This window comes from Camellia sinensis, chromosome 2 (genome assembly GCF_055761805.1).
Source record: "Camellia sinensis isolate YWXY chromosome 2, ASM5576180v1, whole genome shotgun sequence".
NCBI lineage: Eukaryota > Viridiplantae > Streptophyta > Magnoliopsida > Ericales > Theaceae > Camellia > Camellia sinensis.
Window position 1 is genome coordinate 115,407,807 of NC_138962.1, and position 72,089 is coordinate 115,479,895.

Here is a 72,089-nt window from a genome sequence, read left to right on the forward strand (position 1 = left end):
TGTTTTTTTCCTCTACGGTTGTTCCTTCTCGAAAAAATAAAATTTGTAAAAACTGAAATTTGATGAAAATCTATTTGGAGATTTTCAAATCCTAATTGTGATAGTTTGGCGGTTCCTTGGCTGGGCTATTTTTTAAATTTAAATTTAATTTTTTTGTTGTTGATGGTCCAATTATCAACAGAGGAATGAAATAATGTCCGGTTACAAAATAAAGTGAATATACTTCAAATTCAATAATGTAATTTGTAGAGTTGATTGAGATTGCAAAATCATACGCTCAAGTCAGATCATAATAAGGATAAATTTAAACTATTAAAAGTTAATCACTTAAAATAATTTTTTTTGTGACGGTTTTTTACATTTGTTGCTAAAAATTAACAATTAGTGACATTTTTTGTCATGATTTTTATAAATTATCGCTAAAACTTACAATTATTAACATTTTTTATGACGAATTTTTTAGACTGTTGTTGGTTTCTGCTTCAGAAATCTATGGATATCTCTGTTTTTTTTTAATTTTTTATTAGTACTAAATTTTTTTGTTTTGCTCAATTGTGTTTTTTTGGATAGGATCAATGATGATTGATAAAAACTGCGTTATCTATATGTAATTTCCTTAAAAGGGATTGAAGACAATTTTATTATTCTGAGATCCATTTTACCACACTATTAGTTTTTGTTTTTTTCTTTTCTTTTTTGGCTCATTAGTTTTAATGTTATGGAATCAATGGATTTATGTGAGCATCAGTGATGAGTAAACCTTTTGTTATCCTTGCACTTTGATTGCTAGTGAAGAAAACTATGGCGACTATTGACTCTGAGATGCTTTTCATTTTTTCTTGTTCTGTTTTCTCCTATTTTCTCTATAGGTTTTGTTTTCTCTATAGGTACGTACCACTTCAAAATGTAATAGGTTTCGTATGATGCTTTCATTTGATGATATGAATCACTCCAATGGCCAAACTAACATTAAAGAGTACATTTGAAAACCTTCAAATGTATGTTTGTTGGAGTAAAACAATATACATTTGAACGGTTTCTGTAGTGTTATTGTTTGGGTAAAACCTTCACCAGACACAATATAGCTTTGCAAATTTAAAGTAAACATTATTTTGTACCCCCTGCTCAAAGAGAAAATGTGTCAAAATCTACGATATCAAACCTTAACAATGAGTCAAAATCTACAGGATCACACCTATGGGACTTAAGGATTGATATAAAAAAATATTAAATAAAAGTAAAAAAAATAAGTAAATAAAAATGAAGTAGAAGAGCCAAATTCCTTGGTTTTATAAAAAAAATTCAGGGTATAAATTTGGATCAAGGTGTGGATGTGTCTTTTTTTTAGATGGTAAGGTGTGGATGTGTTTGAGATGACTTTAGTTTTTAGATTGTGTTTAATTTATGAATTTTTGGAGTAATTTGTAAAAACAAAAATAAATAAATAAAAATAGAAAAGGCAGATGTAATATAACTATTTTTTTTTTAATTTTCTTTTCAAATTTTTCTAAATTCATAAATCAAACACGGGGGTTTTAAACTTTAATGGTTCAAGACTAGTTACTACAGTCTACAAACTGTGATTTGATTATGATTTGGACAGAAATTTAAAAAATAAAGAAAAATGTGAATAAAATATAAATCTAACTTTTCACTTTTTAAAATTTTAATTTGAATTCATGATTCTCAAACACAATCTTAATGGAGTATGTTTTTTTAGATGAGAATCTTAATTAGAGAGGTACAAAAAATCAAAAAAATCAATTAAATCGATTGAATCAGACAAAATTAGTTATATCTGATTTGTTTATTTAGCAAAATTTATGCGTTTTTAAATTTAATTTTTTTTTGTTCTCGGTTCGGTATTGGTTCAAGCACCTTGTGCACGGGACTAAATCGAAATCGATCGCTTCAACATATAGTGTATTTATAATATATATATATATATATATAATCTAATAATATAATGATATTAATAAGTATAATAAATTATTAATCTTAATTAATTAACTTTATCATTTTTATAACTTAAATTTGTAAATTCTTATTATATATAATCTTAATTCTAATTCATTATTCTTGAAATTTTAGTATTTTTAAACTTTTTTTTTGTTTTTATTTTTGTTAATTTAGGAATTGAAAAGTATTTATTAAATGGATGAATTGGATATATTTGAAATGGTAGACAAATAATTAATTTAATATTTTTTTATATAAATTAATGATTGTATTTAAAAATGGTTCAAGTTTGAAAGATTTTAAACCGATTAAAATGCATCAAACCGAAGTATTTTAATCAATTCGATGCGATTTGATGAGAAAAACGGTCTATATCGGTATTCAAAATAATAAAACCGATACTATCGATTCATGTATGAGAGGATGTGGTCCAAAAATTCGAAGATCTTTGAAGAAAACTCGAATTCTCTAGAAATGATGAGAGGTATGTTGATGTTCCGAGATGTTTCAGTTAGTGCCGAGAAGGTGGGTAGCTTGTGATTAACAAGAATCATCGTGTACCCGTTCAGTGCCCCTTAACATAGATTTGGACCAAGTCACTTTCATCTACAGCCTCGTGATAGTCCACGGCTTTATCTTGGAACCTCTTCACATATTCAAGAATGTCTTCACCCTCTTATTGCTTTTCCTTACACAAGGTGAGTGTGGTCACTTTCTCGGCCACATGAAAGAATTTGGTGTGGAATTTGTTGACCGTCTCCTCCCAACTTCAGATAGAGTTTGGGGCCAAGTTAACGTACCAACTATATGCTCGGTCGGTGAGGGACTTGGAGAATTCTCTCAGTCGGAGGACATGATTTGAACCATGAATCCCCAAAGTCTCAATAAACCAAACAACATGTTCTCGAGCATTTCCTTGCTTGCCATCGAATTTGATGATCTTCAGCACCGTGTAACTCTCCAGATATGGATAACTCAACATCTCGATAGGGTATGGTGGCTTGACATCCAAATTGGGCAAAGAGGGTAAAGTCTTTTTGCCCCGTTCGAGATCGAACATGGCTTATGCATCGGCGACAGTGATAAATTGTTGAGAGAGAGAACTTCATGGTGGTATTCCCAGAACTTGGCTTGTAGACCCGAAGATCGAGCTTGGAGTGACTTGGCTATTTGGGTGTTGAGAATTCACCATCGGTGTAGGAACGTAGTGATATTGACCATTGGCATCTATGGATATGACATTCGGTGATAGAGCGTTGAATTGAGTTCCATAAACTCCGTTACACGCCATGGGTATGCCGGGTTAAGCTTGTAAAGCCGTTGTCAAAGCCAAAGGAGACCCGTTCAGTACATGAGTAGAATTTATAATCAGTGGAACAAAATTAGGTATGGATGAAGCACCATTTTGTAGAGAAATTTTTGTGAGCCTTCCTTGAACTTCCACAGCCGATAGAACACCATTTATCGCGCCGGAAACTACTCAAACCACAGTTGGGCCATGGCTTAATCCTCCAGGTGCATGATTTTGCGCTCCATGGGCCACAGGTTGGCAATGACTTGTTCCTCCTAACACTTGATTTTGCACACCATTGTGAGCAACTTCGGGGAGAATTAGGAGTGGGTCTTGATGGTTTTGACCATTCCCAACATCATCATGAAATTGTTGATGCTTGCCATTGCCGACTTAACCTACATTTGTTGTTGGTGGTGCGAAATTCGAACCCATCACCAACATGGAGTGGGTGAGATTTTGAAGGGTCGTGAGAATCTCTTGTTGAGTGTGTTAGAGTCCTTGAATGGCTTCAAGGATAAGAGGTGCGTCTTGAACTTGAATCCGCTCATTACCACCGTTAGAAGAGCCTTGTTGATGAACTTCTTCCTCTCTCATCATCTTCACTAGAGTTGTGTAGATTCCGGATCTTGTTGAGACTGTTAACCAATCCGCCTCCCGAGTGGAGTCGCCAAATGTATGAGAGGGTTCAAGAATGTGGTCTAAATATTCAGAGATCTTTGACGAAAACTCGAATTCTCTAGAAATGATGAGAGACTTAGATTCTTCAACGGTTACAACTAGAAACACAATAGCAAAGAGATGATGGAGATAAGAGATTGGGTGAAGAAAAAGGTAAAGTAATTAAAGAGAGAATAATGGTAAGGCTCTCCCATAGATTTCCCACTTTGACTCTCAAGGTAGATAATTGAGAAGGGAAATTTCTTTCCCAAAAAATGTCTCTCCAAAATCCATCCCTGGTAAAGCTATGGGTGGGTGCTATTTATAGACACCTCATGATGTAGGATGGAGCCCATGTGCAAGGAACATGGAAAATATTCTTTCTAACCACCTTGTCCGAGAAGGTGACCTCTCTGATGCAGTGCTGATCGAAGCAAAAGTAACAATCTTAAGATCCGTTGATTCACACAAGAATACCGGAAATAAGACTCCTCTTTAGACCCGTTGATTCCCAAGAATACCGAGTTTAAAGGCTCAACCAAAGTTGATTCACACAGAATTAACCAAAGTTGGAACAAAGAGTAATAAAACTCAAAATATATTAATCATCAAAACTCTCCCCCTTGCCCTAAGGCTTACATCTTTATTTATAATGAACCTAATTCTTGTAGAACAAGAAACAAATAAAATAGGAAATAAAATCAAAACTAAGAAAATAGGAAAACTACATCATATTAAATTAGGAAACTAAATAACTAAATAATTCCATAATATTCTATACCAATTTAGAATATTCATGGTCAAATATTAATTTTAAAATAATAAAATAAAAATACTTATTTTCTAAAATTCAGTCTGCATCATTCTTCCCCGCTTGAGAAAACTCGTCCTCGAGTTTCCATTACTTGAAATAACTTGGTACGTCTGCACTGATCCGCATCAACCTTGTATTTGAGGTTAATTTTCTCAAACCTGAATTGTAAACGAGAATCTTCTGAAATTAAATAAATAATTTTCTTCATTAAATTTAACCCATCTTCTTTGTAGTACAAATTCTGACTACAGAAATTTCGCTTCGCATCTTCGAGCAATTGATCTTCAAATACACTGTAATGAAAACTCCACGGATGGTAGTTTTGTTGGAATAAGTCCATTCCCATCTCGACTTCAACAGGTTTTCTTTTTTGATCAAATCCATATGGTAATGAATTTTTGTCTTCTTTGCTAGACACGAACAATATGACCCCATTACTGTCATTTTTCAGTTCTTCCACTTGATCATTTTTCCTTAATTCGATTGCATCACTAAATTGCAAAATCTCATACACACAGCCATCAGTTAGAGCATATTCACAATGTCTAAATTTTTCTTTGACTTCATGAATTTCAATCTCGTTCTCCACTAAATATTCATCAAATTTAGGAAGTAAATTCCAATCAACTTGTGATTCCAAAAATAAAGTATTTATATCTAATAATATATCATCAAACTCTTCCTCACTAAATATTTTGTGAATTATAGTACCTTCTAGATCAATTTCAATTTCGTCTTCTATATCGTCGAGAAAATCTCCCATGTCTCCTTTAACTATAATTTCTTCCATGACCTTTTCACGATACTCGTCATATGAGGGAGGAAAATCCCAATTAACTTGTGAGTCGGAAGAAAAGGAATCCAGATTCATAATTACCTTTTCATCTTTGTCAAAATATGGATTACGAGGTTTCGGCTGTTGTTGTTGTTGTTTCTTCATGGCAATGGACAAGATTGTAATCTGTTTGGCTAGAGCATCGATTTGTCATTGCATTCTCACTTTCTTAGCCTCAAAAACTTCATCTACAATACGTCTCCTTAGTGGCATGTTTGCAAGAACGTAACCTAGCTCTAATACCAACTGATGCAGTGCTATTCGAAACAATAGTAACAATCTTAAGATCCGTTGATTCACACAAGAATACCGGAAATAAGACTCTTCTCTAGACCCGTTGATTCCTCAAGAATACCGAGTTTAAAGGCTCAACCAAAGTTGATTCACACAGAATTAACCAAAGTTGGAACAAAGAGTAATAAAACTCAAAATATATTAATCATCAAAAACTCTCCCCCTTGCCCTAAGGCTTACATCTTTATTTATAATGAACCTAATTCTTGTAGAACAAGAAACAAATAAAATAGGAAATAAAATCAAAACTAAGAAAATAGGAAAACTACATCATATTAAATTAGGAAACTAAATAACTAAATAATTCCATAATATTCTATACCAATTTAGAATATTCATGGTCAAATATTAATTTTAAAATAATAAAATAAAAATACTTATTTTCTAAAATTCAGTCTGCATCACTCTCCGAGGATGAGAAAAATCCCGAAGAGGATATCAACCTCTCGGTGAACCCCTTTTCTTAGCCACACCTAATCAATGATATCCAATCATCCCAAAGGGTCAGGGGTAGTCCAAGAGGACATCCTACCGCAGAAGGGTCAGGGGTAGTTCAAAAGAATGCCCTGCTGCAAATATTGTCGAGTCTCAAGAACCCCCTAGATCGTGCCACCGCGACTCAGGTATAGGCTAGTTTAACCGAAGTGTGAATTTATCTCCACTCACCGTCCTCGAGATCGGGTCCTTTGTGCGGACTCCATTACGCCCATGGTTCTGGTGCGTAGATCCGAGAAAGCTCTGAGCCCGCAAGTGTTCTAGGACTCATTAATAGAATGGCTTCTACATTGCGTCCGAATCCGTTTGAAGCCAAGCGCTTCGGATCTCTAGGTTCGTAGATTCGAACCCTTTCGAGTCCGAGCTCAAATAGGTCTCTAGATTCGTGGTTCTGAACCCTTTCCAGACTAAGGCAATACCTCGGATAATGGATCTCCTCTGAGGGTTTCATCTCTTCTGAAAGCAATGGTTAACCTTTTGGAACACTCGTATGATCTGGACCTCCTCATAGTACCCAAATGTCTTCTCTCACTCCACTCTTGCAACCGAAGAAGAGCTGCAACCTTTCAAGCGATATCAGAACCGTTTTGCTACCTTGGATTATATCATGGAACTAGAAAGTGATGTTTTTGTTTACACATATGATGGGAACATGGCAAAGGTGGTGCAAGGGCACAGACGGTTTGAAGGATTTCGAAAAACCATAAACCCCGACAGGTACATTGTCTTTGGCTCTTTTCTATTGGTACTTTAACCATTAAATTGTAAGTTAGATTACTAATATTTGACATTTTTTCATTTTCAGAAAATTTTTTGTTAGATTGATTGATCATTTGGATGAAGGTGCTATGTCTTGGGAAGAATTTTCTTCAGAGGTTAAGAGGTTGCACTCGGATAGACTTGGAGCACCATATCTTAGACTGCCGAGAGAATCACCAAGGTTAGAGGAGAATTTTTATGCAAATCCTTTTCCTGGTTGTGTCTGTAATAGTTCTCAGGAGCAACTTGACCGTAGACCAAATCTATCGGCTGCTTCACAAAGATAGTGTTTTAGTTTTAGTTAGAAATACAAATTTGGCCTCTCCTGTTAAGTATACAAAACCCCATGCTTTGAAGGTGGCCAATATGGGTTTTCAAAAGAAATTGCATTTTTCAAAATTCAGGATTGGTGATGGCAGCCAACAGGGCGGAGGAGAGTCTCGAGGTTAATTCGATTGTTCCAGAAGCAAGTTTTAGTTTTGATGTACAAAATAGATAAAGAACATACATGGGAAGAAGCAGAGAAGGTTATAAATCATTGATAATAATACACACAGGTCAGTTACAAAGCATAGTGAAACTCTCCATGTGAATGTGGAGTACTTCCAAGTTCATAATCTATTCATTATACTTTCTTCGATTGTCAAAATTCATTTGTTAAATAGGGCTTTCTCACAAAGTTGGATGTAATATTTGATTAAATATCATAATAGAAAGTTCTTCCACATTTGTCAAAATTATTTTCTTTTGTCATGATTTATACGTTGCTCAAAATCTTGTTCAACATAAGAGATGGTTTGTCTAGTAAGAAATTGTGATGGTGGCTTTGAATCTTCCTTTTCCTCTCTTATACTTTCTTCATGTGCAAATGCAGCATTTGGGGTGTTTATAGATCAGTTTTAGTGACCATGTTGAGAAACAAACATGTTTGGTGTCTCAATATCGACTAATCCAACATCTTAGTTTTAGGTTTTTATATCCCAAATTTACTCCACTTCTTCTTTTTCTAGTATTTTGTGTGCATAACGTAGCGTAGGTTTCTAAAATGGTGTGCATAATGCAGCTAGACAACAAGAGTTCGGCTTCATTATATCCACGAGACAAATTGTTAAAAGCGACAAAATAACGAGCCCTTGAAACATCCATTCCATCTAAACCAAAAGCCAAGATGTTCAAAGTCATCCAACAACAAACAACTTTTTCTTGCACATACGCAAACTAAATTATAATGCATCGATGTCAAGAACAAAACAAAAGCAAAATAGATGACAAAGTATGCAACTAAATGAGGAAATCACTCAATCACAAACCCCCCAAAACACTAGAAAATCACTCAATGGGTAACAAGACTTCATTAGTCCTAAAAGCAGGCAAAGTCCAAGGAGGGTTGTACCTAGCCACCAAGAACTCCTCAATCACCATATACCGATCTCTCTCCAACCCTTTCATCAGCTCCTCCACCTTCTTCACCACCACCTCCTCCGTGGCCACGCCACCAAACTTTACCACCCCATACTTCCTCTCCCCCTTCTCCCTAATCATCACCCTCTCGTCCACCTTAGCGCCTCCTCCGTCTTCTTATACTTCTCCGGCAATACAAACTGTGAAAATCCTAAGTGATTCGTGATTAGATCAAGATTAAAATATTCCAATTCCCAATTATTCAAAACACACAATCTAAATCATCAAGCACTTACGAAAGTGATTTAGATTGTTGTTTTTGAAATAAACAATAAATCGACACAAACGATTTTTATGTGGAAAAACCACAATTGAAGAACCTTCAACTGTAATCAAAAACCACGGGCGAAACGCCACTAATCAATCCACTACTGAACAAAGAAAGATTACAAAGATAACACACAAATTACCCAACTTAGTCAATTTGTCTTCAAACCTTCTGTAACTCTTTCACCATGCCTTCATCTCGGAACTGATTAATCTGAAGTTGAATCCATAACTTCACTTGTCGAATCAACGACTACGTACAAAATCAAACTCCTTTGAAACTCCATGTTTGAATCTTCGGAATCCACCGAAAAATAACACTCTTGTATGTATTCAATCAAACTCCTTGATCTATGCTTGTCAATGCATGAGTTTAATACTCACTCAAATTATCAAGGAAAACTCACAAAAACACTCCAGAAGAAAACCTTAGAAAACCTCAAAGTAGATCTAGAAAAGTTAATCCTAATTTTGGAGTAAAACAACTACTTATAGAAATCCTAGATTTTGAAGCTCGCTCGAGCGAGAACCTTAACTTGAGTGATTTCCATAAGTGCCTTCGTTCGAGCCACGAAACCTTCGCTCGAGCGAACAATGAACTCTTTCAGGTTTTTATGTTGATGCAGTCCTTCGCTCGAGCCACCAATGCTTCGCTCGAGCTCACATTCATCTCTTTCAGGTTTTTGCCAAACGCAGTCCTTCGCTCGGGTGAGGACTCCTTCGCTTGAACGAGGAAGACAAAACAATAAGGAAATTTTACAACTCAATTAACAAAGTTGTTCACGGGATTAACAAGAACAAGGAACCTAACAATCTCCCCCTTTGTCAATACCCGGACAAAACTTTCTAACAAAATTTCCTAAACAAACGAACAAACTAAACAAACCAACTAAAAACCAAAAAAAGAACAACTAGCAAACCAATCTTGAGGAACAACTAATCTGCTCCAAATAACCAATCTGCACAACATAAACTTGAAGAGAATTTGTTATGCAACATAATAAACCATCAAGACATCATCATATAAACCATCAAAAAAAACTAATCCAGTGCTATCTGCAAAGACACATCATGAGTAGGAAAAAACATATATCCCAAAAGCATGTAAACATCATTAGAATGTGTATCCCATATACATCATATACATCACCAAAAAAAATAGACCTTGCCTGCAAAAACATATGAGTACCACAATATATATATCCCCCAAAACATAATACCACAAAGATATACCACAAAGATATATACCCCCCCCCCAAAATCGTAATACTTCCCCTTTTTGTTCGGGAGTGACCCAAAAACAGTCATATACACCATAAGACAGAAACCAAAAACTGTGCCAGAAAAGAGAAAAACTGTGCAAAAACAACCGTAGTCCAAAAACTAGGAAGGAGGAGGTGGTGGATGCTGCATCTGAAGCATAGAGAGGATCTGAGCAAGCATGGTACTCTGCTGGTCAAGGCGGCCGTCAAGAGTATCGAGTCGGGCATCCAATTGATCAAGGCGACGAGTGACAGACTGCTCAAACATCTGCAGATGGCTACGAAATGAGCGAGGCCGTATCTCAGGTAGATTAGGTACATCGGCAGTGGCTGCCTCAAACTCCCCCTCCTCTGCAAAAGGATCATCATCACCTGCACCAGAACTCCCAACCCCCGACACACTCCCCCTCACATGGGCTTGACTCTGGGAAACTGTGAGCTTTGTGATGGGTTTTATAGGATGTGCAAACTCATCATCATCAAAAACAGGAATATCAAGAGAAGTGAGAAAACGAGTAAACAAACACCTAAAAGGAAGCCCCAAAGACTTTCGACCCTCAAAGACCCCAATCATTGTGGAAACAATCATCTCTGAAAGATCAATGGGAAGTCTATGATGAATACAACACAACACATATCCCTAGTCCTGGGTAATGTGCGAGGAATGGGTAGTGACATGCAGATTTGCACACACAATGATATTCATAAGATGGAATCTAGGAAGCAACTCATTTTACTGAATGAGTGCCCCGGCGAGCCAAGTTCGGTCAACACCACAAAACTCAGATGCAACATGATCAAAATCGACACCTGACCGAGTAAGAAATGGAAATTGAAAATTACCAACTTCAAGGAGATCAAGAAAAACACGAAAAACATCACCAGTGATAACTAGAGACTTCATCCTACCCAAGAGGTAAAGGAGGCCGAAATTTATTTTCGAATGAAATGGATGTTGTAATAAAATTCTCGGATAAGACTCAGATTTTGTGGCTCCGAAAAATGTAACACTTGATCACCGCCTAGAGTATCGAATAAAGACCGAATTGTAAGAACCTCAAAAGCACTAGGAAGTACATTTCTTTCTAAATGGACTTTCCGAGTGGCAAACGACTCCCTCAACAACTTAGACTTGTCTTTAGACTCGAATTTGTCAATGTTGAAAAAAGGACAGGAAACAGTGGTTTTACGACGCTTGGATGATTCAGCCATGACTAGACAACTGTCACGACCCAAACCCGTCCCTATGGGTTTAGCATCGCGACTGGCCAGTAATCCATGATTACCAAAGGCCTGTTTAACAGTAATGACAGTAATACAGAGTAAGGGGCTGGCAGAAGCCAAACAGTAAATAAAAAATGTCCAATGAGCTATGAAACCTGAATGCAAGAAGACTTTATGCACAAGCCACATTGATAAACAAAACGTATATACATCATATACACAAACACGATATCCGGGTTAGGGACCAAGTCCCTTACACATAACTGCACAGTCAAGACTTAAGTATGTATTACAGCAGAGACAGAAGGGTGAAACCGAGACACCCCAAAAAGCCTTAGCTTGAACAGACTCGGGACCTCGAGGTGAGGCATAAAGGTTGGCTTGACAAAACGGGAGCTTAACTTGACGCTCCTAGCTTCGGTTCGGTGCCTGGACACCTACATATAAATATAAACAGTGAGCTAAAGCCCAGTGAATAACATATGCGTAAAGGGGTTAAAAATGAATGTTCTTTCATTAATTAAAACAGTCATTTGCATCAGTAAATCAGTTATTCAATCAGTGGTTCATATTTCATGCCATGACGATTAATTAGAAACCATAGTAGTCATATGTGGTACATCCAATAGCAAAACAGTACAGTAGGTCTTAACAGACCGAACAGTCAGTTGATGGCCATCATAACAGTAACAGTAGTAGTTCCAAACATTAAAACCGACAGAGATCTCTGTAACAGTAGCAGTAACGGTCCAGTAACAGTAAGTTGCTAAGAATGCCACGAATACGTTCACAAATAGGACAAACATTCAGAAAATGATGCCATTTCAGAAAGCAGTATAATCAGTCGTTCAGAAATAGTTATAATTGAACATATCTTTACAACATTGTTACTCACAGAGTACTGGGCTATAGGCAAGCTAATGAGCATCCTCGGATGCCAACCCTACAGCTGCAGAACGAACACACACTAAGTTACACACTTGGGATTAATAACTTAGCCCCTAACTTGACTTGGTGTGGTTCTATAACATTATCCCCATACAGATGCCTTAAACATGGCCTAGGAATGCCTAGGATGGGATGAGGATATAAAAATTACACTTTAAAACACTTTTCAAAATTTGCTGAAAATAGGGGTCTCGCTCGCGCATGGCTTTCTACGCTCAAGCGAGCTTTCCAAAACAGAGGGGTCGCTCGAGCGTGGACTTCCTCACTCGAGTGGTCTGTAAAAATGCAAAAAGTACTGGATGTTGAAAATCCCCGCTCGATGCTCGCTCGAGCGTGAGACACAGCTCTTCGCTCGAGCGTAGGTCTCGTCGCTCGAGCGTGCGTCTTCGTGCACCAAAAACCTGAGAGCTTGCAATCTACGCTCGAGCCAGCATTCGTTCGCTCGAGCGGAGCTCTAAACAAAAGATGGTCACTCCAGCGTGGAAACCAAAATCTGGAATTTCCAGATTTGCCTTCAAAGCTCAAACCAAGCATTCAACATATCAAAACTCAACCTTTTGGTCCAATTTTCTGGAAAACACTTGAAAACTCATACTACAACATGTTTTTGAAGATCAATTTGTAAAATCAAGCCCAAAGGTAAGCCAATTGAACACAATTTCAAAAAACCCTTCATGAACAATGCAAGAACATCACATGCATGAGTTCCTATGAACTCTAATGCTCTAAAACATGATCAAATGCAAGATTTAGCTTAAAATCAAGGTGAATTCATGGACTACAACCAAAACATGGACATGCATGTAAGGATTTCATGAAGAACAACTTCAAAATACTAGAATACGTACATGCATGCATGAATTAACTCTTAATTCAACTCTTCAAATTAATTCTTAACTTTAAACTCCAAATTTCTATGAACTAAGCATGAAACAACTCAAGTTCATAATCAAGAGGGTGAATTCCCTACCTTAGGTCTTGAACTCCAAGTATGTTAGCTTAAATTTTGCAATCTTCTTCAATTCCTCTAATTTTCCTAGCTAAATTCTTGTTGAATCAATTTCCTCCTATCTCTCTCTCTCTCTCTCTCTCTCTCTCTCTCTCTCTCTCTCTCTCTCTTTCACGGTTTTTGGTCAAGAAGATGAACAAAAGTGGTGTATTCAATTTGTATAAGGCATAATAAGGGTGGGTTTTTGAGTCAATCCACTCAATGGCAAAAAGGTAATAAACCTTGGTTCAATTAATTTAACAATAATACCAATTTAATCATTCCAAATTGAATTTTAATTAAACCTATCATAAAATCACATAAATCCTAACTAGCACAAAACACTGATCAATTTCTGATTCGGTCACCGATAAGACCTTCAATTAGCAGTTTGAAATTAAAACACGAACAGATCATTAGTAATCAAACAGATAGGAATGCATTTAAAGCCATACACTCATGCAAACAGATTAGGATTTCATTCTAATCAATTACTCATCATGCTTAGTCACAGATTAGCACTAATCAGAGGTGAGGGTCATCACAACAACCCAATAACAATAACAGAAAAACCCTGAAAACAAACAGAAGAAGTCAGCAAAACACATTAGTTCAACATGGTTAGAAAAATAAGCATAAACCTGTAGCAAAATCTAAATGTTAAGAACAACAGACTAATGAGGAAATCACAGACACAGACAAAGCACCAAGAGAATAAGCAGAAAGCTATAGTAGTATATACTAAGACCACAATGTAAACACTAAAATGTTAAAACATGAATTAAACAAGAAAGAGTGACACACATAAACCACCCACAGAGAGTAGAATAATAGAACCCCCAAAACCAAACAACAGATGTTAATATATGTAGATAAAAAAAAATCCCAATGTGAAATCCTAAATCAAAATCTCGAATTTTAAACCCTCACATAAAAAACAAGCAAAATGTTGAAAATGCCTAACTATAGAGACAAGAGATAGACACGAAATCAATATCAAATAACCAAAAGCAACAATTACAAACCCTAGATTATGACAGAGCATATTCACATTCACATATCAAACGAAGAAGTTAAAAAAAAACAAAGAAGAAAAAAAAACTTACCAACGATGGAGAATGCACACAATGGAAAGGAAAATGCTTCAAAACCAATAGACAAACACCAGAAGAGGGCCACAGTGAAGACCACGAAAACCCTAGGGGAGAGAGAGGGGAATCACGAAGAATGAGAGAAAACAAATGAACTAAAAAGACACAACTTTAGAATTTGAACCGCGACAGTTTGCTTGAGCGAAGACTTTGTCGCTCGAGCGAAGACACTAATGCACAGGGGTTCGCTCGAGCCAAGAACTTGTTGCTCGAGCCAAAAACACACTCTCTCAGGTCTATCTTAGAAGTAGAAGCACGCTCGAGCGAGGACTTCTTCGTTCGAGCGAGGACTTCTTCGCTCGAGCGAAGAAGAGAGAAAACAAAACCATTTTTTTTTAAAAAAAAAAAATACAAAAAAACAAGATACTCAATATCATGAAGTGAGACCTGGAACACAAGGAGATGATCACATTTGGCCAAAAAAATGATACTAAAATGAAATAATCCACACATCATGAATCTTGTAAACTTGCAATTTTGAAAAAAAAAAAAAAACACTGGAAATCATGAGCAAAACAGATAAAATATAATCAGTGATCATAAGCTACATGAGAATGTACAACTCAAAATCCAACATGAGATCTCACAAAATAAAGTGTGTGTGTGCAATCCATGAGAGTCCATTGAGCTAGAGTTAATCCTCGTAGGGATCGGATGGCTGGACCTCCGACAAGAGCAACTGAACATCACAGAGAAAAGTCAAATCTCTAGGAATCACGGGGTATTGGTTGAGTAAATGCGGAGGCTCCCCCTCAATCAATTAGTCCCTTTTTTTTATAGTTTTTTTTTTTCAGACTTTTTCTTTCTTGTGGGCACTCACTGGTGGTGTTCACGCTCAAGAGTATGGAAACCAAACCAGAGAAGAATGAAATCAATAATAATGGCCTGGTTGGTGCCTCTGAGGTAGCCTTTTCCTAATGCCCGGACTTCAAGGAACTGAGGGAGAAACCGTAGAAGTGAAAATAGATGGTAGATGGTTAAGAGACTCAACATCACCCATGATATACTAGTATCGGTCAATTCCACTGTAAGGCCATGTTTGTTTGGGTGGACATGAGCTTGGGATTGGACTAATAGTCCAATAAAATTATTAATCCGATGTTTGGTTAAACAATTGAAGTACGGATTAATTATTTTAAACTTGACTATTAGTTAAGATAGGATACATAATCCAACGGATTCGTAGTCCTAGGACTATTAGTCATGGGAATGCTAATCCAATCCGCCCAAACAAACATGGCCTAAAAGTACAAGAAACACTGTTAGTGATCCATAGAGAACTTTGATCACTTGTGCGGAAACCCCTGCAACAATTTATCTCAAGGATGTGTACAGAATGAGATCATGAGATTAATGAGCATGGGCATTCAAAATGAGCTATGAACAAAGAACAATGAGATCTTGTAAGCAGCATGAGTAGTGTGCATATAAAGATGTATGCAAGTAAAACAGAAATCAATGACAATCAAATTATGGCGACCAAGCACACATAAAGCCAAACACTCACACCCACTCAAGGAACAAGTAACACTCTAGCGATCGAGCATGACACCCAAGGTCTTTCTAAGGAACTCAAACCGAAGAAGATCAAGGGGTTTTGTAAAAATATCAACTTTTTGATACTCAGTGGGTATATGTTCAAGAACGACAAGGCCCTCGTCCACTAACTCTCGAATAAAATGATGACGAATGTCAATGTGTTTGGTGCGAGAGTGTTGGACAGGATTTTTTGAAATGTTTATGGCACTTGTGTTATCACAGAAAAGAGTGAGAGTGTTCTGTTCTATCCCATAATCATGAAGCATTTGCTTCATTCACAGCATTTGTGCACAACAACTCCCTATAGCAATGTTCTCAGCCTCAGCAGTCGAAAGGGAGATGGCATTTTGATTTTTACTATGCCAGGAAACTAGATTATTCCCAAGGTAAAAACACCCCCCGTATGTACTTTTCCTATCATCAGCACACCCTGCCCAGTCGGCATCAGAAAAACCAGTAATTTCAGTTGTAGTATCAGTAGAAAACCAAACCCCATACCCCAATGTCCCATTAACATATTTGATGATGCGTTTGACCGCAAGAAGGTGAGACTCTTTAGGACTGGCTTGGTAATGGGCACAAACACCAACACTGAAGGAAATATCAGGACGACTGGCTGTGAGATACAGAAGACTTCCTATCATACTCTTATAAAGGGTAGGATCTACATCTATACCAGAGGAGTCTTTGGAGAGGTGAAGACTGGTGCTCATGGGAGTGCGTGCATGTTTGGCAGACTCAAAACGAAACTTTGACACAAGATTTTTAGCATACTTAGTCTGAGAAACAAACATACTCGAAGGAGACTGTTTAATTTAAAGACCCAAGAAATAAGACAACTCTCCCATCATGCTCATCTCAAACTCATGTGTCATGCAATCCGAAAAATATTTCACAAGATGTTCAGCAGTGGATCCAAACACAATATCATCAACATAAATCTGAGCAACAAGAATATGAGACTTAGTATGTTTCACAAATAGAGTCTTATCCACACTACCTCTTCGAAAATCATTATCAAGAAGAAAGGTAGTAAGTCTATCATACCAAGCCTGAGGGGCTTGTTTCAACCCATACAAAGCTTTGTCTAGCTTGTAAACATGATTAGGACATTTAGGGTCCTCAAACCCTTTTGGTTGCACAACATAAGCCTCTTCTTTCAAGTACCCATTCAGAAAGGCACTTTTCACATCCATTTGAAACAATTTGAAACCAAGAAAACATGTAACACCAAGTAAAATAGATTCGAGACGTGCAACTGGGGCAAACGTCTCATCATAGTCAACACCTTCTACTTGAGTGTAACCTTGAGCAACCAACCTAGCTTTATTCCTAACCACAGTACCACTCTCATCAAATTTATTTTTAAAGATCCACTTGGTACCTATAACATTCATGTCTCTAGGTCTGCGGGCTAGAGTCCAAACATTGTGACGTTCAAATTGACCTAATTCTTTATGCATAGCATTGACCCAACTATTATCTAGCAAGGTGTAGACGCGCCCCGAGGGCTTTGCTACTATAGTTCGAACTCAAATGGCGCGGTTCTTAATCTGATCTCATAATGTGCAGTGGGAGATTGATAAATCACCAAAGAGTCCAAATCTGGCAAATCATTTTGGAAAATTGATTTTTGTAAAGAAGTGCCAAACATGGACTGCTTTGCCAGATACAGAGTTGCTACCTAAATGTTTTATTTTGGGCAATTTAGGAAACCCTGACTCGTTGCCTAAGGCCACGTGTCCGTCATCACCAAAGTTGCCTCAGCTCGGGAACTTGGATACGATTGGGGAAGGTCATCTATGAGCACCCCCGCTCGCCCGATCGAAGATCGGCCTGTACTAAGCATGATATTTTGTTTTGAAAACATATGCATTCTTATTCCGGTTATTAGCTAGAATTACTATGTGATGCGCACAACACACAAGTATAGACTAGATCGCCTAAGTTGGAACAAAACATCTCATGTTTGTTTGTTTGAAAATGGTTTGAAGGTACTACTCGCAAGTAGGCTAAGACGTGGTTTTGCCACCCTCAAGTGGACTTAAAAAAACATGATTTTGCCACAATCAAGTGGGCTTAAAACTCGCATTTAAATTAATTGTTCCAATTCAAGTAATCTAACCTTCACCCACAAGCATTCAGGCAGTTATATCATATAAGCAATTAGCCTCATGGCAAGCATGCGGTCATGTTAACACTCAAACTCATACAAGATGCTAAAGCATAAAAGCTTACCTAGTACTCCGAGCCAAAACAATAGCTAGCTAGTCATCAATGCATGATCCTAGCTATGTTAAGATGCCTAATGCAACACATGCAAAATGCAGCTAGAATAGGCTCGACTATCTAAGAATGGCATGTGAAATACGACAACTCGATACACGTATTCAAGTTGGAATTGAAATGCTATGCGATTAGTATGATGCGCTGAGCCCGGTGCATGCAATGCAAATGAATGATTCAAACATGCGAGCATAAGGATGCTAATTGAAACATGACCTAAAACTAACCATCAAAAGCTGGTAAATAAAAGGGAGAAAGACGTGGGGTTGGAAGACATGCACACACTCACGCACACTTATTACAAAATTCGCCCTCTCGACGGAGGGTCCGAATAAATAATACAAACCGAATAACTAATCAACTACCCTAGCTAATTAAATATTACAAAACCCTTAACTAATTTAAACAAATTAACTAAGCTATGAAACTAAAGAGGCCGCCGCAGCTTCGCCTCGGAATGATTGAATGATGCATGCTCGATCGCTTCGCTCGGAAACCCGTTACCACGCCACATGTTGCCTCTGTTTGCACTGTTCTGCACCTCTGAAAACTGCACAAGTCCTAAGGATGCTTCCGAACCACTCCTTGAACACTGCGAGATGTCACCGACCAAGATATAGGAACATCGGCCATGTGGAATTGGTCACCGACCATTTGTGAGGATCTCGGCCAACAATGTTTAGTCGATCGGCACTGAAGATGGCCGGCCAGCCATATCTTCCTGCAGAATGCTGTTTTGCTACAGCAGAGGACAAACAGAGCATGGCAATACATTTGCAAGACAATGTCTGCACCACCACCCTCCCTATCATGTCATGAGCTCAAGGGAGTATGGTTCTCGACCCTCGGACAGCCAATCACGCATTCCAATGCATGGTGGCCAAAGGAGCCAAGTGTGTAATTTAATGTCAAATGAAATGCACACAAAACACATAAGGAGCCCTAACCTCTATCATGGTTGATCGAGAGGCAAGGGATGCATGCTTAATGCTATGCAACCTAGGCATGCAAGCAAGCTAATGTAACATGAGCATGCAAACAAGCAATGTGCAATATGCATACAACCTAAATAAATAAACATGCAAGGCATGTAACAACAATGCCAATGGCAAACATGCAACAACAAGTGAGGCAAACATGTGACAACATATAAAGGGACAAGTATGCAACAAGCATGCAACATACTAGCATGCAACAACACACAAGGTACTAAATACGCAACAAGCATGCAACAACATGCCAGGCAAGCATGCAACAACATGCAAATGATGGGCTTAAACCAAAATGGGCAGCTCTCAAATAGGCCCAAATCAGTGGCCAAAGTGATGAAACAAAGGCATGAAATACACATACAAACATGCATGCTAATTAGCCTAAAGACTAAGGCATAAAAGGGCAACTCTTAAGCACACTTAAAAGGGACAAGTATGGACATGTGACAAACATGTTAAGCTCTGAAATCATGCGAAGGATGATGCCAAATCAACCAAACTACACAAGTAAAGCATGCAAGAAAGCCCAAAGCTTGAGGCTAGCCAAGGGACTCAAACCATGGCCACACAAAACAAGCCCCAAAGGGCCAAGGGGACCTAAAATAGTCCCAAGGCAAGTCTAAACAAGACCAAAAACAAGCTCGAAACTAGTCAACACAAGCTAGAACACAACGCCAAAAACAAAAGGCATGCAAGGCTACCAAAGGGGTGTTACACTACACCTATCACAACCAAACATGGTATGATTTAAGCAACCAAAATCAGAGTTATGGCATGTTAGAACAAGACCAAAAACACATTGAAATGTCATCCTAATGACCTAAGCATGGTGGCATGCACAATGGTCCATTCATGAGGCATAAGACATCAACTCTTTAAAACATTAAAGGAGTGATAAATGCAAGTATATGAGCATACTATGTGGGCTAAAATAACATAATAAGTGATACCAAATCACTGAAATGTACCAAGTAATGCATGCTAGAGGATTCAATACACAAAGCTTACAAGCTAGATTGAACCAAAGCTATACAAGGCAAGTCATGGATGACCAATACAACTAAAATTAGATCTTAAACATGATAAAACATGAACAAAATCTTCTTTAAGCTAAGCCAAAACATGCAAGAATGGTAGTCTAAACACAAGATGCATGTTAAGGCAAATAAGGGGATTACAAGGCAATTACATGGTGCATGCAAGAGACCACTAAACCAACTTGAAACAAAGGTATATTATGGAACAACAAAGCCTAATACACACTGAAATAAAGCTAAAACAAACTAAGCATACAAGCCACCAACATAAGCCATTTATGCAAGCATTCAAGACAACAAGGAAAGGGGATGACCCTCTCCTATTTAAGACCTCAAAACCACCTCTCCACCAGTGAAAATCCTCTAGATTTCAGTGGTAGAGAGGCCATGCAAAGCTTAAAGCAAGGGCCAAAAGAGATGGCCTAAAACAAAGCCTAACAAGGCCTTGGAGGGGGTAAACAACCCCAAACCTCAAAATGACCTTAAACAAAGTTCTAAGGCAAGTAAAAACAGAACTTTTATCAGTTAATATCTAAGCTTAAAACAATAAGTAAGAAGGGCTAAAAGCTTAAGTAAGAATGGGCATCTAAAGCAAGAATGCTCACCCTTGAAGAACACTTCCAAGAACACAACACCTCTAAAAACACAACACCAGCACCTTTTTCTGATCAAAATCAGCCTGAGAACTCTGAAACTAACTCCCTAGTACCTCAGCAACAAAGGGATAGTGTAATTCTAGGTGTTTGTGTGCGATAGTGTGAACAAAACACCCTTTTGAGCACAAATACACAAACAAATGTAGAGAGAGATGAATATAGTGATAGATAGATATAGAACTCCTATATCAATTTTTCAGAACCTCTGAGAAGGGAGGATGGCCTCCCCTCTTATAAAAATCCAAATTGCAAAGCTTCTTAGAGAAGCTAAGCAAAGGGCAAATCCCTCCATACATGTGTATGGAGGGGGATAATTGTGGATGCCAGCTGTGCCAGCTGGCACAAAATATCTGCATAAAGCAGATGAACAGGGTTCAGCCAGAAAATATGGCCGATCGACCAACAAAAGGGCCGGCCGACCAAAAATAGTACTGATTGGCCAACACTTTTGGCCGATAGAAAGAAAACAAGGCCGATGGCTTTAAGCCTTGGCCGGTGGGTTGAGGGGATAGCAAACAAATCACCCTCTTCCCTCAGAAGCAAAAACACAAGTGTTTGGTCCACAACCAAGCACAAAACAAACAAGTTGAGAGATCCTAAGGCAAGGCGCGCGACCGAGACCTCCGAGAACTCAAAACGAACACAAGCATGGATGATCATTGAGTGTTCAAACGATGACGTCCAAGTCTTGAGGACGGTCAAAAATGGGGTGTCTACACAAGGCCTCTTTAAAATTCTTAGGTTCAATTAATGAAACATAACACATATGTGATACCTCATCCCAAATCTGTCTTCAGGTTTTCATTCGATCTGATACACTTCCAATCACCTGTTGAGCTGGATGATTCAGTTTCACCCTAGCTGATGGTTTGAACTCAGGACTTGCGGTGACAAAGGCATCAGGAGTGATGTCCCTCTGAACACTCTTTGGACTTGAACTTTCCTATGAGGATGGTACTTTAACAACTTCTTGTGTTTGGACTTCAGCTTCTCTTTGACTTTGTGGTGCTGTATCCAGGATTGGAGACTCACCATTGTCATCCTCATTTGTTGCTGGAGTAGGGGGACCTGTGTCATCTATAACTACATTGATTGATTCCATTAAAGAAGAAGTTTGCAGGTTACAGACTCGAAAAGCCCTACTGGTGGTTGAATACCCTAGAAAAATACCTTCATCACTTCGGGAGTCAAATTTGCCCAAAGGCTCTCTATCTTTGAAGATGTAACACTTACTCCCAAAAGTTTTGAAGTATTTTACATTAGGTTTCAAACCCTTCCATAATTCATATGGAGTTTGTAAAGTGCCGGGCCTTAAATACACGCGATTTATAACATAAACAGCAGTATTTAGGCTTCAGCCCAAAACTTTAGAGGAAGTTTCTTACTAAGGAGCATGACCCTAGCCATTTCTTGAACAACTCTGTTCTTCCTCTCAACCACTCCATTTTGTTGTGGTGTAATAGGTGCAGAAAATTCATACTTGATTCCATGCATATCACAAAAGTCTGAAAACGAACTGTTTTCAAATTCACGACCATGATCAGTTCGGATTCTTATGATACGCCCAATGGAAACACCCTGTTCATTTTGGATTTTAAGGACTAAGGCCTGGAAAGTATCAAACGTATCAGATCTTTTCCTTAAAAAATTTACCCACGAAAATCGAGTAAAATCATCAACAGTTAAAAAAAATATATCTTTTACCTCCAATGCTTTTAGTGCGAGTAGGACCCATTAAATCCATGTGAACCAATTCAAGAGGACGTTTGGTTGTAAAGTTGTTCACTTTTTTGTGAGGAGCACGGGTTTGTTTCCCAAGGTTACATGGTCCACACACATGATTCAGATTCTTACCCAATTTAGGTACTCCTCTCACAAGTTCTTTGTTGGCTATCTTAGTTAGGTCTTTGAAATTCATGTGACCTAATCTTTGATGCCACAAATCAATGTTACTTATGATGGCTGAGTGACAAGTGAGATCATTAGTAGTAACAATCCCATAACAGTTATCAGATGTGTGAACTCCATGCAAGATAGTATTTCCCTTTTTATCCAAAATTTCACATTTATTTTTTGAAAACAATACTTCATTATGGGAATCACACATTTGACTAATGCTCAAAAGATTTGTTTTAAGACCATCAACAAGTAAGTCATTTTCAAGTTTGTGATGACCAGCAACACTTATACAGCCCTTACCAATGACTCTAGAAGTGCCGCCATCTCCAAAGGTAACAATTACTCCTTTATATTTTTCAAGGGAGGTGAAATAGGATTTGTTACCGGACATGTGACGAGAGCACCCACTATCAAGATACCACATGTGTGAGTCACGTGCTTTGAGAGCAGTGTGAACAACTAAACAAGTCAAATCATCTTTTCTCACCCAAATCTTTTTGGTCTTAACAAAATCAGGTCTAGTGGTCTTGGTAAATGTCTTGGCGTTGTAAATACCCTCATAAATCTTGGTATTCTGCCTAGACATGTAAGGTTGTCTCCTAACCCAAAAAGTATTAAAAAGTTTTACCCTTTTGAGACACCTTACCAAACAATTCAAAGCAATAAGGACGAATGTGGCCATACCTACCACAATGATGACAAATAAAAACAGGGTTTACCTCCATTTTGTTGATCTTACCAACTTTAGGTAGATGAAGAGAGGAATCACCCTGGTCTGCCTTCAACTTTCCCTTTTCTTGAGTCTTCAGGTCATGTGAAGTAGAGGCCTGTCCCTTCTGAGCTGTCGCACCATAGCCTAGCCCACTTTTGTCACAACCCATTTGTTGAGACCCGAGGATGTCTTCTAGAGATTTGGAACCTTTGTTCCACATGGCAATTGTGGCTCTAGCAATACGGAGTTCTTCATCTTTCAGACAGACTATCTCTTCCAATGTAGCTTGTGACATCTCAAGGCTTTCAAACTTCTCTTCATATGTGGAATACACTTTCAGAAGTTCATTCCTTTCAGTTTCACAGGATAGAAGTTTTCCACATAAGTCTTGCCTGTCACTTGAGATCTTGATGACATTCTATTTTGCTGTTACAAGTTCTCTTTTTAGCTTGACATTCTCACTTTCACATGCTTTGAGCTTGAGAGAGAGTTTGTCGTTGATTTTGGACAAATTCAGAGATTCCTCGTAAAGCTTTTCGTAAGCTTGTTGTAGTTCACCACCATTAATCTTATCAATGTCTTCAGATGTTTCATCATCCTCTTTTTGTTCTTCATTCTCCTTGACCTCATCCAATCTAGCAACTAAGGTAGGAAAGTTGCTGGATGGTGGTGAAGGTGAATCTCCTCTTTCATGGAATTGGCTCAGAATTTTCCATGCATCTTTAGCCTTTGTGTAGTGAGCAACCCGTTACTGTTCTTCATTAGAGATTGCTCCACGAATAGTAATTAGGGCTCTCTGATTGCTCGGATTGTGAGCACTTTTTGTATCTTCTTCAATGGCTTGCCAGCCTTCTGGGTCAAAAGCTCTCAGAAACGCCCTCATTCTGATCTTCCAATACAGGTAGTTACTCTCATCAAAGGTGGGAGCCTGATGCAGGTTCTGACCACGAGCTAGTTCCGCTGGCTTTGGAAGAGGTTAAGTGAAAGTGGACCAAAATGCCATGAAAGCACTATCTCCATCTTTACCAGATTCAGGTTCTTCGGATTCTTGCTCCGACCCGCTTTCATCATCCCAAGTCACAGTGTAGACTTTCTTTCGATTCTTTTTCGAAGGGCATTCAAGGGCAATATGACCAAACCCTTGACATCCATAGCACTTGACCCCTTGCCTCTTTACAATCTTCTTTTCAGTTTTTGGAGCAAGTTTTGGTGGAAAAGTTTTGGCTTTTTCATTACTCTTGTCTTTTGAAATAGGGTCTCTGAAATTAGGCTTCTTTTTCTTCAAATTTTTTTTAAATTGTTTAGTAAACATAGCCGTCATCTTAGACTCTAAATCAAATTCAGTCTCCGGAGTTTTCGCAGTCTCATGAGCACTAGTGAAAGCCACACTATCTTTTTGTTTTTTCTTTGAAATCTGGTGGGCTTCATAAGTCTGCAAGTTTCCAACCAACTGATCAAGCTTGAGGGTATTAACATTCTGAGCCTCCTCAATGGCTGTCACTTTTGATTGGAACCTCTCGGGTAAATACCTCAAAATTTTCCAACAACTTTAGCTTCAGGGATTTTTTCACCGAGTGTGAAACAAGAATTCACGATATCACTAAGTTTTGCATAGAAATCACCAAACGTCTCATCATCGCGCATAAAAAGGGTTTCAAAGGCAGAGGTGAGATGTTGAAGTTTTGACCTTTTGACCAAAGTAGTACCTTCGTGAATCGTTTCAAGAATGTCCCAAGCCTCTTTTGCTACCTCACACGTGCAGATATGATGAAACTCTTCAGGTGTGACGAAGCAAAACAGGGAATTAAGAGCCTTACTGTTCCAACTCGAGTTTTGGTAATCAGTTGTGTCCCATTTATCAAGGGGCTTAGGAATATTAACACCATCAATGGTGACAATAGGTTCACTCCAACCATAGATCACGCAGTGCCAAACTTTCTCATCGATGGATTTTAAAAATGCTCTCATACGAGCTTTCCAATCAGAATAGTTTGTACCATCGAGTAAAGAAGGTCTATGGGTCGAGTTACCTTCACGAATAGAATCCATATCACTAGTCACACAAAATCACACTCCTACAGTTTTGATAAAAACAAAGAGTGACCTGCTCTGACACCAATTGAAAATCCAAAATGATTCGTGATTAGATCAAGATTAAAATATTCCAATTCCCAATTATTCAAAACACACAATCTAAATCATCAAGCACTTACGAAAGTGATTTAGATTGTTGTTTTTGAAATAAACAATAAATCGACACAAACGATTTTTATGTGAAAAAATCACAATTGAAGAACCTTCAACTGTAATCAAAAACCACGGGCGAAACGCCACTAATCAATCCACTACTGAACAAAGAAAGATTACAAAGATAACACACAAATTACCCAACTTAGTCAATTTGTCTTCAAACCTTCTGTAACTCTTTCACCATGCCTTCGTCTCAGAACTGATTAATCTGAAGTTGAATCCACAACTTCACTTGTCGAATCAACGACTACGTACAGAATCAAACTCCTTTGAAACTCCACGTTTGAATCTTCGGAATCCACTGAAGAACAACACTCTTGTATGTATTCAATCAAACTCCTTGATCTATGCTTGTCAATGCATAAGTTTAACACTCACTCAAATTATCAAGGAAAACTCACAAAAACACTCCAGAAGAAAACCTTAGAAAACCTCAAAGTAGATCTAGAAAAGTTAATCCTAGTTTTGGAGTAAAACAACTACTTATAGAAATCCTGGATTTTGAAGCTCGCTCGAGCAAGAACCTTAACTCGCGTGATTTCCATAAGTGCCTTTGCTCGAGCCACGAAACCTTCGCTCGAGCGAACAATGAACTCTTTCAGGTTTTTATGCAGATGCAGTCCTTCGCTCGAGCGCACATTCATCTCTTTCAGGTTTTTGCCAGGCTCAGTCCTTCACTCGAGCGAGGAAGACAAAATAGTAAAGAAATTTTACAACTCAATTAACAAAGTTGTTCGCGAGATTGACAAGAACAACAGACCTAACAAACTGCATAGTCATCATTTTGTTCTCCTTATCCTCCACTTCCTTCGTCACCACCGGAGCTGTCATCGAAATCTGCTCTGGCGACGATTGGGTTATCACCGGAGCTGTCATTGTGATCTTCTTTGGCATGGAATTCTGTGGATTTCCAATAGCACTGATGTAATTGGCGAGGATCATAAAACCGCCGTCTTTGTTGCCTTTGAAGTGGGTTGGATCGTATGTGACCTCGACGATCACTGAGGGAGAGTATTTACGGATCTCGTAGTCGTCGGTGGATTTGATGAGTTCGAATTTGGGGGTTTCGACATCGATTTTTTCGAAAACTAAGCCCATTTTTGAGGAATTTGGATGTTTTGAGAGATGGGTTTTGTGATTAAGGATTGGATTTTGGTTTGTGAGCTATGAATTGGGGTGGGTTTTGTAGAGGAGAGTGGATAAGTTGTGTTTGGATTTGGTGTGAAACTTTTTTCGAATTGCAGAAGTGGAATTGAGAAAGAAGAATACATAATTGGGTGAAGGGTTTCGATGTGTGGCGGGAAATAAGGGATCGATATGTGGACTTCATTTTCCCACGGTTCACTCAATAGCATTTCCTAGTTTAATTTGTGAAGGAAAAAAATAATATTTATAACTATTTCCTAGTATAACACTTGATTTGTTTGCGCCTAAAACATATGTTTTACGGATATTTTCTTGTAGAAAAAATATTTTTATACGTTTGAGAGTGGTGGCTGTGATGGTGGAACGAAAGTGGAGGTAAAAGAGGTCGCACGGTGGTGGAGTGGCGGTGGTGAAACGAAAGTAAAGGTGAAAGAGGTGGCATGGTGGTAGAGCGGCGACAGTGATGATAGGTGGCTGTGATGATGGTGTGATGTGATATTAACAAAATTTTATTCTGAAAAATGTTTTTTTATATTTTAAAGGCTGAAAATATTTTTTTATTCAAGTAGACTTATTTTTCGTTGATTATAAAAAACATTTTTTTAATTAAATTTTATTTTTTATTGTATCAAATATCAATAAATAAATAAAATATCTTCCTCCTACACAAATCAGATGTAAATTTTTATTTTAGTTAAAATTCAAATACAAACTTATTTTTTTGCAAGCACAAACGTGAAACATGAGTAGAATGGATGGCTATAATCCTTACTCAAATTCAATGTACAATTTTTAATTATATAATATGATAATAAATATAGAAATATGAAAATCTCAAATTAAGATTATATGGTTTACAATGCATTGAAAGTAAAAACAAAAAAATTTGTTGAAAATACTGCTCTATTGAAAAATGCATGTATAGGGTTTTTCCAGTGACACTTTGGACTGTCACAAAACTAAAGTTTTTGTGATATAAATTCACTATTAATATGAATAACACAAACACGATTTAATTATTTTGGAAGCAAAAGAATTATTATGAATAGTTTTGATCTTATTATCCCTTTAAATTAGATTAGAGCATGGATGTTTAGTATAATCATTCACATAAATAATGATTATTAATATTTTTTAGAAAGAATAATGAAATTTTTATGAACTTGAATCAAATAAATTATCCTTCTTTCAATTTTCAATGAAAGGAAGTAAATAAACTAGAATACCACATAATGAAGTCAAGTTACTATCGCTATTTGATAATGTTTTATGATTTGTTCATTGTATTCATTTTCATTAAATCATGTAATTATTAAATTCAACATGAAATTTTCAAAAAAGCACCACTAAATTTTTAAAAAACACGATAATTATTCATGCAATAACGGGCCTTAGGCCCCTAACTATTCAGGCGGGCCTAATCACTAGGCCCAATGGATCTCTTCAACAGCACAATTGTAACGCCCCGTATTTTATTACTCGGATAACCTTACCAATATTCATTAATTAAGTCCATTTACAAATAACATTTCATCCTTGGATGAAATGATGAATAATTAAATATACATATTCCCTCTCGTTATACAATAATGACATTTACAAACAAATAAAAGAAATACCCTGAGACTTACAATAAAAGAGAGGACGCTACTCTTTACAAAAAAAAAATAGCACTCAGCAAAACAACAAATGAAGTAGTACAATCCATCACTGCATTACACTTATGAAATGGTAAAACCCATTGTTTGATCTTCAAATCCGAAAAGCATTCTCTGTACACATGTACAGGCAGGGAGTGAGCAATCACTAGCTCACCAAGCAATCTCATATTAAAACATTAGAAGATATGCGGGTACCAAAATACTCATACATATACGAGAAGTCATATCATGTCAAAACCATATGATTTTGTTACATAATCTCTTAAATCCAATTTATTTAATTAACCACAACAAGCTAACTTAAATAAAGAAACGTGTTTCAATAGCAATAGACATCATTTTCAATTCATTCAATTATCTCATTATCAATTGAATCAAATAATTAAATAATTCATCAAATTCATTTTATACAGTCTTATGAGATAAATGCATATGTCATGTCATGCTCAAAATATTTTTCTCATCTTTTGAAAATCTTACGCACAATGTCATTTAAAAAAAAAACACATTAATCCAACAATTTCAATAAAATTCCATGATGATAAATACGACTCAGGTAATCCCTAGGCTGGTGTCTGCAAGTAGACTATACAAGTACTATCAATTTGTCATTTTTACCAGTATTACCTAGAAGGCTCGACACCTGTAATCTGTCATTTTTACCAATATTAACTAGAAGGTCAGATACTTGTAATCTGTCATTTTTACCAGTATTAACTAGAAGGCTCGACACCTATCATCTACATCACCTTTCAAGACTTACCACCGTATTTACCTCAAAATCATTTCATGAAAACTTGTTTTCCAACATTTCTTTCTCAATGCAAAGTTTTCAAATCCAATTTTAAAGCTCATCATTATTAAATGAATTGATATGCCAATGCAATGATTAATAATACAATGCAATATTTCTTCCACTTTCAATACTTCCACACAATATTCCCATTATGAACAAAATTCTCATTTCTCATTTTAATATAATTTCTCAAGATGAAGATAAATACTTTTATTCCAATTCATCCATGGGACAACAAAATTCCTACACTTAGAGTAATCTCAACCATTTAGTCACTTCAAGACTATATCAACATTTTGAACAACAATTTTCAAAACTTCAACAATTCTCATATTCCATGAAAACCATCATTTATATGTAAGCAACTAAACAATTTTTCAAACATCATTTATTTTGGCACACAAAATAAATATAATAACATCTTCAAAGATTGTCAACATCTTTCTTAAAAACTCCAAATTTCTAAATTTTTTCACCAAAACCACTCATCTTCATTTATTGAAAGAAAATCACCAAAAACATCTCTCTTCAATCCTCATAATTTAAAACCCTCAATTTCTATTTTAAAAGGAACAAGAAAGTAAACCCACTTTCAAAAAGAAAATCTCTCATCTTCTTGAATCAACAATCAATTTTCAAAATAAATCAAAGGATGATTTCGAAAATCATCTAGATCTTGCAAAAACATATATATAACTTAAAGGAAATCCCTACTTATTAAATCTTACCATTCCATCCTACTATATCAAAAGTTATGGTATAATCTTAATAACACATTTTTAACCATCACGGATATAACCTTTTAACCAAAACTAATTTAATCCACTAAATTAGTAGGTTTATTATATTCAAAAAATTTCAAATTGATAGTACTAAACATAATTTCACATGCCACACCCCTCAAACATAACTATATTTCAACATAACCATTTTTCATGCCAAGTTATTTAAAGAGGTAATATTTTTACCAAATTCTCTACCAATAACAATTTCACAACTTTTTCTAAAATCACTTAACCAACATGATATTTACATCAAAAATTATGAAATATGCCAAATAGTAACATTTTCAAGGTAATGAGTTTGAAAGTCCACATTTCACATTTTTTTATTTTCATAAAAATGATCATAACTTAATCATCAACCTATCATCTTTTATAAAATATCATGAATATAATATTTTTAGAACTTTTAATCCCAAAACAACTCTATAATTCATACTTAAGCATTTACTCAATACTCCTCAACATTAATTTATTTTTCTCAAAAATAATTCCCAATCAAAGATTAAAAAAAAAAAATCAATTTTATATTTCTCAAAATAAATCATCTAATCATAATATGATGTTGATACAATCCATATAATTATTAAATTCTATTTTCGGATTTCTTTTCCAAAATTAACAACACAAAATGATTTTTCCAAAATCAATCTCAAAATACCAACATTCTTAACATTTCAACATAATTTTTCTTTCAAAAATTTGAAAATATATCTATATGCAATACCTCTTATAATGATATATTTTCTCAAATAACCCTAACATACCTTTAATGTAAAAATACGAAAAAAGTCCCTACCTCAAATATGAAGAAAAGCAATCCGAAATGCAAACATCACTCGATCATGAGAACACCATTGCGAAGATCACGACGAGCTCTCCAACTTTCATTTACAATACTTTTGTAAAATCTCACTCTAAAAATTCTCATTTCAAGTTCAAAGATTGAGCTTCTATGAAATACAAGAGAGAAAGAGAGGAGCAGAGCCTTTGCTCAACGAAAATCAAAAAAAGAAATGAAGAAAGATAGAAGTAAAGGAAATGAGGAAAAGATGGAAACGGAAGAGACAGCCCAATGGGCTCTGCCACAACGCACCTCCCAACACACATATTTCTCAAAATTTTATTTATTTTTGTATTATTTAACCCATTAATTAGTACAATATATATTATAATCATATTTCAAAAATTTATAACATAAATTATAAAATGATATAATTTTCTTCTCACTACAAAATATAATATTTTATACACCACAAAATATAATATTTTACTCACCACGAAATACACACTCATTTTATTCACTATAAAAGTATATAATTTTTCACCATGTGATATACACCATAAAATTAACTATCAAATATTTATTATAATTCTGTATAATAAATAATAAAAATTCTCAATATAATTACTACCAATCACTTAATTAAAAAGAATTAAACAATTAAATACAAGTCATAAACAAGAGCCCACTAAGTTAGAACCCAAAGACCCACTGTAAATCACCAAAGCCACGTGGCCCACCAAAACACAACTTGCGTACAGGAGCACCCAAAAGTTTGAGTTTCCCTCCAAGATATACCATGTTATGGACCACTTAAAAAAAACATGGCCCAAATTTTGCCAACTCTTTCAAGCTCCATGTGGGGACCAGAAGTCACCCACCTCAATTCAAAACCACAATGCTAAAATCATGTGCTGGTTTAAAACAAAAACCATGGGCCAGATATTTACACACGTGATTCCACTTTCCCATGTCTAGCAAAGGCGGGAATTTGAAGCAGAGAAGCACTCCGCTACGTGTTAGACTCATATGAAACTAACATAAAAAATATAAAATTGAATTGTTTTTATACAGAATTTATACAATAATTAAATTTAAAATTTACTTAATTAAATTATGCAGTGACTATTTATAAAAAAAAAAAAAAAATTCTGAGTCATTACAACAATCCAACCCAAACATTTGCTATCAGAATCGCAAAACTAGGGCTCCATAAATCGCTAGCCCCTTCTCTTTTTATATCAGTCTTAACAGTTTTCTTCTCCATTATCTCTCTCAAATCACGCAGTCCCAATTCGAATCAATCTCCTCCGACAACAAAAACGTCAATTTTTCTACGAATTAATGTTTCATGACAATTTTCTACATTTGAATTATATATATATATATATAATAAAATACTACACACTAATTAAAAGATAAAAAAATTTCATGACATTTTTTTTTATGATCCTTAGGGTTGGTTTGGGATGTTCTAAAAAAGTGTACTTTTTGACTTATTGGCTTATATGGGTGGGGTTTGGGTTGGGTTTGATGTGATGTGTTAGAGAGGTGATGTGATTTAAATAAGATGATGTGACTTAAATAGGATAGTGACTTTTTGACTTTTTGTATTATTTAGGTTATGCCAAACTTGGCCTTAGTATTATTATTATTATTATTATTTTTTATCCCAGCCAAACTAGGCAAGAAAAAGACCCCACACAACCCACGAATATATAAATATATACATATATACATATATATATATATATATACACTCAGTAGCCATGACAAAAAAGAAAAGAAAAAAATGAGAGAGAGAAGATAGGAGGTAGTGGCAAGAAGAAAAACAAAAGAAGGGCAGAGTGGATGGTTCAGCAATGTTGCAATATAGTGACGAAAAGGGCCGGACAAGAAAAGAAAAAAAGAAGAAAAGAATGGAAAAGAAAAAAACAAGAAAAAAAGATAAAAATGTCATTTTAATAATCTATTTGAGGCCAATATATGGAGGCTTTTCCCATATTAAGCCAAATTATCATTTTAATCCCCAAACTAGACCTAGTTTGGACGGAATTTCCAAACTAGGCTAAAGCGCTATTACAAAACACGCTTTCACTGTTTGTAGCAGAAAATTTGTGAAATAGTGAAAGCGTGGTTATAAACCACGCTTTTAATTAAGAAAGCATTGTTACAAACCACATTTTTAAGGAAAATTAGTTTTCTACAGAAAACGTGATTTCAAACCATACTTTTACTGTGCTTATTTTGTTTTCTGAATAAAACGCGGTTTCAAACCACGCTTTTGTTGTGCTTATAATTTCAATTTGTTTTTTTGAAAAAAACGTGGTTCCAAACCACACTTTCACTGTGCATATTTATTTTCTTAAGAAAACGTGATTGCAAATCACGCTTTCACTGTTCACTACAATAAGCGTGGATTGCAACCACGCTTTTACTGTACATTTTAAATTTTATTTTATTTTATTTATTTGTAATTTTTTTTTCTATTGTCATTGTTTTAGTGATAATGTAATTCATAAATTTTTTTTGGCTTTACTAAAGCCGTTCTCATGTTAAATATTTTCTTTTTTCTTTTGTCTTTCTTTTGGGTTAGAAGGTGTAATTCAGAAATTTTTTTGGCTTTACTAAAGCCATTTTCATGTAATTTTTTTTTATTTTTTGTTTTGTCTTTGTTTTGAGTTAGAAGGTGATAATGCAATTCAGAAAATTTTTTTGGCTTTACTAAAGCCGTTTTCATGTAAAATTTTCTTTTTTTTCTTTTGTCTTTGTTTTGGGTTAGAAGGTGTTATTCAGAAATTTATTTTGGCTTTACTAAAGCCGTTTTCATTTAATTTTTTTTTTCTTTTGTCTTTGTTTTGGGTTCGAAGGTGATAATGTAATTCAGAAAACCGGTTTAGTAAAACCGTTTTCTACCCGTTTTCATTATAAAAAAAAAATTTCTTTCGTCTTTGTTTTGGGTTAGAAGGTGATATACATGCTCTACAGTCCGAAGCACACCCACACACTGTGCAGTTCGACGAACAACGACGAAGGGTGAGACGCGAAGAGCATCGCGGAGTAGGCCAAGAAGACGAAGGCCACCGCGAGAGCTGCAACAAGAAGGAATAAGAGAAAGACCTCAATTTTTGGTGATACATTTTTTACATACGAATGGTACTTTTTTCGTTTTTTGCTATGTAATGTAACTTGTATGTAATTTGAATTCTGATTACGAACAGGAACTTATGTAATGTAAATATTGGGTTGGAGTTGATGTTATTGTGATTCAATTGGTTTCGCTTATTTCATAAGACTGATGTTGTGCAATGAATGAATGAATGGAAAGGTTATTTGTTTTATTCAATTGGTAGTGTATTTTTTGTAAGAATGAAAACGTTATTTGTTATATTCAATGAATAATGATTACATTTTTGGGTTGTCACGATTGAGAAGATGAACAAGTTAAGAGAATGTGTATTTCTCCTAAAACAAATTTTGTCAACATTTGTGTAACAAAACTTAATACATAATATACGAAGTCACTAATTTACTAAATACTCATACAGGCATGAAAACAACATAACTGAAGTTGCAAATGTAACAGTTTTCAGTTACATAGGTAGTACAAACATAAGTCTCCCACAAAAATACATTCTGGATACCATGAACTGAACACACAATACATACATCCTGGACATCCTGAACTGAACACACAATACATAAACATAACAGTTAGACAGAGAAATATTAGGCAGACAATCTGACAAACTCATTACGGAAACACTTAGTCTAACACAGACATTACATATTAATGCATGACCTAATATTGCCGAAGTGTAGACATTAACACCTAATTCGCGCTTAAATCGGCAATCTCAGAGTTTGAATAATCCGAAAGCTCAGCGTCAGAGACAAGTTCAGGATCCTCCATGATACCCTTGATAGCCACAACATTTGGTTCTGTTCTGTTCTTTTGGGCATCCTTCTTAACTATGTATAGTTGCATATCGCGGGCTAACCTACGGCGCATTTGAGAAATCTCACATTGTAGTCTTTCACATAGTCGATCAACATTATCAGGATCTTCCTTTTGGATCTCAACAGAACGTGTTGTTGGCACCTTCAGTTGCTTTTCCCGACTTAAGGTTTCCAACTGTACCCACTGTATAAATAGTGCGGGCCACTTGAGACGAGCAGCGTTAGATAAACCATATCCTGTTTGATTGTCAGATGGCTCCATACATGAACCTCCTTGAACTCGATAATACTTGGGCATCAAAAAATGTCGCTTCCCAAACCTATCACGATAACCACAAGCATAATCTAAAACAAGTATTGTTGTTTCGTCTTCAGCATCGCCACGTCCCCTTCCCCCTCCTCGTCGTGAACTGTCACCCATTTGCAAGTTCCAACCACCTTTGCGATTCCCATTCCCTTCCATGAATCGTGTAGCCATGCTAATTTTTTTAAACAAATGAATGATAATTTCGTAGGGCGAAATGAGTTGTAAGGTTGTGTCTTCACCTTTAGTCGTTTATATAGTTAGTTATGAACGGCTTTAGAAAGACATTGAAGGAAAAATCATAGAAAATAAATGCCTCTAGATGACAATCCCACATATACGAACAAGGTATGAGTTGTCACTAGAATGAAAAAACAGAGAAAAGCAAATACTGTGTACCAAGTCACGTGACATGACAATCCATCTGCATATACTGACAAAATAAAGGCATGCTCACTGTAAGGTAAATCAGTGAATTCATTGTTGCCATATGACTTTCTGAATTGACAATCCCACATATATCAATAAGAGATGAGTTGTCACTGTAATTAGAAAACAGAGAAAAACAATGCCTGTGCACCAAGTCACATGACTTAACAATCCATCTGCATATACCGACAAAATAAGGGCATGCTCACTGTAAGGTAAATCAGTGAATTCACTGTTGCCATGTGACTTTCTGAATTGAGAATCCCACATATATCAATAAGAGATGAGTTGTCACTGTAATAAAAAAATCGAGAAAACCAAAGCCTGCGCACCAAGCCACATGACTTGACAATCCATCTGCATATACTGACAAGTCTCTCCACGATTTGACTACTCAATGTGTGAAAAAATGAAGCTTATATAGGCAATGTTGTGTTTCACTTAGCTATGCATCATTCGTTGTTACGACCAACTATTTGTATTTCATTGAAAAGTATGACTATTTGAATTTTTGTTGTCATTTGGAATTATTTTAAAATCAACTTTTGAATATTCAATTTGTAATATTTTGGGAAACATTTACAACATCAACTGAACATTGGTCGTAACGTACCTATCCGCAGATCAATCGTAACAAATTTGTAAATCCCACGCACGCCCACTTAACCCATAAGTATGGAAGATTAATTGTTATTTACATTTTTTCTGGAAATCACTCGTAATAAATTTGCAAATCTCACGGACAACCACTTAACCCAATAGTATTGGAAGACTAGTGTATGAAAATATTGTTGGAATGAAAATGTATATGTTAAAATAATTGTTATAAATTTTAAATCCAAAACTTACTTGGTTTTCGAATTTCCAAGAACAGTTTTTTGGAAATTATTTAATCTCTCAACTGGACCAACTACTTGGCTTTGAGCTTGTTTGTCCCGCCCCCAAGTTTAGTTTTCTGTCAATCCCCCATTCCTTACCAGAGTCATCATTTTGACTGGACTTCCAAGAATTGGAAGGTGACTCTTTCTTCTTTCCTGATGGAGATTGAAATTCTTTACATAGAGGTCACTATTTGAGGAGCCCTTGTTGAGGGAAAATTTTGACTGAGCTACCTGTTCTGTGAGAACCCGAATATAAAAATTAAGTAAATAATTAAATAATAGTAATATTAAAATCTCAAATATTTTTGTGGTCAATCCTAAAGTGCAAATTAAATATTTGGAAGGTCTTTTAATTAATTTTTAAACCTAAAATAAATTTATGGTGGAAATCTCTAATTTAGAGATAAGATTTTAATAATAACAAAATAAATAAATAAATAAATAAAAACAAAAGGATAAGGGAGTCAGATTTTTTAAAGTGTATGGGTAACCCTAAACTCTCATATTATTCAACTAGCAGCCATGAAGAGGAGATAAGAGTAACTTTTGGTGAAAATTGAACAACTAGTTTGGTGCTTTAATAACTCCATCTCCAAGGTTGAAACCCATATTCTGTGAATATAGTTATTTTGTATTTATGTTTCTGTGCATTCATTGGAAGAGGATGGAATGAAAGCTTAACTGATTAGGTGGCTTCAATATATATCAGGTTAATAGTTGGTGTCAAATAGTGTAATGGGTATAATGGATGTATGAAGAACAAGTATATGGCATGGGTTATATTCCATGAGTGTTTTTGCTTGTAATGGTAGATCTTGTGAGTGAAATGTGGGTTAGGTTGGCGTACTTGGCCACCAATGTTTGTGAATATCATGTGTATTTTATGTAGTTTGAGGAATATCAAATGGGTACATAAAGTTGAGGGTACAATCTATGAGTATGAAATTCTGCACATAACCACAATCTTTAAAAATGAAGAAACCATGTCAAACGGATGAATTTTGAACTGAAATTTTACAGTTCATTAATTACATATTGAATTGCATATTAGAATTTTCTTATAATTTTTGGGAGTCAAAATCTATATTAGCTGGTGCATTCAAATCTGTCCAGAAAACTGGTGTTACACAGTAATTTCGAAGTGTTGTTTTCTTTGGGTATAAATCTGAAAAATATCAAATCAGCGTCATTAGAACTAGTTACAAGTCTAGTTTCTTACATTTTTGGCCTTGCGTTGAATGCTATTCTATACTAAGAGAATCGTTAATTTCTTTAAAGAGGTGCAGAAAATAATCTGTTTGGGTATAATTAATTGTAAATAGTTATTTTGACAAGCAAATCAAGTAAAACCAATTGGGTTTTAAACTTAGTCCCCCAACTGGACCAACCACTTGGCTTTGAGCTTGTTTGTCCAGCCCCTAAGTTTAGTTTTCTGTCAACCCCCCATTCCTTACCAGAGTCATCATTTTGACTGGACTTCCAGGAATTGGAAGGTGACTCTTTCTTCTTTCCTGATGGAGATTGAAATTCTTTACGTAGAGGATCACAATTTGACGAGCCCCAGTTAAGGAAAGCTTTTCACCGAGCTACCTGTTCTGTTTTATGTGTTGTTGAAGGCGGTAGTTCGTTTGTCTAAACTTTATTAGTTCCCCAACTGGACCAACCACTTGGCTTTAAGCTTGTTTGTCCAGCCCCAAGTTTAGTTTTCTGTCAACCTCTCATTCCTTACCAGAGTCATCATTTTGAATGGACTTCCAGGAATTGGAAGGTGACTCTTTCGTCTTTCCTGATGGAGATTGAAATTCTTTACGTAGAAGATCAGTATTTGAGGAGCCCCAGTTAAGGGAAGCTTTTGACTGAGCTACCTGTTCTGTTTTCTGTGCTGTTGAAGGCGGCAGTTCATTTGTCGTAACTTTATTAGTCCCCTAATTGGACCAACCACTTGGCTTTGAGATTGTTTCTCCAGCTAACAAATTCTATTTTATCTGTCAAAATGCATTTGTTTTCCTCTCCCTATCATTTTCCATGTCTTATTAGAATAGATGGTGCCTTAAGTTTTGTATATTTCTAATGTGAACTTGTATAGTATATTGTTGTTATGCAATGCAGCATTGTTGTGATTTTGTGTTTACTTGTATTCATGATATTATATTTCTATTTTAATTTCATTTTGTGGGATAATTGGTGGGGGTAAATTTTCATGACACTCCTAGTGTCTACAAATTTAAAAGCACAAACCTTAATTTTGTTTTCTCTCTCTATCTCTCTCTCTTTGATATTAATTTTTCATGACACTCCTAGTAATACTCTCATAAAAGTCATAAAAAAATTATTAACACAAATTTTTAAAATAAGTTTAAGTTTTTTCAAATGTCTTCATAAACATCTAACATGTAAATATTTTTTTGAAATACTTCAAAATTTCATAAACAAAATTAAAAAAACTAAATAAAGTACAGCATCAAAAACTTTATAAGTCTACTAATATGTCAAGAAGAGGATTGGTTGATAATTAAATATTATCTGATTATCAACCAATCATCTTCTTCACACATCACTGAGTCTATAAAGTGGGTACAAAAAATGGAGTTGTATATCATGTTTGAAAAAAAAAAACCTTGAGTATTCACATAATTCAACATACATTAATCCATTCATTAATCCAGAACATTCATTAACTCATTGCAATTCAATGAAGAAAGTCATGAACTAATAAATGTGTACTTATAAATGTAGTTATTTCATAAACTTTAGGTTCATATAACAAATACTTGAAATACATCCGTAAGTTAGATGAACAACAACATTGTCTTACACTCCAGTAACGAAGATATGACACAACATACAAACATATATGAAAGACAAAGGTGTTTGATTTCTCATTCCTCATCTGACATGTAGTAGTCAGAGAGATATTTTTCATTGTTTAAGACATTATTTCGCTCAATCACTGTCAAATCTCTGTTGCTTGCTTCTGCTATTTCGATGGCTAGCTGAAGCATGAAATGTCAACATCTCTGCATCAACATTCTGTTGTTCTCCTTCTTAATTCTGCTAACTACTTTTTTATATTCACTCCCGTCTAGCCATGGTAAATAAACAACGATGAGGTACTGGTGCCCCAAAGTTACGTAGATCATTAAACAATCATTCTTGCTCTGTTACCCTGAATGCCCATTCTGCTCGGATACCAGCATAATAATCCTCCAGACTCGAATACTTTTCGCTCTTATAGTCATAAGTAAATGGAGGTAGTAGCCACACTTTCGGATTTCTTTGTTGGCGTGAACTTCCTGCACCTCTTGAAGACATTGTTCATAAAATAAAAAAATTAATAATAATAGTAATTGTAGATATATTACTATTGTTATGACTTGAGCAAACATCATACTGGGGGTAGCGCTATTTATAGACATCATACTGGGGGTTAACTAGAGATGATCTGGTGACGATAATGCATGCTGGGGCACTATGGAAGAAGTGATACCCGTGATATTATTTTATCTTATTCATTTCATGCAATTCTGAGTACCCGTGACTTTGTGTACCTATGATGTAGTCACGGACGTGGTTGTCAAATAAAATCATAATTGTAGGACGTCCTTTTCACAATGCAATCCCTTCATATTCGAGCAGTAAGTTGTCAAATTAATCAGTAATGCAGTGAGTTGTCACATCGCCACATGAAACTATTTTTTCATGCTTACTTTTTTAATACAGTAAGTAGTCACTTAGAATTGACGATTTCAGTACAAATTGGTGTTTTCAAAAAATTATAAATGAAATCATAAAATGAAACAGCGGCTTTAATTTTCTTTGTTTTAAAGTAATATTGTTCATAAACAACTATGAAACAGAGTGCAAAGTAAATACACAACCGTCCAACTCACTTCCACCAAAATAATAAAATGGCCACTTGATATGTAAACAAGATTGGCACTACAGCTTATATTTTATCTTATTTTCAGTTAATGAACTTCACAGTCATCCCAGTTTCTCCTCTTTGCATTTTCTGCTTCTTTTGATATTCGGTAAATTACACTTCACTCCTTCAATCCTTTATATAATTATTTATCAACACTATTGCCATGTGGTCGTATTAATGTGACTTAGATGAATTCTGAAATGTGAGGAAAAAACAAAGCATCTAAGTTGCGCTGCACAAAGTCACATGCATCACGTAATGTGAGGAAAAAAGTCACAAAGTATGTAATTTACAAAGTCAGAAAGTCACATGCATCACTGCATCACTGCATAAAGTGACATGCATCACTGCACATGCATCACATGCATCACTGCATCGCTGCACAAAGTCACATAGCATCTGAGGAAAAAACAAAGCATACAAATTGTTACGTCTATTCAAGTCACTGCACTGCATCACTGAGAAATGTTGGATGAATCACTGCGCCGAGCTACAATTTATTATCGTACCATACCTACTGTGCCCATGTGAATTCTGCAATTCATAATGGGATGAGGGGGTGTCAGAACAAAATAACAAAACAATTAGACCCTCTGTGTTTAAAAAGCCACCCTATGCAGCCCCAAATAGATTCATAAACGTTGAAGATAAAATATTATATAGTTAGAATGTATTGAAGATTAATTTGTAGTAGAGTTAGAATGAATGAGTTTTTCGATATACAGAACTTGAAAGTGTTACAGATAAAACCTAGCCTAGTATGCAGACAAGAACAACACCGACTTAAATCAACACATAATTAACTTCAAATTAAATTGGTCAAATTTCTCCAATTAAATTAAATGAAATATGTAAGGTAAAAGTGAAATTAAATATATTGTCAAGGCAAAATAAATTGAATTATATTTGTAAGCGGAAAAATTAAATTAAATTTCTAAGCGAATTTGAATTTTGCTTAAAACCTTCAGATATGCACTGAGTAGTAAATAAAAGTCGAAGTGACAACTCCTATAAAGTTGATGCATAGTTGTTCAGGTCATAAAAGTTGATGTGACAACTCTGATGCATAGTTGTTTACAATAATTTCATACATACAGCTACCATGTGTATATGTGGTATAAATATCACATCATACCACAACAAAAGTTTTATAGCTATTTCGAGCGATATCATCATGAGATATACGGTGGTTGATCTATATTCAGCAATGGGTCGCTATTGGGTTGCAGATGGAGATGAATTTCAATACCCATTAAATTCAAATTTGCGTTACTCACATGCCACCGTCAATACCATGAGAGCTGAGTGGGAATTTCGCATAACTCGAGCAAACGTTCTCGTTAAGCTATGTCGCGAAGTTAATATTAAATTTTCTCGATGGTTAGCCATGCGTATGCCAACTGACACTCCACAGTTGTTGCAAAGGGCATTGCATCGTATCCGTGGCGAAGTTAATCGCATGACCCAACGTTTGCAAAGGTCCTCACTAATGAAGACCGCAAATGAGCATGCCGAAGATGGATTAATGGATGATGCACACCAGTACTTCGCCTGGAGCATGGATGTTATGTATGAATCTGATATTGAGATGTCAGATGATGATGATAATGAATGAAATTGTTTGGATGAATGACCAAACCATTTATCTTGTAATGGATTTGTAATGCTTATCCACGACTTATCAATGAGGGAGATATTTCAATTGTTTTTTAAGAGTTCTTATAATTCTACAAATAACAAATATCTTTGCTTTCTCTCTGTTATTGTTATTTTGAAGAACGCTACTTGAACTAGACTTTCATGATTTCATGCATTATTGATGTGGAATATAATGATGATCCTGAATGAACTAAACAAGCATGTATGACCAAACGTTTTCATTCAGTATAATGGCTTTGAAATGCTTATACATGAGTTATCAATAGGAAGAGAAATTCGTAACGAATCTTGACATGTGTACTTATAAATGTAGTGATTTCATAAACTTCAAGTTCATATAACAAATAGTTGAAATACATCCGTAAGCTAGATGAACAACAACATTGTCTTACACTCCAGTAACGAAGATACGACACAACATACAACATTGTTTAAGACATTATTTCGCTCAATCACTGTCAATTCTCTGTTGCTTGCTTCTGGTTAGAAGATTTAAGAAAAGAAATCTCTGCTATTTGCTTAGAAGATTTAAGAAAAGAAAAAATATATATAATTCTACATTTTGTTTGGTTATAATAGAAAATACATGAAAAAAGAAAGTGAATGCAATCATACAGAAAAGTGAAAGAAAAGGGGAAAAAATTATGTGTTTGTTTAGATAGATAGAGTCCTATAAAATAATAGAACTAGTTTGTTAGATAGGCTAACAATTTTTTACAAAAGGCTTTTGAAATTTTATTTTTTCTCACAAATTTATTTTGTTTCCTTTTTACTCATATTTCTCCCCCACAATTATCCATTATGCAATGTTTATATTTTTTTTCCCAAATCATTTTTGTATAAAATTTTTCATCTATTCATTTATTTTTCCTTTTTTTCAATTCACTTCCTACTATTTTTATTTTCAATCATTGGTTTCTTTCCAAACAAATGAAACCTAAATATAACTTAAAATCCTATCAATTCTTATCCTTTTCTTTCTGTTTTCCTTTTCATTGTTATTTCACTCATCAAATCTAAGCAAACACTGCCTTGTTGTTTGTTTAGCACATGAGCGCGGGCTTTTCCCAAATTAAGCCAAATTAGAAACTTAATTCCCAAACTAGGCCTACTTTGGACGGAATTTCCAAACTAGGCTAAAGCGCTATTACAAACCATGCTTTCATTGTTCCTAGGACCCTCCCGCAGGAAATTGGTGAAATAGTAAAAGCGTGGTTACAAACCACGTTTTTAAAGAATTTTTTTTTCTTCATAAAACGTGATTCCAAACCACGCTTTATAATTTTTTTTTGAGAAAACGTGATTTCGAATCACGCTTTGAATACCAGCCACTCTACGCACTCACTCTTCTCTTCTTTCTCTCTCTCTCTCTCTCTCTCTCTCTGTGACACACAAACACTCATCTCCCACACACACACCAAACCAATATAATTTTTAATATATATAAATTTTATTTTATAAAATTAAGACCAATATTAAATATATATATATATATATATAATAATTTACAATAGCAAATAATAATCAACTATATGAAATTAAGATCAATATTTTCAATTAATTTTTTTTCAATTAATCTTTTATTTCAATTAAATTTTTTTCAAATATTTTTTTTCCCAATTAAATTTTTTTTCAATTATTTTTTTCAATTAAATTTTTTTAAATTATTTTTTTTTCAATTATAATGTGTGTGATCCCATTGTTATAAATAATAAAAATAAATATAAATATTTTAGGCCTGAACAAACATATTTTTTATTTTATGTTTTTAAAAAATTTTAAACATTTTGTTCAAACCAAAACGCATTTGTAATTTATGTTTTTTCTAAAAATAAACAAAAACCAGTTTATAAAATTTTTGTAAACATAAACAAAAAACGTAAACGTTACCAAACGCTACCTTAGTGTTTAGGGATAAAATTTATTTTTTTTATTTTAGGGTTTAGGGTTTAATTCTTAAAATTTATTTATTTTTATTTTAGGGTTTAGGATTTATAGTTTAATTCTTAAAATTTATTTTAACTTCAATTTTATAAAACAAATTGAGCGCTTCTAATGGGGGCTTTTCCCAAATTAAGCCAAATTAGCAACTTAATTCCCAAACTAGGCCTAGTTTGGACGGAATTCTCAAAGTAGGCTAAAGCGCTATTACAAACCACGCTTTCACTGTTTCTAGGACCCTCCCGCAGAAAATTTGTGAAATAGTAAAAGCGTAGTTACAAACCACGCTTTTAATTAAGAAAGTATGGTTACAAACCACGCTTTTAACAAAAAAAAAATTTCTTTAGAAAACGTGATTAGGAACCGCACTTTTAATTAAATCATAAAAACGTGTTTTGAAAACACGTTTTCACTGTTGCACTCACTCTTCATTTTCATTCTCACAATCACACTCGCGCGCACACACTCTCTCTCTCTGACACATACACACACCCACCACACTCAAATTTTTTTAATAAATATAAATTTTATTTTATAAATTTGGGACCAATATTAAATATATATAATAATAATTTATAATAGCAAATAATAATCAACTATATAATTTTTGTAAATATAAATCATTTTTATATAATTTTTATTTTTTGAGTGGTTAGAAATAATTTTTTACAAATTAAATTGAAACAACCATACGTATGTATATAACCTGTCCAAAAGTTAAAATGATAATTATTTTTTATTTTTTGTTTCTTAACCAAAATAATTTTTAATTTTTTGAAAAAAATTCTAAAAATCAAACCATACATAGCCTAAAAATCTTTTGATGAGTCATTTCTTACGTCAGTAACTTATTTAATTATTTGTTAATTTTACTACATTTTTACCATCTGAGGCATGTTTGGTAACCATTTCGTTTTCAGTTTTCAATTTATATTTACAAAAATTTAAAAACTATCATAAATTTGATAATTTTTTTTTTTTTATAAATGGTTGTCTCAATTTGTAAATTTGAGAAAAAAACGTAAATTACTATAAATAATGCAGAGACTACGGACAATGAGAGAGAGATAGAGATGTGAAAGAGACTTTGGAAATCATCAAAATAAGTAAGAATAAAAAATTATGAAATTATATTTTCGAATAAATAAGTATGACACATTTACATCATATGTACAAGTTTGATTTACAAAAACTATAACAATTACTATAAATAAATAAATAAAAAAACTATACACTCCATATCACACCCGCTAATGACCTAACCTATCCCTAGTCCCACAACCCCGACCGTGGACCTCCCTCATCGGTCTCCTACGGTAGACTCTTTGAAAATCTGGCTCCCTCAACCGTAAATGCGTATCCAGTAACACTCCATCCCCTATATGTGGCCCTCCACTAACTTCCTGTGGAGCCTGTGAGTGTGTATAGCGATCCCAGTTTCCCCTTCTTTATTTATTGTATTCCAGACTCGGTTCCATGGATGTGTTGTGGTCATATTCTTATTCCCATCCTTTAATCATGTATTTGAATCTTGGGTTGTGTTGGGCAGGTTTGAAACAGGTTGATTGTGATTGGAAACCTAGAGTTGATGCCCAGATTTTGGCCTTCACGCCCGAGCGGGTTTTTTGACGCTCGAGCGGGCCCTTCGTTTTTACTTCTCCACTCGAGCGGGCGTTTTGGCGCTCGAGCATGATTTTTCATCCCCCGGTATTTTGTTCTGCAGGTCATCGGATGCTCAAGCGTCCACTTTCACGCTTGAGTGGGGACCCTCGTCTGCAAAACTTCTGGAAGTGTGCAATCGATGCTCGAGCGGCGCTTTTCACACTCGAGCGTGAGTCTGTGCGTGACGCTCGAGCGGGGAGTTCCACGCTCGAACGGGGCGAGTTTTATATCAGTCCATGAAACAGCTTTTTAGAGTATTTTTCTTTGACTCTTTCTCTCTCTACATTTTCAAAACTTAAACTTGAGAGTTTCTCACTCTAGATCTCAACTTCTCTCTAGGGTTTGATCTAGTTTGAGTGATCTTCTACCTTTGGGCCTTTGTAAAAAGTGTGGAGCTTGGTGAGAGCTACATTTTGATCTGAAAATTATTGGGTTTGGAGTACCTTCGAAATCCTTCATCTTCTCCTTTGAGCTCCGAATTTGAGGTAGGGATAACTACTCATTCTTATGATCTTTGACATAAACTTTTAGTCATTTTGATTTAATGTTGAAGTTGGGTAATTTTGGGTGTTAGGGTTTCAAAATGTATAAAGAGGGGTTTTTGGTTCTTTGGGCCAATACATGTGTATTTGGGTCTCAAATGGGGATTATTGTTATTAATTGTTAATATTCAAGCCTTTGGGTCAATGTTGAGAAAAGAGAGAGGAAAGCCCTAATTTTTGTTATTAATTAATTTGTACAATTAATTTGGAAAGTTATAAAAATATGAAATTGAGTTGGGAATAATGAAATTGGCTTAAGATGAGATCGAATGGTGGAGTTGGATTTATTAATCGCTCACTTTTGAAAATGGTGATAATTTATCTATTGATGCATTTATTATCTGTTTAGAAATAATTGCTTTGGGCTATCGGTGGAGGATAGTCTTGATTGTTGTAGACACTGCATGATGATTAGGTGAACTAAAACTGATCGATTGAATCTATCATTGAATATGGCAGTTGGGATATTACATCAAGTATGGGTATTGATTGATCATGTATATGATAATTGTTTATATACATTATATTGTATGGAAGGAAATGGGGGATGTACTCCGCGGTTTGGGAGGAGATAGGGGATGGACTCCTAAACCGGATATTATTTGGGAGGAGATAGGGGATGGACTCCATTGATACAACAAATATGTGTACCTATTATGAAGTATGGAAGTGTTGTTGATATGAGTTGTTTTTCTCATTTGAAATGGAAGTAGTGTTGATATGAGTTGTAATCTCATTAAATTGTTGGCCAGGTTCTGAGCCATGTTATAAATTGAAAATTTGATAATTAAAGGAAAGTAGAATGAAATGTGGACATATCCATCATGGAATTGGATTGTGTTGTACGTTGGTTTGTATGAGTTAAACATTTCTCAAATGCTAATGTTTTAGTTAATGCTCATAGTATGTTTAGTATATCTCTACTGGGCGTTGGCTCACCTTATATGGGACATCATTTTCAGGTACAAGTGATATGCCACCTCCAAGGATGTAGCTTGAGAGGTTGTAGAAGCTGAAGGCTTCCTTTTTGTTATTATTTTATGTATTACATGTAAATCAAGCCAAGGGCTTATTTTGTGTTTTGAGTTAGTACTCTCTTTTTGTAACCAAGTGTTGGCTTGAAAAGTTGTAAGCCCGTAGGGCATTTACTTTTGATGTCAACATGTAATACTTTTGTAATGAATACTCTGATAAAAGGAATTATGCTTTATTCTCTAAAATTTATGGATGTCTTGAATGTATGATTTATGGGTTCATTTTGAGGGCGTTACAACTTGGTATCAGAGCGTACCGGGTTTGAATACTACGGGTACGTGGGAAGTGGTTAGTACCATAATGGGTTTGTCTCGCTTGTTAGAGACTTAGAGGTAACATTATGTGTTTATTTGATAACATGTTTATGTGGCTATATGGGTATGGGATTTAGTTTCTAGGATGTTGATTGGATCTTTGGATTTCTGGGAGTCCTATTGGAAAAGCATTTGATCAATGTTGTTTCTAACTGGAACTCTAGCAACGCCTCGGGACTGTCATTATCCGGAAATGAAATTCGTATGTACTTATGTGATTATGTGCTTACGTGGAATGAATTACAGTTGTCCATAACATTAGGACGTGAATGTTATAGCTTCGGCACATTTGTGAATGTGCTAATGTTCTTCGTTACCTTTATTAGGATATCAGGACGAGGAGGTGGTGGTAGGCGAGGTAGGCCTAGGAGGTAGGAGATGCCTATATCGGATGAGATTTCGGCACAGCAGGAGGGTGTTGGTCAGGCCAATGTGGCCGAGCCAGTAGGTTAGGAGCCATGGGGGCCTTAGCCCGCGAGATGGCAGGAACATTGAGAGAATCCATGGACATTCTCAGAGCTGAGAATGAAGTCCAGGCCCATGTTGCTGAGGCAGGGCCTTCTTTTCTGAAGAGGGAGTTCTTCCGGTCTAACCCGGACGAGTTTGTGGGTGATCCGAAAAAGCCACAGAAGGCTGATGAGTGGCTTGAACAGATGACGAAGACGTTTGAGATGCTTGGCATCGAAGACAGGGCTTTGAAGGTAACCTTGGTGTCTTTCCAGCTAAAGGGAGACGCGAGTCAGTGGTGGAAGTTTATTCGAGGACGTATTAGTGGCACATGGGAGGCCTTTGTAGACGCTTTCCATGAGAAGTTTTTGTCTCCAGCTGTCAGGGAGAAGTTAAGGGACCAGTTTTGTCAGCTCAAGCAGCTGAGTATGCCTGTGCCCGAGTTTGAGGCCGCATTTACCAGTCTATCTAGGTTTGCTCCTGAGCTAGTGGCGTCTGAGGAATGCCGTTGTCTTGAATTCGAGAAGAAGTTGAGGCACGTGCTTAAGACTAGAGTTGCAGGGTCCATGACTCAGGAGTATGGACGCCTTGTGGATGCCGTGGGGTATCTTGAGATTATTATGCAGGAGGAGGAGGAGAGGATGAGGGGCTCCAAGAGGAGTCAGGATGGCCAGGGGATGGTCGGAGGCAAAGGGGTTCTAACCCTCAGCAGTCCTAAGGTGCTTTTGCGACATCTACCTTTCCAGTGCCGAGTGAAGGTTCTGGAAGAGGCAGTCAGGGAGACATTACTTGTTACAAATGTGGTCAGCTGGGACACAAGTCTCCAGCTTGCCCGCAGAGGGGAGGAGGGCAGAGAGCAGCTTCATCTTCGGCTCGACCTCAGAGCCAGAGTCAGGGCAGAGGCCAGCCACTCTCTTGTTACCAGTGTGGTCAAGCGGGGCACCTGAAGAGGTATTGCCCGCAGTTGAGTGGCACATCTGGTGTGTCTGGTTCGAGGCAGACGCAGAGTTTTCAACCAGCACAGTCTGTTCAGGCCTCGAGGGCCAATCATGGGGCTTCATCGTCTCAGTCTGTGCAGCAGTCTTTTGCTCCGAGAGATGAGCAGGTAGACCAGAGACCTTCAGGGCGCGTGTATGATGTTACCGCGCAGGATCTTGTACCGGCTCCATCTGTTGTGAGAGGTACCTTTTTGTTTTGCAACTCGGTTGCCAATGTGTTGATTGATACGAATGCATCCCTTTCCTTTATATCTGCTGCATTTGCATCTGTTTTGGGGTTGGAGTTGGCACAGTTAGCTTCTCCTATTGTGTTGTATCACCTATTGAGGGTGAGTTGATTTTGAAACAAGGGTGTCGGGGCTGTGATATAGAGGTCGCCGACCGCCGGCTTCCATTTTCTTTTGTAGTTATGGCTATGTCGGGTTTTGATGTGATTTTGGCTATGGACTGGTTATTGTCATACCGGGCTGTTATTGATTGTTATCGCCAGAGGGTCACAGTATGTACCTTGAGCGGGGATTGTTTCCATTTCTTGGGGGATCGGGTTGGTAGTGTTTTGCCACCAGTGTATGATCCGCGAGGGTGGAGTGAGCTTAGTGGTCTTCTCGCTAGCTTTATGAGTAGTGAGTGTGATGAGACCCAGACTGCATTGCCGAGAGTGGTTTGTGAGTACTCGGATGTCTTTCCCGAGGATCTTATTAGTTTGCCACCACACCGAGAGGTGGAGTTTTCTATTGATTTAGTGCCCGGCACGGCGCCGATTTCCATGGCACCTTATCGTTTTGTCCCAGCCGAGTTGAGTGAGTTGAAGGTTCAACTCCAGGAGTTGCTAGATAAGGGTTTCGTCCGCCCTAGTGTTTCACTGTGGGGAGCACCGGCCCTCTTTGCCAAAAAGAAAGATGGTGCCTTGAGACTTTGTATTGATTATCGAAAATTGAATCAGGCTACGGTTAAGAACAAATACCCTATGCCCCGTATAGATGATCTGTTTGACCAGTTGAAGGGGTCCCGTTGTTTCTCTAAGATAGACTTGAGATCGGGTTACCATCAATTGAGGGTCAGGGAGAAGGATATTCCGAAGACGGCATTCCGTACGCGATATGGCCACTATGAGTTTCTGGTGATGCCTTTTGGGCTCACCAATGCACCGGCAGTGTTTATGGACTTGATGAACCGGATCTTCCGGGAATTCTTAGATCGCTTCGTGGTCATTTTTGTTGACGACATTCTGATTTATTCACCTTCGGAGGAGGAGCACGAGGAACACTCGAGAGTGGTGCTTGAGTTGCTTCGAGCCCATAGGCGGTATGCCATGTTTGGGAAATGTGAGTTCTGGCTAAGAGAGGTTAAGTTCTTAGGCCATGTGGTCTCTTGGGAAGGGGTGTCTGTTGATACATCCAAGATTGAGGCAGTGCAAGATTGGGCACAGCCTAAGAGTATTTTGGAGATCCGCAGTTTTTTGGGATTAGCTGGGTATTACCGCCGGTTTGTGAAGGATTTCTCCAAGCTAGCTTCGCCGTTGACTAGATTGACGCGGAAAGGGGTCAAGTTTGTGTGGAGTGAGACTTGTGAAAAGTCGTTCCAAGAGTTGAAAGTTAGACTTACCACTGCTCCAGTTTTGATTATTCCGGAGAGAGGTTTGGGTTATGCGGTTTACTGTGATGCTTCACGAGAGGGTTTGGGTTGTGTGCTGATGCAAGAGGGGAAAGTGGTAGCCTATGGCTCGCGGCTGTTGAAAATACACGAGAGGAATTACCCTACACATGACCTAAACTTAGCAGCTGTAATTTTTTCCTTGAAGATTTGGAGAAATTACCTGTATGGTGAGAGATTCGAGGTGTTCTCGGATCGTAAGAGTCTGAAGTATCTGTTTACACAAAGAGACTTGAACTTGAGGCAGAGGAGGTGGATGGAGTTTAACGAGGATTACGATTTCGAGTTGCATTACCATCCGGGGAAGGCCAATGTTGTGGCCGATGCCCTTAGTAGGAAATCCATTAGTGATGTAGCTTGTATAGCCATCCGGGAGTACGAGATGTTGGGTGCACTTAGTGAGTTTGACTTGCTTTTGGGTGAATCTGTTGAGGCTGCGAACTTGTTTTCTGTAGTTGCGCAGCCTACACTTGTGAATCGAGTGTTAGAGGCACAAAAAGGTGACTTTGAGGTAGAATCCCTCCGGGAGAAGATCTCCTGTGGGAAGGCTGAGAAGGGTTTGACTGTGTATCCCGACCTGAGTGTGAGATACCGAGACCGTTTGTTTGTGTCGGAGTCTTGCTGAGAGGAAGTATTCCAAGAGTTTCACAATTCACGCCTAGCGGCGCATCCGGGAGGCACTAAGATGTATCGTGATTTGGGTCGCCAGTTTTGGTGGCGGGGTATGAAGAAAGATGTGGCAGTTTTTGTATCAAAGTGCCTTACTTGTCAGTAAGTGAAGGTCGAACATCAGAGGCCAGCGGGTTTGTTGCAACCCTTGCCTATAGCCGAGTGGAAATGGGAGCATGTCACGATGGACTTCATTGTAGGTCTTCCGAGGACTCAGCGGGGTAGTGATGCTATTTGGGTGGTTGTAGACCGGTTGACTAAGTCGGCGCACTTTATCCCTATGCGCGTGAGAGATTCGATAGATCATCTTGCCGACTTGTATATTCGGGACATAGTGAGGTTGCACGGGGTCCAGTGTCGATCATCTCATATAGAGATCTGCGTTTTACTGCTAGGTTGTGGCAAAGTTTGCAGAGTGCCATGGGCACTAGGTTGACCTTTGGCACGGCTTATCATCCTCAGACTGACGGGCAGTCCAAGCGTACTATTCAGATCCTTGAGGATATGCTTCGAGGTTGTGTCCTTGATTTTAGTGAGTCGTGGGAGAGGCACTTGCCCTTAGTGGAGTTTGCCAACAACAATAGTTTCCAATTGAGCATCGGTATGGCACCGTTTGAGGCCTTGTATGGCCGACCGTGTAGGTCCCCTGTATGTTGGGCCGAGGTGGGTGATGCACCTTTGTTGGGCCCAGAGTTGGTGAGGGAAACGACGGAGAAATTTGAGCTTATCCGTAGGAGGCTTGTTACAGCCCAGAGCCGCCAAAAGAGTTATGCCGACCGTAGGAAGAGGCCTTTGGCATTTAAGGTGGGTAATCATGTCTTCTTGAAAATATCACCTAGGTGGGGTCTGATGAGGTTTGGGAAGAGTGGGAAGTTGTCCCCTCGGTTTATTGGTCCCTTTGAGATCCTTGAGAGGATTGGGGAGGTTGCCTACCGTTTAGCTTTACCGCCGCAGTTGTCCGGGGTGCATGACGTGTTTCATGTTAGTATGCTTCGGAAGTACGAGCCGTATCCGTCACATGTATTGGATTGGACCGACTTAGAGGTAGATGAGGATGCCCCGTATGAGGAGAGACCGGTTCGGGTCCTGGATAGGCGAGATCAAGTCTTGCGAGGCAAGACGATACCCTTGGTCAAGGTTTTGTGGAAACATCACGAAGTGGAAGAAGCCACTTGGGAACGTGAGTTGGAGGTCCGAGAAAAATATCCGGACTTGTTTGTTAATGTTTAACCATGTAATGGGAGTTTTTTTTTGTATTGATAAACCTTAAGAGCATTGAATATTTCTTAAGTTGTAAAACATGGTATATGTTTTGATTTATGGAAGCATTGTTGAATATGCTTGGAAAATGGAAGTTTATTTTAGCATTGCATATGTTAATTCTGTTTTAGAGATGCAAATATATTATTGGCATTAAATATGTAATTGAATTGTGGAATATGTGTTGAAATTGGTGAATTTCAAGGAAATGTATGTTGATAATGCATGTTGTAACTTGTGTTATAAATTGCCTCTTGAATAAGAGATGGGATGACCGGTAATGGGTCAGGATGTTGAATATTGAATTGTAATATTGTTAAGAATTGAGAAAACATGTTTTTGAAACTTATATCTAATTTCGGGGACGAAATTCTTTAAGGGGGGGAGGTTATAGCGATCCCGGTTTCCCTTCTTTATTTATTGTATTTCGGACTCGGTTTCGTGGATGTGTTGTGGTCGTATTCTCATTGCCATCCTTTAATCTTGTATTTGAGTCTTGGGTTGTGTTGGGTAGGTTTGAAACAGGTTGGTTGTGTTTGGAAACCTAGAGTTGGTGCCCAGATTTTGGCCTTCACGCTCGAGCGGGGCTTTTGACCTCGAGCGGGCCCTTCGTTTTTGCTTCTCTACTCGAGCGGGCGTTTTGATGCTCAAGCGTGATTTTTCATCTCCTAGTATTTTGTTCTGCAGGTCATCAAACGCTCGAGCGTCCACTTTCACACTCGAGTGGGGACCCTCGTCTGCAAAACTTCTGGAAGTGTGCAATCGACGCTCGAGCGGCGTTTTTCACGGTCGAGCGTGAGTCTGTGTATGACGCTCAAGCGGGGAGTTCCATGCTTGAGCGGGGCGAGTTTTATATCAGTCCGTGAAACAGCTTTTTGGAGCATTTTTCTTTGACTCTTTCTCTTTCTACATTTTCAAAACTTAAACTTGAGAGCTTCTCACTCTAGATCTCAACTTCTCTCTAAGGTTTGATCTAGTTTGAGTGATCTTCTACCTTTGGGACTTTGTAAAAAGTGTGGAACTTGGTGAGAGCTACATTTTGATCCGAAAATTATTGGGTTTGGAGCACCTTTGAAATCCTTCATCTTCTCCTTTGAGCTCTGAATTTAAGGTAGGGATAACTACTCATTCTTATGATCTTTGGCATAAACTTTTAGTCATTTTGATTTAATGTTGAAGTTGGATAATTTTAGGTGTTAGGGTTGCAAAATGTATAAAGAGGGGTTTTGGTTCTTTGGGCCAATACATGTGTATTTGGGTCTCAAATGGGGATTATTGTTATTAATTGTTGATATTCAAGCCTTTGGGCCAATGTTGAGAAAAGAGAGAGGAAAGCCCTAATTTTTGTTATTAATTAATTTGTACAATTAATTTGGAAAGTTATAACAATATGAAATTGAGTTAGGAATAATGAAATTGGATTAAGATGAGATCGAATGGTGGAGTTGGATTTATTAATCGCTCACTTTTGAAAATGGTGATAATTTATCTGTTGATGAATTTATTATCTGTTTAGAAATTATTGATTTGGGCTATCGGTAGAGGATAGTCGTGATTGTTGTAGACACTGCATGATGATTAGGTGAACTAAAACTAATCGATTGAATATGTCATTGAATATGACGGTTGGGATAATACATCAAATATGGGTATTGATTGATCATGTATATCATAATTGTTTATATACATTATATTGTGTGGGAGGAGATAGGGGATGTATTCCACGGTTTGGGAGGAGATAGGGGATGGACTCATAAACCGGATATTAGTTGGGAGGAGATAGGGGATGGACTCCATTGATACAGCAAATATGTGTATCTATTATGAAGTATGGAAGTGTTGTTGATGTGAGTAGTTTTTCTCATTTGAAATGGAAGTAGTGTTGATATGAGTTGTAATCTCATTAAATTGTTGGCCAGGTTCTGAGTCATGTTATAAATTGAAAATTTGATAAGTAAAGGAAAGTGGAATGAAATGTGGACATATCCGTCATGGAATTGGATTGTGTTGTACGTTGGTTTGTATGAGTTAAACATTTCTCAAATATTAATGTTTTAGTTATTGCTCATAGTATGTTTAGCATATCTCTACTGGGGCGTTGGCTTACCCTATATGGGACATCATTTTCAGGTACAGGTGATATGCCGCCTCCAAGGATGTAGCTTGAGAGGTTGTAGAAGCTGAAGGCTTCCTTTTTGTTATTATTTTGTGTATTACATGTAAATCAAGCCAAGGACTTATTTTGTGTTCTGAGTTAGTACTCTCTTTTTGTAACCAAGTGTTGGCTTCGAAAGTTGTAAGCCCGTAGGGCATTTACTTTTGATGTCAACATGTAATACTTTTGTAATGAATACTCTAATAAATGGAATTATGCTTCATTCTCTAAAATTTATTGATGTCCTGAATGTATGATTTATGGGTTCATTTTGAGGGCGTTACAGTGTGACCCCCCCTCTCCTGCATGTGCTGCCCCTGATCCTGTCTCTAGCTGAAGATCGGATACTGCTGTGAGCTGTTAAACTCCCTCATCTGGTGCAACTGTATCACGATCTACAACTGGACCTCGACCTCGGCCGCGACATCCACCACGACCACAACCTCGGCATCTCCCTCGCGCCCTGGAGGGGGCTCAATATGGGCCTCATCCTCAACATGGGAGATGTTAGTGAGAACTGCATCATGTGTACTCATGGTCGCGGTCGAACTAGTCCCCACAAAAGCACGTGGTAACTGGGTGGGCGGGGTAACAACGTCATGCATTTATCGAGGCGGTATCCAATCTGGGTCAGCATGCTGGGTAGGATGTGCGTGTAGGGAATCTGGAGAAATGTATGAGGTACCATGCGGTGGGGTGACTGAAGTTCAAGGACCTGCTGTGGCTAGCGTTGAAGTAGAAGCCACTGACGTGGATGGGACTGATGTGTCTGGAGCAATTGCTGCACTGTGTATACCGTAGTGGCCAAAATGTAGACGATCTACCCAATGGGCATGTTGGATCCCCTCATACAATAACTATCGGATCTCTACAAGGGCCTGCATCGCATGCTGTCCATCACGTCTGAAAATGGCGTCCTCAACCAAGTGATATGACCTCCCAGCTCGAACCACCTGAACAAAAATTCAGACGTATTAGTCTATAGTTGACTGAAAGTAAATCAATTATGATCTTAACAATTATTTGACACATACTATGATACTCACCAATGTCTCGAGAGCAGGCCCAAATCCCAAATATCCGGACTCAGGCAGGTGGCTCGAATTACCGACTACTAGGTGTGTATGTCGTTGATACCACAACATGTAAGGGTCGGAAGAAGGGAGGACCTCATCGCTCCAGTCAACATGTACAATACTGTTGCGACGGGCATCCCACAGCTGTATATATCGCATATGAAACAGACTCCAATCAGTGCCGTCTCGGCCACGTCTATCAGTCGCATGCAACCGCCACTCGGTGTCGCACCGATCCAGCACGGACTGGACTCGACCAAACTGTCGGAGGACACGATCAGGGTGATGCCACTCAACCACGTCAAAACAAATGAGTGGCACTCTCGCCATCCATATCTCCTCACCTAGTCGGTAATAGTCTGGGAGCGTACTGAGGACCCCAGCATAAGGCTGCCAAATAAACTACAATAACGACAAGTCTATTTAAAATCGCTCATGAACATATACAATGAACATGACAATTAAAATTTAGGTATTTAAATTTCATACATCACCCTCTATCATCTGGTCAAGCTAGTCTCTATACACGATAACTACGTCGGTCGAAACGACCTTGTGGCCTACGTCAACCCTCCATCGGCTACCTCGAGGTCCGACTGGCAACTGCATGTCTCCCTGGCTGATGGGAAGCTCACCAGGAGCAACCACTTGCCGCCTAGACGGGGCAATGCGAATTAATCTCTCCCACGCCCAAATCTGCAATAGTTTGAACGCAATTACAATACTGATATATGCCATATAATATGAATTGACATGTAATAAAATTCTTACTAACCTATAGTAAGACAAGGGGTCCTCCGATCTCCTTCGCACCATTCTGAGCTGCTCGACATAGCATCCTATACAAGCATGCCAAAGCCGCGCCACCCCAGCTGTACTGGCCGATCGCATCAATGTCTCTCAACAGTGACAAGTACATCAGCTTGAGCAGGTTCTGTGACTTATCAGGGAGAAGTACCCCCCCCCCAATAAGCCACAAAATATATGCTCGGGCATGCTTCTGTACTAACTCATCTAGAGCCTGATCTGGAAGATGACCAAACTGCTCGGATAGCCACCTCACCCTCAGTCTACCTGCCTGTAAGTCTGCAGGTGTAGATGCTACTCCTAATAGCTCAACACATAGGGCTTTCCACTGCTCCCTCGTCAATGATAGGTCAACTCCAATAACTGCTCGCCCATCAATCCATAGACCATATAGGACAGATACGTCCTGCAATGTGATGGTGGCCTCCCCAATCAGGAAATGAAATGTATGAGTCTCTGTGCGCCACCTCTCGACGAGAGCAGTAATGAATGGGTGGTCTAGTCTAATATGGCCTATATGATAGACACCATAGAATCTCACGCGTAGTATACACTGCAAGACTCTATGGTCCAATGGACGCTTGCATAAGCCGAAATCTCCCCACCGGCATGTCACCACGGTGCGTGCCTCGTCCTGCATAACAGAATGACTAGTTTAAATTATAGCATTATCACGTAATGCAAAACAAAATGCAGGGTATTTTCATTGTAAGCGTAAAGTCCAACAAACGTTATTGCATACCGGATCCTCCTATTTACTGTCAGCCCGATGTGGATGACTGAAAAGTGGGACCTCATCAGGTAGATGTGCCATGAAGCCTGTACAAGTGAAATACTAGATCATAACAATAAAGGTCTCATTTAATCATAACAGGAAAACTGTAATTATTCCATAAATTACGATTTGTAAAAGAAAAGTATGCTCAACTATTTATAAATTTATATTTGTGTGACACCATATATGGAAGCAATTCACTAAAACGTAATTAATTTTTATTTCAAAAAACTGTATTGGTGAGCATGTAATTTAACTATAACAATTAAACTCTAATTATTCCATACATGACAACTTGAAAAACAAATGTGGTCGATTATTTTAAAATTATCAATTTGTGTGCCACTAACATGGAAGCAATTCACTAAAATCTAAATTTATCAATTTATGTGCCATTAAATATGATAAGCAATTCAACAGAACCTACCATTTTCTATGCTATAACTAATATAGAAATCTTTTACAAAATAATTTTAGGGTCTCAGTTACATAAGCTTAATAATGACCAGTAACATATTGATAGTTTTCATACATAAATATTTGCGAAAAAATTGAATGAGAATTTTTTTTTCAATAAGAGATTGCTAATTACATTTATGGCATATTTGACAAAACTTCATTATTGATTTTGTAATGGTAAAAGTTCCAATAAAGTATAAAATTTTTAAATTACGTAGATCTAATTCATAAATTGTAAATGTAAAAAATGCTTGCAGCATTCGAAAATATTTAATTTATTCATAAATAATAATTTTTTAAATGGTAGAAGAACTATGTGATTTTCACTAAAATTTTGTAATAAACATTTTCAATCAAGTAGACAATAAAAAACTTAGGCCTATGTGGTATAGTTAAATGTTTTTGCATACATATTTAGTTTAATTTATTTGTTTAGTATGTTACTTGTAAATTTTTTCAAGGAAATCAAACAATTACAAAATATAAAGAATTAAAAATTAGAAATGATCTATTACAAATAAAAAATGATCTATTTAAATGTACGGCCCCGTTTACAAATAAAGATTTAAAAAATAAAGAATTAAACGATCTATTACAAATAAAGAATTAAAAAAATGATCTATTACAATATGTAAGTATTACATAGTCTTCATCGACCAAGTCGCACCGGACATGTTCACCTGTCATGACCTGTCTGCTGGCACTCACTGCAACGAGCGGTCAAACGCCTATTTGATATATCCATCTCATTCGGAATACGAGACATAGATGTACGACCCCGTTTTACTTCTCGCAGACGAAGTACATTAGACATTAAGGTACACTGCGGATCATCCCAATAATCTTTATGCGGTATTGGATTGAATTTAGTTTCCCAAACCCTCATGTATACAGGAAGCCTATATACTAGATCAACGTACTCAAATGGATTGTCACCGCATTTAAACATTACAGCGAGCATACGGGAACATGGATAGTGTCTTATCTCATATTTCCCACAACTGCACGTGGGTTGATTCATCCGCACAATTTGTGTATTGCGACCTCGTCCATGGCGAAAAGATGTTTGCACCTCAAATACGCGGCGGAGCCTATCAGACAATATTGATACAAACTAATCAAGTTCACATTTTTAGGTGTACTTAACTTCACAACATAATAAGAACAATTTAGTTTACATTACAAACTAACCTGTCATACGATATCAACTTGAAAGTATTTCCCCTTGTGATGCCATCCTCAATAGTTTTTTGCATCTCTCTAGGGTATTGGAACTCATTTTGTACATCTATTTCAACTTGGGCTCCCATCTCGTCAAAATATTTTACGAGCCGCCGAAATGTAAATTCAACCATAGCTGAGATAGGTAAGTTCCTTGCACCTTTCAAGACGCTATTGAAGCACTCTGCATCATTGCTGGTCAATACCCCCCCACCGATATCCGCCGTCATACGCAAGGGCCCACTCCACAGGATTCATCTTGTAAACCCAATCGATGGCATCTTGGTTAATAGCCTATATCTGTTCTAAGTAACCATTACACTTTCGTCATTGATGAGCACTCCCTGCTTTCCATAGAAGTTGTTTCAGCTCCTTATTTTTGAACCTAGTGTTAAAGTTACTACAAATATGTCGAAGGCAGTGCCGATGATATCCAACAAATTGGAGCGAGGGATTCAGCCAATGCCGCCTCACAGCAGCTAAAATACTCTCAGCTCGATCAGATATCAAAGTCACTCCCTGTCGGTCCATGACAATATGTTCCTTGATATTTGAAATGAAGAACGACCAAGACTCCAAACTCTCCCTATCGACAACAGCGAATGCAAGCGGTAATACTTTGCCATTGGCAATGACAATCGTTGCTACAAGCAACACACCAGTGTATTTCCCATATAAGAATGTACCATATATGGTTATAACAGGCCTACAATATCTGAATCCATTGATGACGGGTTTGAAAGACCAGAAAACAAAGTGGAAGACGGGCATAATGGTTGTACCTCCGGTATATCTATGCTTCCATTGCACGATGGTGCCAGGATTAGATGTTTGTAATGCATGCATGAATTTAGGCAACAGCCTATATGATTCATCCTAATCCCTGAATACCATCCTAATTGTCTTTGCCCTTGCATGCCACGCCTTCTTGTATGATATACTATAGTTCATGGTCTTTTTGATATCTTCGATGACATTCTTAATTGGCATATCAGGTTCATTCTGCATACGACAATACCTATGAGTCAGATTATTTTGGTGTGAACACTATAAACAAACAAATATGCATATATATGTAAACATTTATTTTGTATACTCACCGCAACTTGTCCCAAAAGATGAGAAACAATGTAACTGGAGCTAATATTAGTATGGTCCCTGTTCAATCGTAGATACAAACAATGGTGAGGACCGCTATACTGCTTTATTTCAAAAAGACCATGTTTCCTACTAAGAGATGCACGCAACTACCATCTGCAATCGTGCTTGCAAGCACACACCCAAACGTCTCGCTTGGAGGTTACGACTTTATACTCTCAATTATTTGTTGCATGGTACAATTTCACAGCATGTACGAGTTGCTTCTTATCAACGAAAACCATCCCTTTGTCCAACTCTGGATTTTCAGCATTCCAGATTCGGTTACGGGGAATGACATCGCGGTTACTAATGTCAAAATCACCACCCATGTGAATGTTTTCATAGAAAGGGATTTCAGGTCTAGGTGGAATGGGGGCATTGTCAAGGTCAACGGGAGCGTCGGCATCATCTTCTTCTTCATCATCATCTGATCTGCCCAATAAATTTTCTTCATCACACATTTTATTCTCATCATTGTCTAGGGCGACATCAACACCGTACATGTCACTGTCAGCAAACTGCACATAATTCACCGTTTCAACCATATTACCAGCAACTTCAACTGGAGTGGTATGATGGCTGCAGGTGGGAACATCTTCTGTGTTATTGTGAAATTCAGTCTCATATCCACCACGTGAACTTGATTCTACACCATGGCCCTGAAATGTCTGTTGTGTGTAGCCCACTGCATAACATTCATGTGATTCATACATAGGAGACTGAAACATTGTCATGCCAATCCCATGTGTCAGCAATGTAGTGAATGGACGAGAATCCGTCTGTGTCATATTCGGGACATTGTGGACAACCTCTTTATCAATGTACACTTCCAAACAATTTGGTGGTCGAAAACTTCCACCGATACTTAATACGGTGTTCAACGCCTCATCGTCATTGATCGGTAATATTTTGTATTTGCTGGTTGCTTGCCACTGGCGATAAGGATATCTACATTTGAAGATCAATCGGACAGTTTCCCCGTAACTTGCCACCTTGGACATAAACATCTCCTCTAAATTGCTAAGCGTGGTGCCAAGTTGAACCCCATATATCCCTTTCAGCTCAGCATCATATGACACACCTTCATCAAGATCTCGAATTATGTTTCCCCCCCAGTAGAAGATAATTGGAACAGTTGCCATACACTTGCTTCAATGAAACAATAAATATTAAAATATCAACAATATACATATATCGAATTTTACTTCTAAAATAAGTATATGAATTTTAAATCATTCAATTACAATTACTTGTGAGGCAATAACTTTATTTAAGTAATCAGTAATTGTAATCCAACAATCTTTATTTATTTTTTAATTAAAATATGAGTTAAAATAAACCTTATGTTTTGGATTTTTTAAGCTTACAACACATAAAGAATGTTGGTTTGTTTGGACATAACTGTCTATGGAACTCCTGTGTTCTGCTTTTTTCATTATTTTATTACGATTAACATCATGCTTTTGTGCACAGTAAATGTAAATTTTTCTTTTTCCATGTTTCTTCTTCTTTGTTTTGATAATATTTCAGTGTTGATTTGATTTTTGTAAATTAACCTGCTTTTATTTTTGTGTTCATTATTTGAATTTGTTTAGGCGGACACTTGGTGAAAGGAAGTTGTGGGAGTCAAAAGACAATTTATATTTTCCTATAAGTGACATTTATATCATAAGTGACATTTTCCTATAAAAATTAGCCCTCTCATTTTTGTCAATTTATATTTTCCAGGGTAGAAGGAACTGTAAAGGTGAAACATTACTTCAATTTATATTTTGTCACATTTTTATTTGTGTCTCAATTTGTTTGTTAGTGTTTATTTTCTCATTTTTTCTCACTTATTTTTATTCGTATAAAACAACAGTTGAGATTTCATCTCTACGTGAAGTTTTTATTTACTTCCTATGTGGAGACTCTTATCTTTTCTACGTGAAGGTTCTTTGTTGTCATTGCTCTCTTGTCTTAATTCATAAAAAACATCAAAATAACTATACTTCTTGTCTTAATTATTTGTTGTCATTGGTCTTTTTTTATTCTCATTCTTTTTGAGGTTGGATATGCTTTGTTCATATGATCCTTTTTGGAATTCATACACATGCATAGATGTCCTATACAAAAATGTTTATTGAATTAGTGGCCAAAAAGAAATTTTGAATCACATGGCAGCAATAACTTCAGATTTTGAATAAGTCTAAGAATACAAAAATGATTATAGAACTGTACACAAAATGTATATAGATAGATAAAAATTTTCAAAATAGTAACAAACTCTATAAAATTTTATGCGTATATATTTATTTGTATTCAATTTTATGATCAATTTTGTTTGTTTATAACAAAACTACAAGATTTTTAGCTAGTGACCCATTTTGATTTACAAGATCTGTAAAGGGACAATTCCAAAGATTACAGTCATGGCAGAGTTTAGAGGAAGGTCAGATATATATGCATACGTATTATTCAGTATCCAGAGAAGGTGTGTTTGGTTTGTGTTTGTAGAGTAGTTTTTGAGATAAAAAGTATGAAAACTTATTTGGTTTGCCTTCTTTCATAAATGGTTGTGGAAAATTGTTTTGGGGAGAGAGTTTTACAAAAAGTGATTGATTTGATGTGTATAAGAGAGAAAGTTATTTTGGAAAGTAGGTAACCAAACAAAATTTTGAAATTTTTTTTGAAAAAATTTGTTTGGTTTGATTACTCTTGAAAATTTGTTTGTACAGAAATTTTCTCAAAATTTTTTATGAAAAACAAACCAAACAAGCCCATTATTTCTATGATTTGAATCCATAACACTCGAATTATAATAGATTTATTTTATTTTATATTATTATCAGCATAATAAAATAACATTACCATTGTGGCAAGGGCCTCCCTCTCTCAATATGATCAATTTTTAAAAGGCATTCACTCAAAATAAATAAAGAAATAAAGAAATAGTAATAATGACTCTACACAACCGTTAATTTAGGCAATGATTTAATCGTACGCATGTAAGTGGGACCAATTTTAAAAACACTTATTTTGTTTTGTTTTTAGAAATCTTGATCTATTTTTTAGTACTTTGATAAAGTAGACAGATATATCACACATTTAAAAAACACTTCATTCTATCAAGTATTTTTTTTATTCAGTGAGATTGGACAAAATTGGACAAGTCATACAAACATCTTAAATCATAGTGTAAGTTTTGTATGAAATTATTACTTTTTTCATTGAGTTGAAATAACTCGAGGTTTCAAACATTGTTCTTAATTTTGTATGAAATAACTGGATTGATTTGGACAATATAAAATAGAGGTTTCAAACATTGTTCTTAATTTTTTAAAACTGGTGATCCAATTCTTCAGATTTATGGACAATTAAAGATAAATTAATTTGATTTGCTCAAACTTGTGCCATTAGGGACCTTAATGACAAAGTTATTTCCTATGTGAAATAGTAACCCTCGTCCACTTTTTAAAGGTCATAGAGGCTTTGTTATGAAATTCAAACAAAAAGCTCATTTTGGCTTGTTCTGAAAAGTAAGAAAAAATTTTAATTTATTTACTCTTTTTTTTTTTCTTAAACATACAAAAAAAAAATAAAAATAGGGAGATAATTTATAATGGCCAAAAAATAGAGAGAAAATTTATGTTGGTGGTTAAATCTATGTAGTAAATTTTGGATAGTTATCCATGTGAATCTATTGGGCCATCCGTAGCAATTATTTGGTATTATGAAACACAGGCTTACCCATCAAAGTGCCATTTTTTTTTTCCCTTCTTACCTAGGAAATTTCTATGGACTATTAATTAGAATGTTTTAAGACTCTTTTCATGCATATATTATAACTAGTGTATGCCCGTGCCTGAAGGCATGGTGCAATTAATAATGACTTCTAATTATATAAATCAAAATAAAATGATTAAAACATAATGTTAAGATTTTCCTTTTCAATGGTGGTGGACAGTTACAAAGCGGAAGTGGCGATGAGTCCCTTCGTTCAATACCCATTTCAAAAACTTTTTCAAATTTTCTTAAGCTTTGTGAGGAAATTTTAATTTCTACTATAATGATATTATATGTATTACAAATTCAACTCATTAAATTTTTTAAAATTTCTATTACAAGATTATAAAATTAAATGTTAGTATTTTATGATGAAATGTCTTCAAATTGTTCTAATATCAAAGTTAATATTTTTTATAAAAATTATTAATTTTATTGAATGTATATTAAAAATAATACATAATATAGCGATTTGGTTTGATTTTTAAATTATTTTTTGATTTTTTTGAAAAAATATAAATAAATTTGACAAAAATAAATTTTTTGGTTTGATTTTCCAAATGGTTGTGGAAGAATGTGGCACCTCCCAAAATTCAGTTTTTTTTGTTGGTTAGCTTGGAGGGGCAGAGTGCAATCCGGTCTAACATACAATTTACAAGTGCTTATGTGCTTATATGCAAACACCTGCAATAAGCTATGTCCTAAAGTATGGATTTAGGTAGTTAACAACTAAGTGGAAACCTTTAGCGAAACCCAAATGAAAATAAATCCTAAGAATTTTTTATAATATTTTGGGTGCCTGACCCCAAATACAGTGAAATAAACCAAACGAAACTAAACCAAACAAAGCTTTATGTCCCAATCAAGTGGGCTACGATACGTGAATCCTTTTTTCATCATTTCGTACTATTAAAAGCTATATGCTCGGTTAAATTAAATAAATTCGTTTAATTTTTTTACTATCACATCCCAAGTCAATTTATGTCTTCCCCTAACATTTCCTTTTACGGTGATCCTATCACATTCTTCTCTACCATTTCATCTGCTAGTCTTCATTGTACATACCAAACCATCTTAGTTTGTTCTCTCTCAACATATTTTCAATTGGTGCTACTCCTACCATTTAATGTATATTCATTTCTATTTCTCTCTGTCCACAACTTACCAAACACCCACCTAAGCATCCTCATCTTAACTACACTCATTTTCATGAGCTTGTTGTTTCTTAATTGTCCAATATTATGTGAACTCCAAAGTATCACTGGTCTTACAATTGTTTTATAAATTAACAACGTCAATTTTGTTAGCATCTATAGCGATCGCGGGTTTTTCCCTTGTTGTATAGTGATCCGGACTTGGTTCCGTGGATGTTAGCAGTTGTTTCTGTCTTGTTTCCGTCCTTCAATACTTGTTATTTGAGTTATAGGATGTTTTGGGCAGGTTTGTTACAGGTTGAGAGTGTTTGGGAGCAAACGGTTGTTGCCCAGAAATTTGGACCTTCGCTCGAGTGAGGAGTTCGTCGCTCGAGCGAGCTCTTTGATTTTGGTCCTTCGCTCGAGCAAGGTTTTGTTCGCTCGAGCGAGAGTGGAGTTTTGTGCCAGGTGGCTCGAGCCAGGGTTCCTTCGCTCGAGCGTGCGTCTGCGTCTCATTCAGACCTGAGAGCTGTGTTTCTTCGCTCGAGCGAGCTTTCCTTCGCCCGAGCGAGCGAGGTGTATGTTTTTGAGTTCTTTGCTCGAGCGAGCATTCTGTCACTCGAGCGAGCTTCTGGGTTGCAGACCTGAAGCTTCGAGTTTTTGGCTCGAGCGAGCTTTATTGTGTCTGGTCGCTCGAGCGACCAATCCTTCGCTCGAGCGAGCCTATTTAATATAAATACACAGCAGCGGGAAAAAATACACTTTTTCACTCTCTTTTTTATTTCAAAACCCTAGGTCCGTGTTCTCTCTCCCTCCACTCACCTTCTCTCTTAGGTTTCATCTATTTTTAGGGTGTTTCTACCCTAGGTTCTTTATTAAAAAGATAGAGTGGGTTGAGGGCTTTGTTTTAATCTGAACGTTTGTGGATTCAGAGCACTTTGGATTTCGGGTCATCTTTTCTATTCGAGTTCTTCACTTCGAGGTAGGGATACCCTACTCCATCTTATAGGCTTTGTCCTAAGTTTTAGTCATTTTGATATGTTGGTGTTGTTTGGGAAATTTTGGGAAAAACTAGGGTTTGTATTATGATTTTGAGATTATATTTGTTGATACATTTATTTCCTGTTTAGAAATAACTGTTTTGGACTATCGGTTGAGGATAGTCGGGATTGTTGTAGACATTACATGTTGATTAGGGAAAACTGAAACTAATCACATTGATTGAGTCATTAAATATGACAGTTGAATTAATACAGCAAATCTGTGTATTGATTGAATATTGTGTATGACAAGTGTTTAACACATTGTATATGCATATTGTTTGGGAGGAGATAGGGGATGTACTCCATGGTTTGAGGGAAGATAGGGGATGGACTCTTAAACCTGTTTAGAAGGAGAAAGGGGATGGACTCCATTAGTACAGCAAATATGTGTACTTATTGATTTATGGAAGTGTTTCAATATGAGCCTTGGTCTCATTTGAATTGTTGATATTGGGAGTAATGTTAATGTGAGATGTAGTCTCATTTTGTAGTTTGGCTAGGTTCTGAGCCATGTCTGTATAATTGGAAAGTTGAATAATAACGGAAAGTGAAACATGTCATGGACATTATTGTCATGAAACTGTATAGTGATGTATTTGATTATTTTGTGTTAACCATCTATCGAATGCTATTGCTTTAGTCAATTCTTATATTTGGTTTAGTATATTTCTACTGGGCTGTGGCTCACCCTATACGGAAACATCATTTTCAGGTTCAGGTGATATGCTACCTCCAAGGACTTAGCTTGGGAGGATTTGGAGTTGAAGACTCTGTTTAATTAGTTGTTATTTTGGTTTATTTTGATATTACATGCTCAAGCCAAGGGCTTAATGTGTAATTGAGTTAGTACTCAGACTTTTGTGTCCAAGTGTTGGCTTGGAAAGATGTAAGCCCGTAGGGCATTTACTTTCATTATTACATGTAATGTCTTTTAATAAGATTACTCTGATGAATGGAATAATGTTTTGTTTTCTTATATCGATGCATGTTAATGTTATATATTATGGGTTTATTTTGAGGGCGTTACAACTTGGTATCAGAGCGTACCGGGTTTGAATACTTTGGGTACGTGGGAAGTGATTAGTATCACAATGGGTTCGTCTCGCTTGATAGAGACTTAGATGTACTGTTATATGCTTATATGATAACAAGTTTATGTGACTATGTGGGTATGGAATGTAGTTTCTAGGATGTTGATTAGACCCTTGAGTTTCTGGAAGTCTTGTTGGAAAGGCACTTGATCAATGTTGTTTCCAACCAGAACTTTAGTAACGTCTCGGGACTGTCATTATCCAGGAATAAAATTTGTAGGTGCTTATGTGATTATGTGCTTACGTGGAATGAATTATTGTTGTCCACTGCATTAGGACGCGAGTGTTATAGTTTTGGCACATTTATTAGAGTGCTAACGTCTTTGTTACCTTTATTAGGATGTCAGGACGAGGACGTGGCAGGCGAGGTAGGCGCGGGAGGCAGGAGATGCCTATGTCGGAGGAGATTCCGGAGCAGTAGGAGGGAGTTGGCCAGGCCAATGTGGCCGAGCCAGTAGGCCAGCAAGCTATGGGCGCTTTGGCCTGAGAGATAGCAGGGCATTCAGGGAATCCGCGGGCATTCTCAGGGCTGAGAATCAAGCCCAGGTTCATGTTGCAGATACCAGACCTTCTTTTCTGAAGAGGGAGTTCTTCCGGTCCAACCCGGACGAATTTGTGGGTGATCCGAAAGAGCCACTTAAGGCAGATGAATGGCTCGAACAGACAATGAAGACGTTTGAGATGCTTGGCATCGAAGACGGGGTGTTGAAAGTGACCTTGGCATCTTTCCAGCTAAAGGGGGATGCGGGTCAGTGGTGGAAGTTCACGAAGGGTCGTATAGGAGGGACTTGGGAGGCCTTTGTAGATGCTTTCCAGGAGAAGTTCATATCTCCAACTGTTAAGGAGAAGTTAAGGGATCAGTTCTGCCAGCTTAAGCAGCTAAGTTCTTCAGTAGCCGAGTTTGAGGCCGCATTTACTAGCTTATCTAGGTTTGCACCTGAACTTGTGGCGTCCGAGGAACGCCGTTGTATAGAGTTCGAGAAGAAGTTGAGGCGCGGCCTCAAGCTGAGAGTTGGAGGGACTATGATTCGAGATTATGGGCGTTTGGTTGATGCTACAGCCCATATGGAGATCATGGTGCAGGAGGAGGAGGAGGGGCTGAAAGGCTCCAAGAGGAGTCAGGATGGCCAGAGTGATGGCAGGAGACAGAGAGGTTTTAACCCTCAGCAGTCTCAGAGTAGCTTTACCAGATCGACCTTTCCAGTGCCGAGTGCAGGTTCTGGAAAAGGCAGTCAGGGAGACATTACCTGTTTCAAGTGTGGCCAGCTGGGCCACAAGTCTCCAGTTTGCGCGTAGAAGGGAGGAGTACAGAGAGCAGTATCATCTTCGGCTCGACCTTAGAGCCAGAGTCAGGGTAGAGGCCAGCCGCTCTCTTGTTATCAGTGTGGTCAGACAGGGCACCTGAAGAGGTTTTGCCCGCAGTTGAGTGGCACATCTGGTGCATCTGGTTTGAGGTAGACTCAGAGTCATCAGCCTGCTCAGTCAGTTCAGGCCTCGAGGGCCAATCAGGGGGCTTCATCGTCCCAGTCTGTGCAGCAGTCTTATGCTCCTAGGGGTGAGCAGGTAGATCAGAGACCGTCTGGGCGCGTGTATGTTGTTACCGCGCAGGATCTTGTACCGGCTCCATCTGTTGTGAGAGGTACCTTCTTGTTTTGTAACTCGGTTGCTAGTGTATTGATTGATACAGGAGCATCCCATTCTTTTATATCTGCTGCATTTGCATCTGTTTTGGGATTGGAGTTGGCATAGTTAGCATCTCCTATATGTGTAGTATCACCTGTTGGGGGTGAGTTGATTTTGAATCACGGATGTAGAGGTTGTGATATAGAGGTCGCTGATCGTCGGCTTCCGTTTCCTTTTGTAGTTATGCCCATGTCGGGATTTGATATTATTTTGGGTATGGACTGGTTATCGTCATACCGGGCTGTTATTGATTGCTACCGCCAGAGGGTCACAGTTTGTACCTTGAGCGGGGAGTGTTTTCATTTTGTGGGGGATCAGGTTGGTAGTGTTTTGCCACCGGTGTATGATCCGCGAGGGCGGAGTGAGTTGAGTGGTCTTCTTGCTAGCCTTTTTAGTAGTGAGTGTGATGAGACCCAGACTGTGTTGCCGAGAGTGGTTTGTGAGTACTCGGACGTCTTTCCCGAGGATCTCGTTAGTTTGCCACCTCACCGAGAGATTGAGTTCTCTATTGACTTGGTGCCCGGCACCGCACCGATTTCTATGGCACCTTATCGTTTTACCCCAGCCGAGTTAGTTGAGTTGAAGATTCAACTCCAGGAGTTGCTAGATAAGGGCTATATACGTCGTAGTGTTTCGCCGTGGAGAGCACCAGCCCCCTTTGCTAAAAAGAAAGGTGGTGCTTTGAGACTCTGTACCGATTATCGGAAATTGAATCAGGCTACGGTCAAGAATAAGTGCCCTATGCCTCGTATAGATGATATGTTTGATCAGTTGAAGGGTTCCCGTTGTTTCTCTAAGATAGACTTGAGATCGGGTTACCACCAGTTGAGAGTCAAGGAGGAGGCTATTCCGAAGACGGCATTCCGTACGCGGTATGGCCACTATGAGTTTCTGGTGATGCCATTTGGGCTCACCAATGCACTGGCAGTGTTTATGGATTTGATGAACCGGATCTTCCGGGAATTCTTAGATCGTTTTGTAGTAATTTTCGTGGACGACATTCTGATTTATTCACCTTCAGAGGAGGAGCACGAGGAACACTTGAGAGTAGTGCTTGAGTTACTTAGAGCCCATAAGCTTTATGCTACGTTTGGGAAATGTGAGTTCTGGCTAGAGGAGGTGAAGTTCTTAGGCCATGTAGTTTCCGGGGAAGGGGTGTCTATTGATACATCCAAGATAGAGGCAGTGCAAGATTGGGCACAGCCTAAGAGTGTGTTTGAGATCCGCAGTTTTCTGGGATTAGCTGGGTACTACCGCCGGTTTGTGAAGGATTTCTCCAGGTTAGCTTCGCCGTTGACTAGATTGACTCGGAAGGGAGTCAAATTTGTATGGAGTGAGACTTGTGAAAAGTCGTTTCAGGAGGTGAAGGTTAGATTGACCACCGCTCCGGTCTTGATTTTTCCGGAGAGAGGGTTGGGTTATGCAATCTATTGTGATGCCTCACGAGAGGGTTTGGATTGTGTGTTGATGCAAGAGGGAAAAGTGGTTGCCTATGGCTCACGTCAGTTGAAAGTACACGAGAAGAATTACCCTACACATGACCTAGAGTTAGCAGTTGTGATCTTTGCCTTGAAGATTTGGAGGCATTACCTTTATGGTGAGAGGTTCGAGGTATTCTCAGATCATAAGAGTCTGAAATATCTGTTTACACAGAAAGACTTGAACTTGAGGCAGAGGAGGTGGATGGAGTTTATTGAGGATTATGACTTCGAGTTGCATTATCATCCGGGAAAGGCCAATGTGGTGGCCGATGCCCTTAGCAGGAAATCTGTTGGTGACGTAGCTAGTATAGCCATCCGGGAATGGGAGATGTTGGGTGCACTTGGGCAGTTTGATTTGCTTCTAGGAGAATCCGTTGAGGCTGCGGCCTTGTTTTCTGTTGTTGCGCAGCCTACACTTGTGACTTGAGTGTTAAAGGCGCAGAGAGGTGACCTTGAGGTAGATTCCCTCCGAGAGAAGATCTCCAGTGGGAAGGTTGAAAAGGGTTTGACGGTGTATCCCGACCTAAGTGTGAGATACCGAGACCGTTTGTTTGTGCCGGAGTCTTGCCGAGAGGAGGTACTCCGAGAGTTTCATCATTCACGTCTTGCGGTGCATCCGAGAGGCACTAAGATGTATCGGGATTTGGGTCGCCAGTTTTGGTGGCGGGGTATGAAGAGAGATGTGGCAGTTTTCGTGTCTAAGTGCCTTACTTGTCAGCAAGTGAAGGCCGAACATCAGAGGCCAGCGGGTTTGTTACAGCCCTTGCCTATTGCCGAGTGGAAGTGGGAGCATGTCACTATGGACTTCGTTGTAGGTCTTCCGAGGACTCAGCGAGGTAGTGATGTTATTTGGGTGATCGTAGACCGGTTGACTAAGTCGGCGCACTTCATTCCTATGCGCGTTAGAGATTCAGTAGATCATCTTGCTGACTTGTATATTCGGGACATAGTGAGGTTGCACGGGGTCCCAGTGACGATCGTCTCAGATAGACATCCTCGTTTTACTGCTAAATTGTGGCAAAGTTTACAGAGTGCCTTAGGCACTAAGTTGACCTTTAGCACGGCTTATCATCTTCAGACTGACGGGCAGTCCGAGCGCACTATTCAGATCCTTGAGGATATGCTTCGGGGTTGTGTTCTTGACTTTAGTGGGTCGTGGGAGAGGCACTTGCCCTTAGTGGAGTTTGCCTACAACAACAGTTTCCAGTCTAGTATCGATATGGCACCATTTGAGGCCTTGTATGGCTGACCGTGTAGGTCTCCAGTTTGTTGGGCCGAAGTGGGTGATGCACCTTTGTTGGGCCCAGAGTTGGTGAGGGAAACGACGGAGAAAGTTGAGCTTATCCGTAGGAGGCTTGTTACAGCCCAGAGTCATTAGAAATCTTATGCCGACCGTAGGAGGAGACCTTTGGTATTTGAGATGGGTGATCATGTCTTTCTGAAGATATCACCTAGACGGGGATTGATGAGGTTTGGGAAGAGTGGGAAGTTGTCCCCTCGGTTTATTGGCCCTTTTGAAATCCTTGAGAGGATTGGCGAGGTTACTTATCGTTTAGCTTTGCCGCCGTAGTTGTCCGGAGTTCATGATGTCTTTCATGTGAGTATGCTTCGGAAGTATGAGCCGGATCCATCG

The 72,089-nt window shown here is 37.5% G+C and overlaps 1 protein-coding gene, 1 long non-coding RNA gene and 2 other non-coding genes across 4 annotated transcripts; 2 read left to right on the plus strand and 2 right to left on the minus strand.

Annotated features, from left to right (window-relative positions):
- The first annotated feature begins 567 nt into the window (after positions 1–567).
- On the plus strand, positions 568–658 carry LOC114258371 (small nucleolar RNA snoR27). Its single transcript, XR_003627945.2, has one exon. It is a non-coding gene; the product is annotated as a small nucleolar RNA snoR27 (small nucleolar RNA).
- An 80-nt stretch (positions 659–738) lies between these two features.
- LOC114265806 (small nucleolar RNA snoR26) lies at positions 739–828 on the plus strand. The gene has a single exon (XR_003630463.2). It is a non-coding gene; the product is annotated as a small nucleolar RNA snoR26 (small nucleolar RNA).
- Positions 829–26,496: 25,668 nt separating this feature from the next.
- LOC145818846 (uncharacterized) lies at positions 26,497–26,877 on the minus strand. The gene has a single exon (XM_082912924.1). The coding sequence runs from the start codon at positions 26,875–26,877 to the stop codon at positions 26,497–26,499; it is 381 nt and encodes a 126-aa protein (XP_082769050.1).
- Positions 26,878–28,395: 1,518 nt separating this feature from the next.
- Positions 28,396–31,346, minus strand: LOC145820288 (uncharacterized). The gene is made up of 2 exons (XR_014361558.1): positions 30,964–31,346; positions 28,396–28,697 (listed from the first exon to the last, which is right to left on the minus strand). It is a non-coding gene; the product is annotated as an uncharacterized LOC145820288 (long non-coding RNA).
- Between the last annotated feature and the right edge of the window lie 40,743 nt (positions 31,347–72,089).

What these genes read in the sequence shown, in the direction of transcription:
- LOC145818846 (XM_082912924.1), bottom strand. Translation starts at nt 26,877, where the DNA reads ATGGGCTTAGTTTTCGAAAAAATCGATGTCGAAACCCCCAAATTCGAA.